Genomic DNA, 72089 nt, shown 5'->3' on the forward strand with positions numbered 1-72089 from the left:
TTGTGCAGAAGCTGCCAGCTGCTTGTTTGTGGGGCCTAGTCATGAGCGACTGATTGCAGAATCTCCGGTGTCCCTGAAGCTAGTGTTGGCTCACTGTGAGTGGAATCAGGGTCCAGAAGGCTCTGGGTCTATTGCCTGCTCAATGGTGGGTGAAGCCAGGTCATGAGGGTAGTGACAGACTATTGGCAGGCAGAGCTGGTCCTGGGGTCTGATTGTGGGACCCAGGTTCTTCAGAGCTGGTGTCAGATTGCTAGTGGTGAGGGATCCAGTTTGCGACACAGTTGGGTATGAGGTCCAAGGTGTTCTACGCTTGTGTTGGACTGCTAGTAGACAGAGCCATGATCCAGCTGGTCCAAGGGCAGGATCTGGCCCACTGTGGGCAGATGGGTCTGTAGGTTGCGGGATTGTGACTTTCTTATGTCCGGTGTCTGCCCCCTGGAAGGTGAGACTGGCACAGAGGCTAGCACATGCTTCCTAGAGGGCACGGCCAGTGCCTGCTCACTGGCAGATAGAGCTGGGTCTTGGTCCTTTAGTAGAGAGGACTGTGTATAGGGGCAGCTATGGGCCCAGTATGTCTTTAGGTATAATGTCTGCTGATGGGTAGTGCTGTGTCTCCACCCAGTTAGTTGACTATTTTGTTTTTATACTGATCTACGTTGTTGTAGTTGAGTCACTAAGCCTTGTCTGACTCTTTGCCACCTTATGAATTGTAACACTCCAAGTGCTATAAACATGAATTTTCCCCAGTTCATGTCCATTGAATCAGTGATACTATCCAACCATCTCTTCCTCTGCCACCCTCTTTTTTTCGTTCAATCTTTCCCAGCATTAGAGTCTTTTCCAGTGAGTTGGCTGTTTGCATGAGGTAGCCAAAGTATTGGAGCTTCAGCATCAGTCCTTGCAATGAATATTCAGTGTTGATTTCCTTTAAGATTGACTGGTTTTATCTTCTTGCTGTCCAAGGGACTCTCAAGAGTCTTCTCCATTACCACAATTCAAAAGCATCAATTCTTCATTGCTCAGCTTTCTTTTTGGCCCAACTCTCAGAACTGTACATGATTACTTGAAAAATCATAGCTTTGACTATACTGACCTTTGTCGGCAAAGTAATGTCCCTGCTTTTTAATACACTCTCTAGGTTTGTCATAGCTTTTCTTCCAAGGAGCAAGCGTCTTTTAATTTCATTGCTGTAGTCACCATCTATAGTAATTTTTGGAGCCCAAGAAAATAAAATCTGTCACTGCTTCCACATTTTCCCCTTCTATTTGCTATGAAGTGAAGGGACAAGATGCTGTGATCTTGTGAAAAGTGAAAATGTTAGTTGCTCAGTCGTGTCTGACTCTTTGTGATTCTATGGCTGTAACCTGCCAGGCTCCTCTGTCCATGGAATTCTCCAGGCAAGAATATTAGAGTGGGTAGCCATTCTCTTCTCCAGGGGATTTTGCTGACCCAGGGATCAAACTCGGGTCGCCAACATTGCAGGCAGAGTCTGTACCATCTGAGCCACCAGGGAAGCCCATGATCATGATCTTAGTTTTGTTTTCATTTTGTTTTTTTTTTAAAACCTTGAGTTTTAACCCAGCATTTTTTTTTACCTTTTACAAACAGAGGATTTTAAGATTTACTTGTAAAGAAAAATTAAGTGGTTCTTTAGTTAGCTATTATCCAAAGTATTTGTTAAGTTAAATACAAGTTAGAAAACATTTTGTAAAATGATGTATTTTGATAGCACTTAGTATATCAGAATATTGAAGTCACACTTAGAGTGCGGAGGAATACTGCTTTCTTCATCTACAGGAAGAGTTATTCAACATGATACTGTGTGTGCTAGATGCTCATACCCAGAAAATACTGCAGAAGATATATTTATGCTATTATACTGAAATACAGGTTTGAGTGACACAAGACATTTTCGAAGTAATGACTTCAATAGAATTTTGGTAAACAGTTTTTTGTGTCAAGTTAAAAGGATTAGCATTTTGAGAATGGTTTGAAATAGATTTTTCCCATTGTTTTTTTGTGCCTTTAACTTTGTGGTTTGGTTTACATATGGTAAGACTGCTGCTCTCACATTGAACTGAAATTAACTATAAACACCAGGAGGTAGGGCATGGCATTGTATTACTTTCAAAAGAGGGGTATAACGGTGCTGTTTACATTCCCTTAGTTCCCCAGTGCACTCAATTAATCATTTTAGATATTCCACTTGGAGCCTAACTAATTCCTTATGATTTTGACAGTTTGAAACACATTTAATAAAATGCACATCATCCAGGATATGTGTTAATAATTATGTTTTATATTTAGGGAGAAATAAACAAGATACTGGAGGTTAATTTACTGATGAGGGGAGGAAATTTCACTTAAAGAATCCTAAATAGGAGGTCATGTTACCTCAAGGCAAGAATTCAGTTAAAATGGCAGTGCCCTCATATTCTTTGTAAAGCAAAACAATACTGTTGTGTTTGTTTTTTTTTTAAGACTCACCTTCAGTGGTTGTTTTCAGGAATTTCTATAGTTAGAGCTCAAAGAATAACTAAATCACAGTGGCAAAAAGGCGAGAAACAGAAGCAATAACAAACAAAACACAAGCCATCATGAATGACAGAATAAAAAGTCAAGGCTAAGATGAACAAAGATTTCAGATATTTAAATTATTAAACATCATGTTCAAATATGTTTAAGGCAATAAGTAGAAATTAAAACTGAGCAAAAAGCAAGAGTTTAAGAATTGGCAGGCATATATGAACACAATGTAAATGCATATAAACACCCTAAAAATTAAACAGAGCAATTTTATATAAATAGTATTAACTATTTATTAAAAAAAAATAGTATTAACAGTGAACTATGAGAAGGTGGAGGGAATTTGTATTCTGAAAAGTTGAGAGAAATAAATGATCAAAAAATAACAAATAAAGGGACTAAAACTATGAAAACATTTTGTAAAGACATAGAGAGCAGAGAGAATATGTAATATACATCCAGTTCGGGTTTCTGATGGAAAAGAGAAAGAAAATGAAAGAGAATATTCAAGAAAATAGATGAAAAATTTTCATAAATGATTCAGTACAATATGCCACTGATTCCAGTATGCTGCTGGATCCCTTCAAAAATATAAAGAGAGATACACACCTAGATATAACAAAATAAAATATAGAATACCTAAGACAAAAATAAAATTCTAAAAGCAGCCAGGAAAAAAAAAAAAAAGGTGATTAACTTTAGTGGAATTGATTTTAAAGTGACTATTGAATTTTCCAGTGGAAATAATGGATGCCAGAATACAATGGAGTAATATCTTAAACACACTAAGAGAAAAAAAAAAAAAAATGTCAACATCACATGCTACATGATGTTAAAATACCTTTCAAAAGTTAGAACCAAATAATATTTTAAAGCAAACATTTTAAAACTAGTGTTTACTGAGAAAATAAAAATTTAAAGGACATACATAAAGATAAGGGCAATTATCCTACACAAAATCTGAAATTCATTAAAGTATACTTTGTGACAAAAGTTATAGATGTGAGGATTAATATAGCTCTTATTTTTTAAAATAATGTTATCATTCTGTATAACTGAAACAATGAAAGATAAAAATTAATGAATGGAGGAGATCATGAATTTTTAAATTTTTGTTGAGCTTCAAGTGCCTTTGAGAGATTGTTCCAAAATGCCAAGTACAGAGTTATATCTGTGGATCGAAACCTCATGAGAGATCCCTGGGATGGAGATAAACTATGTGATTAATATGCTTATAAGTGGTCATTGAGAATAATGGGCATGGATGAGATCACCCAATGAGATGATGAAAAGGATATAGACTAGGACTTGGCATTGAGGAACGCTAACATGTAATAAAGAATCTTGCTTGTAAATTTGACCATTTGAATTTGGTTTTTAAAGTGATTTTTACTTCTTAGAGATTTAGGTCATATTAATGTATTTCTCTATCCAAATGTTAATCTCAATTTCTTCTCTTCAATATAATATTGAGCCAAACAATGCTCTAGAGTCCATAAAGCACCTAAAATTAGATGCAAGTATAAACTATTACATTATTGAACATCATTAGTTAATTCAGTGAGTCTTAATTGTATTAATAAAACACATTGAAGAACTGATCCATGATTAATTTATCACTTCTCCAAGGAATGTTGCCAAGCCCACATTACATGATCCTATCAAATTAGCACCCCTGTAATTTCTGAATTCCAACCCCAGGGAGGAAACAGTAGTTCTTCAGCACTGAGAAAACATTATGTAACCTTGACCACCCAAGTTCAGAGTGTGTCAGCTACTAGACGATCTAACTGAAAAAAATACACTGGACATCAAATTTGTAAACCATATAGATATAAATTTTATTTTTTTCTTGATGAGAAATGGAATATTCTTGCCATTGATTTCAAACCCAAGATCTTTAGTGTCACTTCTCAAATGTATCCTATTTGTTTCCTACTTAGCTCCCTCATTTAATTATACTTGCCTTTCATTATGGGCTTCCGAGGTGGCACAAATGGTACAGAACCTGCCTGCCAATGCAGGAGACATAAGCAGAAGTGGGTTTGATCCCTGGGCCAGGAAGACCTCCTGGAGGAGGACACAGCCACCCACTCCAGTATTCTTGCCTGGAGAATCCCATGGACACAGAGGAGTCTGGTGGGCTACAGTCCATAGGGTTACAAAGAGTTGGACACAAATGAAATGATTTACCATGAAGGCACCTTTCATTACTTTCTGTGCAAAAGTTCCCTTCTAGACCAGCTAACATGAAAGCTTTCCTCTTGATACATTTTGAATAATTTTTCCTAAGTCTTGTAAGTCTTTGCTCTAGACTTGAATCAGCTCCACCACTCCACCAGCCATCTTCTCCTTCAAATTTTAAAATATCTATTTAAACTCCTTAGTTGGTGCACTAATTTTATTACTGAACTTTAGTCATCTCAGTGACTAAAGGTAGTCATCTCAATGAGCTCAATGTCTCTTTCAGAACTGAAGTAAATGATTTCTTCCATAGGCACTTGACACATTTTCTGTCCTATCTTTTAACATCTATTTGACCTATATTGCCCCCTTCTGTATAAATTTTAGTTACTCTTAATATTTTTCATAAGACCTAATAAAATGCCATTCACAAACCAGGAAACAGCAAAATATTCATTATTATCTTATCTGGTTGATCATTGAATAGTAGCTTGTTTTTCTATCTAATCTATTCACTTTGAGAAATAGCTGATTTCTTAAATTTTGATAGCACTTTGTGTATACTTCTTTTAGCTGTCCAGTGGGGAAAGGATCATGGTGGAGACTTCTGACAAAACGTGGTCCACTGGAAAACGGAAAGGGAAACCACTTCAGCATTCTTCCCTTGAGAACCCCATGAACAGTATGAAAAAGCAAAAAGATAGGACACTGAAAGATGTCAGTAGGTGCTCTATATGCTACTGAGATCAGAGGAGATAGAATGAAGAGAATAAATGAAGAGATGGACCCAAAGAAAAACAACACCCACTTGTGGATGTGATTGGTGATAGAAGTAAAGTCTGATGCTGTAAAGAGCAATATTGCATAGGAAACTGGAATATTACATCCATGAATCAAGGCAATTGGAACTGGTCAGACAGGTGATGGCAAGAGTGAACATCGACATTTTAGGAATCAGTGAAATAAAATGGACAGAAATGGGTGAATTTAACTCAGATGACCATTATATCTAATACTGTGGGAAAGAATCCCTTAAAAGAAATGCAGTAGCCCTCATAGTAAACAAAAGAGTCCAAAATGCAGTACTTGGATGCAATCTCAAAAACGACAGAATGATCTCTGAACATTTCCAAGGCAAGGATACAATATCACAGTAATCCAAGTCTATGCCCCGACCAGTAATGCAGAAGAAACTGAAGTTGAAAGATTCTATGAAGACCTACAAGACCTTCAAGAACTAACACTCAAAAAGGATGTCCTTTTCAGTATAGGATACTGGAATGCAAAAGTAGGAAATGAAGACACACCTGGAGTAACAGGAAAATGTGGCCTTGGAGTACAGAATGAAGCAGGGCAAAAGCTAAAAGAGTTTTGCCAAGAGAACGCACTGGTCATAACAAACATGCTCTTCCAACAACACAAGAGAAGACTCTACACATGGACATCACCAGATAGTCAATACTGAAATCAGATTGATTATATTATTTGCAGCTAAAGACGGACAAGCTATATACAGTCAGCAAAAACAAAACCAAGAGCTGACTGTGGGTCAGATCATGAACTCCTTATTGCCAAATTTACACTTAAATTGAAGAAAGTAGGGAAAACCACTAGACCATTCAGGTAAGACCTAAATAAAAACCTTTACGATTATACAGAGGAAGTGAGAAATAGATTCAAGGAATTTGATCTGATAGACCGAGTACCTGAAGAACTATGGACAGAGCTTCGTGACATTGTACAGAAGGAAGGGATCAAGACCATACCCAAGAAAAAGAAATGCAAAAAGGCAAAATGGTTATCTGAGGAGGCCTTACAAATAACTGTGAAAAGAAGAGAAGACAAAAGCAAAGGAGAAAAGGAAAGATATACCCATTTGAATGCAGAATTCCAAAGAATAGCAAGAAGAGATAAGAAAGCCTTCCTCAGTAATCAGTGCAAAGAAACAGAAGAAAACAAAAGAATGGGAAAGACTACAGATCTCTTCAAGAGAATTAGAGATCCCAAGGGAACGATTTATGCAAAGATGGACACAATAAAGGACAGCAATGGTATGGACCTAACAGAAACAGAGGATATTAAGAAGAGGTGGCAAGTATACACAGAAGAACTATACAAAAAAGATCTTCATGACCCAGATGACCACAATGATGCGATCACTCGCCTAGAGCCAGACATCCTGGAATGTAAAGTCAAATGAGCCTTAGAAAGAATCACAATGAACAAAGCGAGTGGAGGTAATGGAATTTCAGTTGAGCTATTTCAAATCTTAAAAGATGATGCTGTAAGTGCTGCACTCAATATCCAGCAAATTTGGAAAACTCAGCAGTGGCCACAGGACTGAAAAAGGTCAGTTTTCATTCCAATCCCAAAGAAAGGCAATGTCAAAGAATGCTCAAACTACTGCACAATTGCACTCATCTCACACGCTAATAAAATGATGCTTAAAATTCCACAAGCCAGGCTTCAACAGTACATGAACAATGAACTTCTAGATGTTCAAGCTGGATTTAGAAAAGACAGAAGAACCAGAGATCAAATTGCCAACATCCGCTGGATCAGCAGAAAAGCAAGAGAGTCCCAGTAAAACATTTACTTCTTCTTTATTGACTACACCAAAGGTTTGACTGTATGGATCACAACAAGCTGTGGAAAATTCTGAAAGAGATGGGAATACCAGACCACCTGCCTGCCTCCTGAGAAATCTGTACGCAGGTCAGGAAGCAACATTTAGAACTGGAGATAGAACAACAGACTGGTTCCAAATAGGGAAAGAAGTATGTCAAGGCAGTATATTATCACCCTGCTTATGTAACTTATATGCAGAGTACCTCATGAGAAATTTGGACTGATGAAGTACAAGCTGGAATCAACATTTCCGGAAGAAATATCAATAACTTCAGATATGCAGATGACACCACCCTTATGGCAAAAAGCAAAGAACTAAAGAGCCTCTTGATGAAAGTGAAAGAGTAGAGTGGAAACATTGGCTTAAAGCTCAACATTCAGAAAAGTAAGATCATGGCATCTGGACCCATCACTTCATGGCAAATAGATGGGGAAACAGTGGAAACAGTGACAAAGTTTATTTTGGCAGGCTACAAAATTACTGGAGATGGTGAGTACAGCCATAAAATTAAAAGACATTTGCTCCTTGGAAGAAAAGTTATGACCAACCTAGGCAGCATATTAAATAGCAGAGACATTACTTTGTCAACAATATCTGTCTATTCAAAACTATGGTTTTTCCATTATTCATGTATGGATGTGAGAGTTGAACTATAAGAAAGCTCAGGGCCAAAGAATTGATGGTTTTGAAATGTGGTGTTGGAGAAGACTCTTGAGAATCCCTTGAACAGCAAGAAGATTAAACCAGTCCATCCTAAAGAAAATCAGTCCTGAATATTCATTGGAACGATTGATGCTGAAGCTGAAACTCCAATGCTTTGGCCACCTGATGTGAAAAACTGACTCTTTGGAAAAGACCCTGATGCTGGGAACGATTGAAGGGGGGACGGGAAGGGGGATGACAGAGGAAGACATGGTTGGATGGCATCATGGCCCAATGGATATGAGTTTGAGTAAACTCCTGGAGTTGGTGATGGACAGGGAGGCCTGGCGTGCAGCACTCCATGGGGTCACAAAGTGTTGGACTGAGTGACCAACTGAACTGAACTGAACTTCCCCACACACACAAATTTTTTCTCTGTGTTTAATAGTTAATTTCTGAACTCCAACCCACCTCTTCACATAATCTTTTCTTTGCCTTCTGAAACAGATCAATTTTTTTCTTATTCTGTGCCCTTCTGTACTTTGTACTTTTCAGTTATGGTACTTGTCACATTCTAATTTTGATATACTAATGCAGATGGTGATTGCAGCCATGAAATTAAAAGACACTTACTCCTTGGAAGGAAAGTTATGACCAACCTAGATAGCATATTCAAAAGCAGAGACATTCCTTTTCCAACAAAGGTCCGTCTAGTCAAGGCTATGGTTTTTCCAGTGGTCATGTATGGATGTGAAAGTTGGACTGTGAAGAAAGCTGAGTGCTGAAGAATTGATGCTTTTGAACTATGGTGTTGGAGAAGACTCTTGAGAGTCCCTTGGACTGCAAGGAGATCCAACCAGTCCATCCTAAAGGAGATCAGTCCTGGGTGTTCTTTGGAAGGACTGATGCTAAAGCTGAAACTCCAATACTCTGGCCACCTTATGCGAAGAGTTGATTCATTGGAAAAGACTCTGATGCTGGGAGGGATTGTGGGCAGGAGGAGAAGGAGACGACGGAGGATGAGATGTCTGGATGGCATCACTGACTCGATGGACATGAGTCTGAGTGAACTCCGGGAGTTGGTGATGGACAGGGAGGCCTGGCATGCTGCAATTCATGGGGTCGCAAAGAGTTGGACATGACTGAGTTGCTGAACTGAACTGAATGTTAATTATGGGATTATTTCTTTAGTGTATATCTCATCCACATCATAATAAGCTTTCTGAAGCAGGCACCATATATATTTTTGGTCTAACATTGTATTCCTATTACTGTCTCACAATGCAGCATACAGTAGATAGTTAGTTTGTGCTGTGCTATCAGCACAATCAGATTCCAGCTGAGCCACCAGAGAAGCCTCTCATTTGGTTGGTCTTCATTTATTTCCAAACAATAAAGTCCTGACTAATCTCTGCCTACTATCTAGATTTTTTCGATTGGTCTTACTCTATAACTAGAGTTCTGTTCCAAAACTCAAAACTTGTATTGCTACTGATCTGCATATTTTTCAATGGGTCCTCATTGCCTTGGGAGCTGAACTAAAGTGACTCTGCTGATCACACAAGTCTGCAATCTCAAATCTTACCATTTACCCAAATAAAACATCTTGCTGATTTCATAATATACTGAATGCTTTCATTTCTCCAATTGTTTGAACAATCTGGTTTCATTTTCTTTAATGAGTTTATCTGCTTTATCCACCTGTTTAACTTTTTTCTTTTCCTTTGAGACTGGGTTTAGCTTTTTCCTTAAATAATTTATTTTACCAAGATTTGACTTTTTCTCATTTATTCTCCAATAATATGCTGAGGTTATTTCTACCTCACACTATTAAGATCAAACTTTTTTTTTTTTTTTAACAGATTTTTCTTCATTTATTTATGATGAAATATAACATAGAGACAGAAGAGGATACAAAGGTATATTTGTAACAACAACAAAATATCATTGAGAAGAGCCATGTTTTAGGAGGGCTTCCCAGGTGGTGCAGTGGTAAAGAATCTGCCTGCAATGCAGGAGACCTGGGTTCGATCCCTGGATTGGGAAGATCCCCTGGAGGAGGTCAGGGCAACCCAATCCAGTATTCTTGTCTGGAAAATCCCCACGGACAGAGGAGCCTGGTGAGCTACAGTCCATGGGGTCACAAAGAGTCGAACATGACTGAGCTACTAAGCACAGCACAGCACATGTTTTAGGAATTAGGGCTGTGCTTTAGAGATACCTGCCTCTGTCCTGCCCCCCTCCAAATTTACATAGTCCTCCCTGCCTTCTGTGAGCATCATGTTCTGGCTTTTCTTTATAGTTGTCTCACCTAACGATATATTGAGGTATGGTTTGCTTTTTCCCAGTTTTGAACTTAATATAAGTGGAACTGTGCTGTAATGTCCTGTTTTTTTTTTTTTTTTTTACTTTACAATATTTTATTGGTTTTGCCATACATCAACATGCATCAGCCACGGATGTACACGTGTTCCCTATGCTGAACCCCCCTCTCACTTCCCTCCCCATACCATCCCTCTGGATGGTATATATTAATATACCTATTTAATATATTATTTTATCTATATCCTGTTAAACTGTGAATCTCAAGTATAAAGTTTGTTTTAATCAATTTTCTAACCATAGAAATTAGACCAATTCCTAGAGCATAGTAGGCTCTCAACAAATACTATTAGCTATTTTATTTCTTGTCTTGTTACTCATATAGATTATTTACTAACTTGTTATTAAATAATATATAATTATATCTTAATAATATTATTATTAAGTAATTACTGTTTATACCCAGTGAATCTAAAGTATTCATATTACTTTTCAGTATAAAAATACTTGGCAGTTTTTTATTTTCATTAATAATTATATACCTCTTATCCTGATAGGTAGCATCAAAAAGACCTAATAGAAATAATGCAGTAAATATGTTCTATAGGGTTTGTTGAATTTTGGGCTTATTTCAAGTGCTTCCTCCTGTTCACTCAGGACCATCCTTTCCCAGACTCTAAACCACCGAGAATAATAGCTTAAGCCCATATCATTTTGCTGCCTGGGGTGGACTAGATGTTTGCATTGTAGAAGTAGGCCTTCTTATTTTTCTATCTCTATAAAATTATACCAATCTACCACATGATCTCATTTTATGATTTCTCCCACCACTTAGAAATTGAATGAGGCACCTACCATAGGGTGTGAGATCTGGCTTCCTGACTAACTAAAGAAAGGTTAGCACCTGAATATTAGAAGTGAATAGGAAATTTTCCCACATAGGGAAACACTGACCATTGAAAAAGAAGTCTAGACAGATTTTGGCAGATGGATTTGCCCTTTTCCCTATCTCCAATTGCTTATGTCGCGCTGGGGAGATAAGTCCTATATTGCAGAATGGATGTACCTGCTGAATAGCTAGCTGCATCTTTTCACATTTATTGGTGAATTTGATAAAGTATCACCATCATTGCTCCCCATCCTTTCCTATTTTACCTTCCATTTCCTTCATTCTTGTTACCCTTTGATTGTTCTTCCTAAATCAAAAACTAGCAATAATCTTTGCCTCAGGTTTTGTTTTCAGGAGATCAAGGTCTAAAATAGGATGGATATAAATGTTAGCCTACAAGAAGAGCTTTTAATTTAAATGAGTGAAAAATATTGTGTAACCAATAGTAACAGAAATCTTGTCTTTGTCAACATGAAGCTTTTATCCTCTTTATATTTTTACATATAAAGTCAAAACCCCAAGAATTTTTGCATATACTTGTTATTCAGGTATATATAACCTGTGTGTACTTGTATGTACAGGTTATGTGTTAAGATAGTGAAGAATCTCAGTAGTTATCTGCTAAGAAAAGTAAAGCTAGCAATGTATTTACATAAGAAATCAATTTTAGAGGGGTCTTTTATTCCAGATATATTTGGAATGGGTTCAAAGGATGGAAAACCTAGTGATCCCTGATCCTGTGAGCCATGCTGGCATCACAGACAGGGTCTCAGAACGTGAGCTACCTGCACATCTCACTTCCTGCTTGCCGTGTTCTGTGTTAGTCCTTGAAAACCTCTGACTTAAAGGCTTTGAGGAAAAGCATGCACAAAAGGTATAATCAAGTACAGAAAAGCAGACATTTGCTGCAATTGATGCCTGACAAAGCCGTAAACCGTTCATGAACACTGGAGACATATGCTTGCCACAGTAGGAGTAAATAGGCCTGCTAGCGCAGAGCCCATGAAGCCAGGGATCCTGTGGAGTCTTTTGTAAGCTCTATATAGAAAGGGAGGTGTTTGTTGTGTCCAAATGTGTACACTGGTTGCTTTTATTTTTTTTTAAATATAAAACCCATCATCTCTACAAGAGTGGCTGTTTATCAATATTGGCACTCTGGAGGCACCTTAATCTACTTGAAAATAACATTGAATTTGATGTCAAGAAATGCTTCAAACGGAGAAGGCAATGGCACCCCACTCCAGTACTGTTGCCTGGAAAATCCCATGGATGGAGGAGCCTGGTTGAGTTAGCAGCAGTAGCAGTAGCAGTGCTTCAAAAGAGTATTTCTGTACACAGAGAAAGGTTGCAGTTCAGCAATACTAACTTCACAGGACAGGAAGAAAGATTTTCACTGAAAGTGTCAGCATAGGGCTGTGTGTGGCTGGCTGAGCTCTCCCTGTTATCAGTGTGAGTATATCAGGACGAGCAAAGAAACAAAAGTTCATTGCTAGATGGTAATACAAACTTAAAATGAGCAATAAACTTGTAACTTCTAAACACATCAATCCATAGGATTCTCATCAATTTTTCAAAATAGAAAAATATTCTAAGAAAAGTGACCCTTTTATACAAAATTAAGAATGGATATTCTACTGCACTATTTAAATATATACTAGTATGCTTTTATGGAGAAGGCAGTGGCACCCCACTCCAGTACTCTTGCCTGGAAAATCCCATGCACGGAGGAACCTGGTAGGCTGCAGTCCATGGGGTCCCTAAGAGTCGGACACGACTGAGCGACTCCACTTTCACTTTTCACTTTCATGCATTGGAGAAGGAAATGGCAACCCACTCCAGTGTTCTTGCCTGGAGAATCCCAGGGACAGAGAAGCCTGATGGGCTGCCGTCTATGGGGTTGCACAGAGTCAGATACGACTGAAGCAATTTAGCAGCAGCAGCAGCAGTATGCTTTTAAAACATTTTAAATAGCAATGGAAATTAAAAAAAATTAATTATGTATTTTTTAAACTCCTGGTATCATTTGAAATCTGAAGCCCTATAGGTAGGTGAGAGAAAGTGAGCAGCTGCAAAAAAAAAGGTATTAAAATGACTACTCTGGTGGCTCAGATAGTAAAGCATCTGCCTGCAATGTGGGAGACCCAGGTTTGATCCCTAAATTGGGAAGATCCCTGAAGAGGGAAACGGCAACCCACTCCACTACTCTTGGCTGGAAAAATCCCATGGATGGAGCAACCTGGTAGGCTACAGTTCATGGGGTCACAAAGAGTCGGACACAACTGACCGACTTCACATACATACATACTGAATATCTATATACCCATTTTCAAAAGACTGTTTGCTTAGTTTATCCTAGGACACAGAATATTGATGCAAAGCTCATGGTTACTTCTCAAACACAGGTGTTCACAGTGAAATGGGAAATTTGAAAAATATGTTCCTCTAAGTCAAAAAACATAATGTAGGTACTCTCATCTGAACAACAAAAACATACAAACCAAAAAAAACTCAAAAAATTAAAAGTCTAGGCTTAAAAAAAAGAAAGAAAAAAAGAAATCACCTGTACAGTTTCATGAAAGTAGTATGAGCCTTGAATTTTTGAAGAATGAAATGAAGCGTATTTGATAAAACATACTATCTAAACTTGAGGCTTCCCTTGTAACTCAGTTGGTAAAGAATCCACCTGCAATGCAGGAGACCTGGGTTCAATTCCTGGGTCAGGAAGATTTTCCTGGAGAAGGAAATGACAACCCATTCCAGTATTCTAGCCTAGAAAATCCCATGAACAGAGGAGCCTGGCATGGGGTTTCAAGAGTTGGACATAACTTAGCAACTAAGCCACCACCACTATCTAAATTTATTAACTTCCAGATGTTCTTCAAGTTTTGCTTTATATTAAATATTTTAAAATAAATAACAGCTATAAGATCCATCATAATTATACTCCAAATTATGTTCCCACATTCATCCCTCTCATTTATGTACCAAATTATTTGGTCAAGTCACTTATCTCCAGATCATACAACATTTTATTTATCTTTGCCATTCTTTATACTTAGTTCACATGATAGTTCCTTTCCTGTTCCTCTTCCCTCATCTGTTCTGTCTCCTTTTTCATCCCAAAACTCCTACTCATTTTTAAAGATGATACTTTCTGTATAACTTCCTGAGATCATCACATGTCCCTTCCTTCTGCTATGCGGAGATAATTTTTCCTGCAAATATATCCCATTTAAATTTTAATTGCACCTTTATTGCCCTTATCATCCTGTATTGTTGTTATTTGCTGCTACCTTATGTTTCCTGAGCTCTTTGTAGAGGAAAAAACAAATCTTGATAATTTATGTATATTCTGCTCCTCCTTATAAGATAGCACATGGTTCAGTTCAGTTTAGTTCAGTCACTCAGTCGTGTCCGACCCTTTGTGACCCCATGAATCACAGCGCTCCAGGCCTCCCTGTCCATCACCATCTCCCGGAGTTCACTCAAACTCACGTCCATCGAGTCAGTGATGCCATCCAGCCATCTCATCCTATGTCGTCCCCTTCTCCTCCTGCCCCCAATGCTTCCCAGCATCAGAGTCTTTTCCAATGAGTCAACTCTTCTCATGAGTTACAGTGCAATAAATATTGTTGGATTGATGAAAATTAATTTTTATTGCATGTCACTTTAATGTATAGTTTCTAGTAGTCAGTTAGCTCTTGTTTCAAAATAGTTTCTTGTAAATGATTTTGTCTGTGTATGTCTGAGAAGACTTAGTTTTCACAATAATGATGGCTTAATTGAACATACAATTCTAGGGTTATAATTTTCCTCCAAAATTTTGGATATAACAATATCTTTTTCTGATAACCAGACAAAATTATAGGGAAACATTTATCTTGCTGCTTTTAGCCAATATCCTTTCTTTTTCAAATTGTTGTCACTTTTTGGCCCGAATGCTTTGTTCTTGTCATTCACTTGGCCACATTTTGCTCTGATGTGCCTCTCTGTCCATTGATTCATTGATCATTTCTGTGATTTTCTCATTAAATCATTCTAGTCATGTTCTACAACCGTTTTTGTTGTTGTTTAGTCACTCAGTCATGTCAGACTCTGCGACCCCATGGACCACAGTATGCCAGGCTTCCCTGTCCTTCACTCTCTCCCAGAGTTTGCTCAAACTCATGTCCATTGAGTTGGTGATGCAGTCCAACCATCTCATCCTCTATTGCTCATTTCTCCTCCTGTCCTCGATCTTTCCTAGTATCAGAGTCTTTTCCAATGAATCAGGTCTTCTCATCATAGTCTTCTTTAAACAAATTACCAAGTTTTATTTCTACTTGTTAAAAATGTAATAAAGTCCCTGTAGAAGTAATATGATTTTTGAGGGCTCAGGACTACATGTAACTTCACTTTCTAAATAACAAAATTTAATGTTAAGCATATAATTGCCCCTCAGACAAAATTCTCCAATCGATTGAACAATAGTCTGCAAGTCACTCAACTTTGCTATTACCATTTTCATTAAAATAGATTTAGTACTGGATGCAAAAATTTTCTAATTTTTCACACCATGCATTCCTTTAATAAATCACACTGGGTTATTCTGAATAATTGTGTATCATTGAATTTAGGCAGAAATACACTGGGTCACCAACAAACTTTTTTTTTTAATTGAATGAGGTATTGATCAAAATCCTTGTCTGATTTCTCAGTTTGGAAAGATTTAATTTATTAGTGTTCTGCTAGCCTGAGAGAGTACTTTTCCCCATGCTCATTACCTACCTCCTGGCATCCTGAACAGGTAAAACAAATTTTGCAGTGGGAAAAAGGCTTTTATAATGGTAATATGAAAAACAGGACTAAGCATATTTTAATTTCAAATGTACTAATTAACTGTATGATAAGGAAATTAATCTCATTTTTCTTATTGTAAAATAAAACCCTTCTTCATAGGATTGTTGTTAGAATTTAATGTGAATATATAAGTAAAAAATTTGACATGGTGGTCAACCCTAAACATGACTTTATCTAGAAGAAAGTAAAATTTTTATAATTATTTTCTGTATAAGCCACTCTTAATTGGATAATTAGATAAGAGTATTTAATGAAAAATTGCTTTTTTAAAAAATGGTGTATTTTAGAGAACATTCTTACTGAAGTATTGCATTGTTTTACAATATGTTGTGTTGGCTTCTGCTGTACAACAAAGTAAGCCAACTGTATGTACACATAATTTCCCTCCCTCTTGGACTCCCTCTTACCCCACCCCCACCTTCCCATTTTACCCATTGATGTCATCACAGAGCACCGAGCTGAGCTCCCTGTGCTATACAGCAGCTTCCCACTAGCTATCAATTTTACATAGTGTAGAAGATATATGTCAATCCTAGTTTCCCAATTCATCCCACCCTCCTCTTCTCCCCCTGTGTCCACAAGTCCATTCTTTACATCTTCATCACTACTTCTGCCCTGCAAATAGGTTCATTAGTACATTTTCTAGAGATTTCAGAGAAAACAAGTAATTTTATCTCCACTCGTTGAGCCTTTTAGGGCAGACTTAAGATGTATTACTGAACTAAGATGTATTATTAGAACCATAGTTTTTTCAGGAGAGCTCAGAAAAGAATGCTGAATAACTGTAAACTTGGTGAAATCTAATTGTATTTCTGTTTTGCTAAATAAACTATTTGCCTCCCCCTTCCTTTGCCATCCTCCTCCATACTTAGGGGTGTTGCCAGTGATTTGACAATTTGTTCGTAATAGGGAGAATAATGTATAATCAAAACTTGATTTCATGCCTGATTTGATTACAGGGTACTGATTAAACCAATGCTAGCAAATTCTATTTAATTCAGTGATTAGGAGGGGGGTAATTTCCCACACATCTTTGAGAGACCAATCACTGCAGGTAAAACTCCCTATCCTTTATGTTGGGGAGGACTGAATCAGGCTTTAAATAATGTATTCAGTCTTTCAAATGTAAATTTATTAACAGGCTTTTAGGTTTTCCTGAGAAACTGGGATTTTAGGTCCCTCAGTAAATGAAAGCAAAGCTATCTCCTTGTCTCTTGGGTTTAATGACATTTATTACTTCAGAGCTTTGACAAGTCCCATTATTACATTTCACTTTTTTGAAAAGTGGCTGTATGCTAAGCCTAGTACCTGACATAGCATTAGATATCTTGCCCAGTAGGTTTACAAGTTAATTCATTAAACCAAATCATTTCCATTAGAACACTGGCCTCATGTGTTACTACTAGCACTAAAATAAATCATTTTATCCTGTCCATTATGGTAAGTGTTCCATCTGATACATTTATTAAGTTAAAGTGTTCTCTCAAATTCTCATGTTCACCATTCTTGTCACCACTCACTATGCTGATGGCTCTCTCAGGAAGCATTACCTATAAAGATAAATTCCAACTTTGTTTCTTGGTATTGATGTTCCTCCACAGTTTTGTCACAGCTTCCTTTTCCAACTTCTTCCCCTACTATTCCATACCTAAATCTTCCTCAGAAAGCAGACTGCCCTATTTATGTATGAGCTCTGCTAGGAACACCTCAGCTGCCCGATACTTCTTCCTTTATAGAGAAGGCTTCATCTCTTCTTAGGTAAACCCTATGCTTTCTCTGTGGTCAGATCCAACCCCCACACCTTTCATGAAGATTTACCCTTCTACTTCTCATCTGTACCTCTCCTTTGCAAAGAACATTTAAATGTTTCAGAGGAAAATAGCATTGTAATAGATCTCCCAGGATGCTGGAAGAATAGGCTATACTTAGATTAAAAATTGAAACCATGAAATATGGGTAAATGTGTTTGGATAGCTTGTTGTTCACTGGCTCAGTTGTGTCTGACTCTTTTCTACTGAGTCAGCTCTTTGCATCAGGTGGCCAAAATATTGGAGCTTCAGCTTTAGCATCAGTCCTTCCAATGAATATTCAGGTTTGATTTCTGTTAGGATTGACTGGTTTGATCTCCTTGGTGTCCAGAGAACTCTCAAGGGTTTCCTTCAAAACCACAGTTCAAAAGCATCAATTTGCACTCAGCCTTCTTCATGGTCCAACTCTCACATCCATACATGACTACTTCAAAAACCATAGTTTTGACTATATGGACCTTTGTTGGCAAAGTATAGTGATATAAAATCAATGATTCACTACTTAAATGATTTTCATGCATATCAATATAATTCTAATAATACTTATTAATATATTTGCAATATTCTTAGAACCAAGGATTTCAAAACTCAGTCCTGGATTTTAGATGCTAACAATACTAAGAAAAAGAGATATGGCATTATATAGCTATAAAATAATGTGCACTCCTCAGCTCACTTAGCTCACACACAATTGTGACGAATTCTTATTGTGTGAATTTTACTAGGCTACAGTCCCTAGTTATTCAGTCAAATACTAATCCAGGTGTTGCTCTGAAGGTATTTCCATAGATGTGATTATAATCAGTTGACTTTAAGTAAAAGAGATTATTGCAGATAATCTAATGTGCCTAATTTAATCACTTGAAATGCCTTAAATCAGAGCTGAGGTCTCCCTGATGAAGACATTCTCCTGTAGAAAGTAGATTCAGTCATGGCTAGCAATGTTCCAGACTGCCTTTCCTGACAGTCTGCCTCAGATTTTGGACTTGCCCAGCCAAGCTCTAATATCCTGCAAGGTGGTGTCCTACAATTGATCTCTTAGTTTATATCTCCTGCTGGTCTGTTTCTATGGCTGAATCTTGACTCAACTGTGCACACTCAGAGTGTGTGTGTGTGTTTGTGTGTTTGCATTTGTGTATAAATATGTAATATGTAGGTTTATATGTACAACACTCATATCTATTAGAATAGGTTGACACTTTTTTACGCTTAGAGCAAAAGGGTGGTCAGCAATTAGCCAAGTGAAGAAAGTGGGTGCTGGACAGAGTGTTACCAACATAGGAACCAGTCTTACAAAAGCCTGGAGATCAGAATGAGCAGGGTACTAACTTGGAACATATAATGAATATGGAGCCAAGAGTGCAAATTGAAGATGGGCAAGAGACTAAACTGGTATTATCCAGGTCCCATGGAATTTATCCTTGCAGAAAAATTTGTAATTTGATCTATACCTTCTAGTTTATGTGACCTTGGGCAAGTCCCTTTAGCTTCATAGAATCAGAACCCCCTATCAATTTTGCTTTGAATAATAACTTTCCTAACACTACTTTTGGGCCTCCCTGATGACTCAGTGGTAAAGAAGGAGATGTGCCAAAGCAGGAGATGTGAGTGTGATCCCTGGATCAGGAATATCCCCTGGAGAAGGAAATTCAATGGACAGAGGAGCCTGGAGGGCTCCAGTCCATGGGATTGCAAAAGAGTTGTACACAACTTAGCAACTAAACAACAACACTATTTTTAAAAAATACATAAAGAAGTGATTTGTTGTCTAAAGTTAAACATATAGTAGGTACAGCCAGGAGAGTTGTTTGGTAAAAGAGTATCCAGGGCTCTCTAGAAAAAGAGAGCAGCACCTGAGACTTATTATTTAGGAACACAAAAGGTGACTTAAACCCATGCTCACCACCATATGCTGGCATCTGAGAATGCTGCAAAGGCAACAGCCAAGATGGAAAAGTACACTTTTCAAGTTCCTGAAACCGTCAGTCCAAGGGGGCACTGGTGGCCTAATAGTCCCTCGAGTTCTGAGTTTCCTTTATGTAATTCTAGGCAGAAGAATTGTGTTTCCTCTTGATAAAGAGGGATAGTTTATGACCACAGGAATATTTCCTTAGCATTTTTAATTTAAATGTAATTACATATACCATTGTTTTCAAGTATATAATATAATGATTCAATATTTGTATATATTGGAAATGATTATCACCAATACGCCTAGTTAAAATCCATCAGTATACAAGTTTTCTTTCATTGATGTGAGCTATTCCATGAGGAGCTTTCAAATATACAGTACAGTAATATTATTAACTAGGGTCACCATACTCTATATTTCAACCCTGTGACTTACTTATTTTATTTTTTATTTTATTTTTTTTAATTTAAATTTATTTATTTTAATTGGAGGCTAATTACTTTACAATATTGTATTGGTTTTGCCATAGATCAACATGAGTCTGCCACGGGTGTACACGTGCTCCCCATCCTGAACCCCCCTCCCCACTCCCTCCCCGTACCATCCCTCTGGGTCATCCCAGTGCACCAGCCCCAAGCGTCCTATATCCTGCATCAAACCTGGACTGGCGATTCGTTTCTTATGTGATATTATACATGTTTTAATGCCATTCTCTCAAATCATCCCCCCACCTCCCTCTCCCACAGAGTCCAAAAGACAGTTCTATACATCTGTGTCCCTTTTGCTGTCTTGCCGACAGGGTAATCATTACCATCTTTCTAAATTCCATAAATATGCATTAGTATACTGTATTGGTGTTTTTCTTTCTGGCTTACTTCACTCTGTATAATAGGCTCCAGTTTCATCCACCTCATTAGAACTGATTCAAATATATTCTTTTTAATGGCTGAGTAATACTCCATTGTGTATATGTACCACTGCTTTCTTATCCATTCATCTGCTGATGGACATCTAGGTTGCTTCCATGTCCTGGCTATTATAAACAGTGCTGTGATGAGCATTGGGGTACACGTATCTCATTCAATTCTGGTTTCCTTGGTGTGTATGCCTAGCAGTGGGATTGCTGGGTCATAAGGCAGTTCTATTTCCAGTTTTTTAAGGAATCTCCACACTGTTCTCTGTAGTGGCTGTACTATTTGCATTCCCACCAACAGTGTAAGAGGGTTCCCTTTCTCCACACCCTCTCCAGCATTTATTGCTTGTAAACTTTTGGATTGCAGCCATTCTGACTGGCGTGAAATGGTACCTTACTGTGGACTGACTTATTTTATAACTAGAAGCTTGTATATTTTGAGCCATTTCACACATTTTGCCCAACTGACCAATCTGTTCTTTGTATATATGAGCTTGTTTTCTTTTTACCTCCAGATGCCACTTGTAAGCGAGATCACATGGTACCTGTCTTTGTCTGTCTGACTTATTTCACATGGCATAATATCATCAAGGTCCATCCATCTTGTTGCAAATTGCAAGATTTCCTTCTTTTTATGGGTAATAGTCCATTGTGTATATAGCAGTTTTCTATATCTATTATTCTGTTGATGAACACTAGGAACATTTTCATATCTCTACTATGATAAATAAAGCTGTGCTGAACATGGTGATACAGGTATCTTTTAGAGTTTGTATTTTCATTTTCTTAAGATAAATACACAAAACTGGAATTGCTGGATAATACAATAGTTCAATTTTTTTTTTTCTTTTTAGGAAACTGCACACAGTTTTCCATAGTGGCTACCCAAATTTAGACTTCCACCAACAGTTCACAAGAGTTCCCTATTCTTGGCATCCTCACCACACTTGTTATTTGTTATGTTTTTGATAATGGCTATTCTAACAGGCTTGAAGTGATATCTCATTGTGGTTTTGATTTGCATTTCCCTTACCATTAGTGATGTTGAGTATATAACTCTCAGCCGACTACATGCCTTCTTTGGAAAAGCATGTGTTCAGGTTCTTGTCCATTTTCTGTTTTGTTTTTATTTTATTTTTTGTTGAAGTATAGTTGATTTACAATGTGCTAATTACTGCTGTTCAGCAAATCAATTCAACCGTATATTGTTGTTTTTATTCAGCCACAAAGTCATCTCTCTTTGTAACCTCATGGACTACCCCATGTCAGGTCCCTCTGTTCTCCACTATCTCCCTGAGTTTGCTCAAATTCATATCCATTGAATCGGTAATGCCATGTAACCATCTCATTGTCTGCCATCCCCTCCTTTTGCCTTCAATCTTTCCCAGCATCAGTGTCTTTTCCATTGAGTCGGCTCTTTGCATCAGGTGGTCAGACTACTGGAGCTTCAGCTTCGGCATCAGTCCTTCCAATGAATAAATCAGGTTTGATTTCCTTTAGGATTGACTGGTTTGATCTTCTTGCAGTGCAAGGAACTTTCAAGAGTCTTCTCCAGCATCACAGATTAAAAGCATCAGTTCTTCCATTCTCAGCCTTCTTTGTGGTCCAAGTCTCACATCCGTGCATGAGTACTGGAAAAAACATAGCTTTGATTATCTGTACCTTTGCTGGCAAAGTGATGTCTCTGCTCTTTAATATGCTATCTAGGTTTGCCATAGCTTTCCTTCCGAGGAGCAAGTGTCTTTTAATTTCATGGCTGCAATGACTGTCCATAGTGATTTTGTAAACATTGTTTTCCATTACAGTTTATCATAGGATGTTGAACATAGTTCTCTGTGCCATACAGTAGGACCTTGCTGCTTATCAACTCCATATATAAAAGCCTACATCTGCTAACCCCAATCTCCAACTCCATCCGTCCCCTAATTCACTCTCCCTTGACAACCACCAGCCTCTTTTCTATCCCTGTGATTCTGTTTTGGTTTCATAGATATGTTCCTTTGTGTCACGTTTTAGTTTCCATATGTATGTGGCATCATGTGGTATATTTGCTCAAACTACCGCACAATTGCACTCATCTCACACGCTAGTAAAGTAATGCTTAAAATTCTCCAAGCCAGGTTTCAGCAATACGTGAACCGTGAATTTCCAGATGTTCAAGCTGGTTTTAGAAAAGGCAGAGGAACCAGAGATCAAATTGCCAACATCCACTGGATCATGGAAAAAGCAAGAGAGTTCCAGAAAAACATCTATTTCTGCTTTATTGACTATGCCAAAGCCTTTTACTGTGTGGATCACAATAAACTGTGGGAAATTCTGAAATAGATGGGAATACCAGACCACCTGACCTGCCTCTTGAGACACCTATATGCAGGTGAGGAAGCAACAGTTAGAACTGGACATGGAACAACAAACAGGTTCCAAATAGGAAACGGAGTACATCAAGGCTGTATATAGTTAGCCTGCTTATTTAACTTATATGCAGAGTACATCATGAGAAACGCTGGACTGGAAGAAGCACAAGCTAGGATCAAGATTGCCAGGAGAAATATCAATAACCTCAGATATGCAGATGACACCACCCTTATGGCAGAAAGTGAAGAGGAACAAAAGCTTCTTGATGAAAGTAAAAGTGGAGAGTGAAAAAGTTGGCTTAAAGCTCAACATTCAGAAAACAAAGATCACGGCATCTGGTCCCATCACTTCATGGCAAATAGATGGGGAAACAGTGGAAACAATGTCAGACATTATATTTTGGGACTCCAAAATCACTGCAGATGGTAATTTCAGCCATGAAATTAAAAGATGCTTACTCCTTGGGAGGAAAGTTATGACCAACCTAGATAGCATATTCAAAAGCAGAGACATTACTTTGCCAACAAAGATCTGTCTAGTCAAGGCTATGGTTTTTCCTCTGGTCACATATGTATGTGAGAGTTGGACTGTGAAGAAGGCTGAGGGCCGAAGAATTGATGCTTTTGAACTGTGGTTTTGGAGAAGACTCTTGAGAGTCCCTTGGACTGCAAGGAGATCCAACCAGTCCATTCTAAAGGAGATCAGCCCTGGGATTTCTTTGGAAGGAATGATGCTAAAGCTGAAACTCCAGTACTTTGGCCACCTCATGCGAAGAGTTGACTCATTGGAAAAGACTCTGATGCTGGGAGGGATTGGGGGAAGGAGAAGAAGTGGACAACAGAGGATGAGATGGCCGGATGGAAACACTGATTCGATGGACGTGAGTCTGAGTGAACTCTGGGAGTTGGTGATGGACAGGGAGGCCTGGTGTGCTGTGATTCATGGGGTTGCAAAGAGTTGGACATGACTGAGCAACTGAAATGAACTGAACTGAACTTGGTATAATCTTAGTATAATTAATATAATCTCTAGTTGCATCTGTATTGCTGCAAATCCCATTATTTTGTTCTTTTTGTGGCTGAATAATATTCTATTTTATATTTGAATGACAGATGTCTGTTTTAAATTTTATTTTATTTTTAATTGTAGGATAATTGCATCAGAATATTGTGATGGTTTCCACTATACATCAACATGAATCAGTCATAGTTACACATAGGCCCCCACAAACACCCTTTCACCTCCCTCCCCATTCCCCTCCTCTATGTTGTCACAGAGCACCAGCTTTGGGTTCCCTGGATCATAGAGCAAATTCCCACCAGCTATCCACTTTACATATGTTAATGCACGTTTCAGTATTACTCTCTCTAGTCATCCCACCCCTTCCCTCCTAAACCCATGACCGTAAATCTGTTTTTTATATCTGTTTATCCTTTGCTGCCCTGCAAATAGGATCATCAGTAATATCTTTATGGATTCCATATATATACATTAATATATGATATTTGTCTTTCTTTTTGTGACCTACTCCATTGTGTATAATAGGCTCTAGGTTCATCTACCTCAGTAGAACTGATTCAAATACATTCCTTTTTATAGCTGAGTAGTATTCCATTGTGTATAGTATCACAAATTCTTCTGTCAGTGGACATCTAGGTTGCTTCCATGTTCTAGCAATTGTAAATAGTGCTGCAGTCAACACTGGGGGAACATGTGTCTTTTTCACTTATGGTTTCCTAAGGGTTTATGCCCAATAGTAGGATTGGTGGGTATGGCATCTTCTTTATCCATTCATCTGTTGATGAACTTTAAGTTGTTTCCATGTCTTGGTTATATGAATAGTGCTGCTATGAAGACAGGGGTGCATGCATCTCTTTGAATTATAGTATTGTTCAGATATGTACTCAGGACTGGAATTGCTGGATCATATTGTAACTCAATTTCTAGTTTTTTTCAGGAACCTCCAAACTGTTTTCCACAGTGGCTGTACCAACTTACATTCCCATTGACCATATAGGAGGGTTCCTTTTTTCCCACATCTTGTTCTGCATTTCTTACGTGTAGACTGTTTAATGGTGGCTATTCTGACCAGTGTGAGGTGGTACCTTATTGTCATTTTGATCTTCATTTCTCTAATAATTAGCTCTGTTGAGCATCTTTTCATGTGCCTCTAGGCTATCTGTATGTCTTCTTTGAAGTAATGTTTATTTAGTCTCCTGCCCATTGTTGGATAGGGTTGTTTGGTTTTTATTGTTGTTGTTGAGTTGTGTGAACTGTTTGTATATTTTGGAAATTAAGTCCTGTTAGTTGCATTATTTGTAAATATGTTTTCCCATTCTGTAGGTTGGTGTTTGCATTTTGCTTATGGTTTCCTTTGCTGTGCAAAATTTTGTAAGTTTATTTAGGTCCTCTTTTTGTTTATTTTTATTTCTATTGCCTTAGGAGACTGACGCAAGAAGACACTGATACGATTTATGTCAGAGAATGTTTTGCCTATGATTCCTTCTAGGAGTCTTACGGTGTCATGTCTTATGAGTTTATTTTTATGTATGGTGAGAGGGTATATTCTAGCTTCATTGATTTACATGTGACTGTCCTACTTTCCTGTCTTCCCCAATGGCTTAGCTGTGAAGAATCCACCTGCAATGAAGGAGATGCAAGAGATCCAGGTTTGATCCCTGGGTTGGGAAGATCCTCTGTAGGAGTGCATGGCAACCCACTCCAGTATTCTTGCCTGGAGAATCCCATGGGCAGGGGAGCTGGGTAGGCTATAGTCCATAGGGTCATACAGAATCAGACATTACCTAAGTGACTTAGCATGCATGCACATTCAATTTTCCAAGACCACTTGCTGAAAAGATTATCTTTTTCTCATTGTATATTTTTGTCTCCTTTGTTGAAGGTTGACTCTAGGTATTAAGGTTTATTTCTGGGCTCTCTATTCTATTCCATTGATCTGGATGCCTTCTTTTTGCTATTGTTGTTTGTGTGTATGTGTGTTGATACCACACTGTTTGTATTTTTGTCTGAAGTCTTTGTATTTTTGTATTATTGTCTGAAGTCTGGGAGGGTTATGCTTCCTGCTTTGTTCTTTTTCTTCAGGATTGCTTTGGTAATTCTGGGACTTTAATGTTTCCATATGATATTTAGGATTATTTGTTCTAGTTCTGTGAAAAATGTTATGGGTAATTTGTTAGGGGTCTCATTAAATCTGTAGATTGCTTTGGATAGTATGGCCATTTTAACAATATTGATTCTTCCAATCCAAGAGCAGGGGATATCTTTCCATTTCCTTGAGCCATTTCGATTTCCTTTATTCACATTCTATAGTTCTCAGTCTATAAGTCTTTATGTCCATGATCAGGATTATTCCAAAGTATTTTATTTTGGAGGGTGTGATTTTAAAAGGTATTTTTTTTTTAACATTCCTTTTCTGATACTTAATTTTTAGTGTAAAGAAATGCAATGATTTCTGAATGTTAATCTTATATCCTGCTGCCTTTCTGAATTCATTTATCAGTTCTAGTAGTTTCTATATGGAATCTTTAGAGTTTTCTCTGTATGATATTATATCATCTGCATATAGTGATAGTTTTACCTCTTCCCTCCCAGTTTGGATTAATTTGTTTTCATTGTCTAATTGCTGTGTCTAGAACTTCCAATAGTATATTGGATAGAGAGGTGAGAGTGTCTTGTCTTGTTCCACCCTTGCCTTGTTCCAGATTTTAGCAGGAAGGCTTTTTGACTGTCTTTAAATGGATTTTTTTTGATTTTGTTTTTATTGAGTTCTATAATTTTCTTAACTATTTTGGATATTAACCTTTTTAAGATATAATTTGTGAATATTTTTCTCCCATTCAGTAGGTTGCCTTTTCATTTTATTGATAATTTCTTGCATTGTGCAGAGGGTGACATTTTTAAGAGCAATGTTAAGAACAATTAATAGTTACACTGGAACAGGAGTAAACCATGACTAGTAAAGACAGAATGGATAAATCTGATTATCCTATATTAAAAAGACAAAACACTCATGAGATCAAGAAAAGAGTTTAATTCTACTAAGATGAAAGCAAATATCTAAGTGTGTATTTGCCTATGAACATGTATACATATATGTCCATTTTTAGCCAGTCTCTCAAAAGGTTCATGACCCTAAAAGATTAATAATTACTGAATTTTCTTCTCTTGTCCATTGCAAATGCTTTTTATCATATTATCTATGTTAGACACAATTTCTATCATGGTCCTCATTTTTTTATGTTCTCATTATATGCTCTAAAGATTTAATGTGCCTCTTTGTTCTCTAATCCTAAAATAGTCATTCATTCCCTGCCAAACATTTAATCAGTGTGTGTGCTCAGTCACAAAGTCATATCTGACTTTTTGTGACCCCATAGACTCTATGTAGCCCGCCAGGCTCCTCTGTTCTTGGAATTTTCCAGGCAGGAGTATTGGAATGGGTTGCCATTTCCTCCTCCAGAGAATCTTCCAACCCAGGGATTGAATTCATATCCCCTGCATTGGCATGTGGATTCTTACCACTGAATCACCTGGGAAGCCATTTAATTAGCACTTACATTGAAACACGTTTTTCTATATGCTGGGATATGAAGATGAATAAGATTTAATTGAGTTACTGAAGAAATCCCTGGCCAGTGAGAATGTAAACAAAGAAACAAAAAAAGTTGTATTTCTCATAATCCTCTGATATTCCACAGACTTTTAATCAAATTAATAAAATTGCTGGAAATAGAACATGTTCTCAGTTTGGATTCTCTGAATGAACAGTACAATTGATCACATGGTCTTAAGCTTCCTAACCTCAATAGTGACTTTCTTTTTGATCTTTGTAAGTGTACTACTCAGTTTCTGCTTTCTGTGTCCTGGTTTGAACTGACTGACATTGTCCATAGGGAAGGATTTCCACATTGAGTTATGACATTTATACACAAGTCTCTTTTGCTATTGGTCTGCTGTCAGTGTATCTGAAGGACTTCCCTGTAGCTCAAAGGGTAAAGAATCTGTCTGCAATGTGGGAGACCAGGGTTTGATCCCTGGGTCGGGAAGATCCTCTGGAGAAGGGAATGGCAAGCCACTCCAGTATTCTTGCCTGGAGAATGCCATGGACAGAGGAGTCTCTAGGGCTACAGTCTGTGGGGTTGCAAAGAGTTGGACATGACTGAGAGATTAAAACACACACAGGGTATTTAGTAGACTGGGATAGGGGAGGTTGTATTCTTTTGTCTCTGGATTTTCTTAGAGAAAATCTTCAGGGAAACCACAACCTTCCATCTACTCATTTCCAGAATTGAGAAACATTTCTCTCTGCTCACTTCAGTTTCCCAATTTAACCACTGATGAAATTGTAGGAATTGTTTATCCAAAATGACTTTTCAGCAGGTTTTAATCTCTTAAATTCACCCCAAATTTCAGCAATATTGTCAACAAATATCTGGACTATAATTTGCAAATAAGTTTTTCTGATCTAAAATCAGATCCTAGACTTTTGCCCTTGATTTGTGCTTGTTCATTTGAATCACACAATAATCCTGTGGTTTAAGGAAGAAATGTAGTTCTACTAAATAAAGACACAGGGTTCTACTTTATAAACTTGCCCATGTTTTACATATTATGCCTAGTTGTTATATCAAAGTGTCTTCATTTTAAGCCAGTAATCTACCAATTTTGGACTGCCTGGTGATTCTGCATTGTTCATAATACAGCAACTTTACCATTACTGTAGTATATCTGAATAGTGGAAAAGTGTATCTTTGGCTTGTCTTTTCAGGTTTTTAAATAATTATAAAAATGAGGTCCTTGAAACAGAGGATAAATCAACCTTTTGATGACTGTATCATGGAATTTGAAAAATACATGTAACCTGAAAGTATCAAATTTCACAAAGCAGCAACTATCAACAGCATGGGATTGTTCTATGATTTATACTGCCAAGCCTAAGGCAGCATTCCTAATGATTTTTAAGGGAATTGAAGTAAAACACAATGAAAAAGATAACGTGAAGTGTACATACTATTTCCCATGAAGACAATCTGGGCTTAGAAATATTTTGATGAACTTCAAACAATTCAATTTTATATCTATCATGTATGAAAATCAATTAATATTTTAGAATTATTATTTTAAAATTCCTTAAGGAAATGAAGGGTGCAAATCAATTTTGTGATTATCAGCTACATCATTGTAAACTTTGGATATATGCATTGTTGACATAATGTAATCCATTGTACATGAAAATTATAGCTAGTCAAAACAATAAGGCTTCTTTTAGGCAACAGTGCTTTAAACATTTTAAATAAGTTGCTTCTGCTAGCTAACATAGGTTACTGTAATTAATTAGACTAGTGCAGTTCATCCAAGGTATCATAATTTTTTATAATGTCATTCCTGAGAGATTAAGAATTGCACACATTTTTGATAGGCTCCTGTATAAAGGAAAATGTATTACATTTTCATAGAAAAGTGTTTTAGAAAATTTATTGCTTAATAAAATATCTATTCCTTTGCTGTTTTGATCTTTTCTTCTAATACAGTAAAGTATTTTTTCAGCAAGAACACAATAGAAATCTCTTGAAAGAAATCTTCAACAGGAATCTGAGCTTTCTTCTGAAGACTAGGGTTTATAGAGGGAAAATACGTGCTTGAAAAGCAAACAAAAACCACAACAAAATCTCTTTAAACCAAAGACAAAATAAAAAATATATAATATATGTCTTTCATTTTCTAAAATCCTTAAGATGATTATTTAGTGCTATTCCATAATTTATAAACTATCCTTCATTTATGAAAATAAAACATTCTTACATTGTTTTGCATATTAGTCTTTATCTTTCTTACTGGCTCCTCTTTAATTTTTTAATTTTTTAATTTTTTTTCTTACTACAGAAGACTATATCTTGCAAAGAGAAAGGCCTCACCATCACTTCATTAAATTTTGTTGTCTGACACTTAACAGGGCCATTTTACAACTTAGAATATTGACTTCTATCTCCTATTTCAAACACACTTTTAAATTACATGATTCCTAATAAGTCTTTAGAGGATGACATCAGACTCATCTGTCTATGATATTTTTTCTCTCTCAGTTCCCCTACTTATTGGGACAGGATTAAACTAACCATTAGTATAATGTCTCACACTTAGATGGTGCTTAGAAAATGTGGAAAGAATTGGATTTCATTTTTTTTTCTACTAGTTATAATGAGAATACATTTTTCATGCTCTTTTATCTCTATTCAGAGCCTGATGTTTGACTTTTTCCAATCTTTTTCTCGGGGTCCTGCTTTTACATTCATTCAGTTCAGTTTAGTCACTCATTCGTGTCCAACTTAATGCAACCCCGTGGACCACAGCATGCCAGGCCTCCCTGTCCATCATCAACTCTCAGAGTTTCCCAAACTCATGTCCACTGAGTCGGTGATGCCATCCAACCATCTCATCCTCTGTCATCCCCTTCTCCTCCTGCCTTCAATCTTTCCCAGCATCGGGGTCTTTTCAAATGAGTGAGCTCTTTGCATCAGGTGGCCAAATTTTCGGAGCTTCAGCTTCAACATCAGTCCTTCCAATGAACACCCAGGACTGATCTTCAGAATGAACTGGTTGGATCTCCTTGCAGTCCAAGGGACTCTCAAGAGTCTTCTCCAACACCACAGTTCAAAAGCATCAATTCTTCAGTGCTCAGCCTTCTTTATAGTCCAACTCTCACATCCATATGTGACTACTGGAAAAACCATAGCCTTGACTAGATGGACCTTTGTTGGTAAAGTAATGTCTCTGCTTTTTAATATCCTGTCTAGGTTGGTCATAACTTTCCTTCCAAGGAGTAAGTGTCTTTTAATTTCATGGTTGCAATCACAATCTGCACTGATTTTGGAGCCGCAAAAACTAGTCGGCCACTGTTTCCACTGTTTCCCCATCTATTTGCCATGAAGCGATGGGACCAGATGCCGTGATCTTAGTTTTCTGAATGTTGAGCTTTAAGCCAACTTTTCACTCTCCTCTTTCCCTTTAATCAAGAGGCTCTTTAGTTCCTCACTTTCTGCCAAAAAGGGTGGTGTCATCTGCATATCTGAGGTTATTGATATTTCTCCTGGCAATCTTGATTCCAACTTGTGTTTCCTCTAGTCCAGCATTCCTCATGATGTACTCTGCATATAAGTTAAATAATCAGGGTGACAATACACAGCCTTGACATACTCCCTTTCCTATTTGGAACCAGTCTGTTGTTTCATGTCCAGTTCTAACTGTTGCTTCCTGACCTTCATACAGGTTGCTCAAGAGGTAGGTCAGGTGGTATTCCCATCTCTTTCAGAATTTTCCACAGTTTATTGTGAGCCACACTGTCAAGGCTTTGGTATAGTCAATAAAGCAGAAATAAATGTTTTTCTGGAACTCTGTTGCTTTTTCAATGATCCAATGATCTCTGGTTCTTCTGCCTTTTCTAAAACCAGCTTGAACATCAGGAAGTTCACAGTTCACCTATTGTTGAAGCCTGGCTTGGAGAATTTTAAGCAGTAGTTCACTAGTGCGTGAGATGAGTGCAACTGTGCAATAGTTTGAGCATTCTTTGGCATTGCCTTTCTTTGGGGTTGGAATGAAAACTGACCTTTTCCAGTCCTGTGGCCACTGCTGAGTTTTCTAAATTTGCTGGCATATTGAATGTGGCACTTTTACAGCGTCATCTTTTAGGATTTGAAATAGCTCAACTGGAATTCCATCACCTCCACTAGCTTTGTTCGTAGTGATGCTTCCTAAGACCCACTTGACTTCACATTCCAGAATTATTCCAAATGACTACCAATAAAAAATTTTATAACTTTCAAAATTGTTTTATTGAAAAACTTTTCCACTGGTTACTTAATTAGCCCTGTTGGTTTCCCACGTAGAGGAATATGGACATGAGTTTGAGTAAGCTCTGGGAGTTGATGATGGACAGGGAAGCTAGGCGAGCTGCAGTCCATGGGGCTGCACAGCGTTGAACACAACTGAGTGACTGAAATGAACTGAACTGATCCTGCTGGAGAACAGTTTCTCCTTCTGACTAATCCTGTTATCTTAAAATGTATATTATGGTAGTGAGTCTGGTAAGATCTTTCTGTTGTTAGTTTTAATCCCATTATCTTAAGATATGTTATGGGAGTGGATCTAATAATTGATAAGAATAGTGAGTAGGGACACTCTCCATCCCCCTTTTGATGTCTATGTCAGAAGCTTTCTCTGTCCTTTTTTCACATTATTAAAACTCTGCTACACAAAAGCTCTTGGGTGACTAAATCTGGCCTCTGGTCCCAAAGCTAAATCTTCTTTGGAGATCATGAATCTGACAGTGTTCACTGTAAGTTATCAATGTGTGTGTTAGTCACTTAGTCGTGTCCTACTCTATGTGATCCTATGGACTGTAGCCCACTAGGCTCCTCTGTACATGGAATTCTCCTGGCAAAAATACTGGAGTGGGTTACCATTCCCTTCCCTAGGGGATCTTCCCAACCCAGGGATTGAACCCAGGTCTCCTGCATTGAAGGCCAACTCTTTACAATCTGAACCACCAGGGAAACCCAGTTTTATCATATATGGGTGTTAATACTCATCAGCTAATAGATATTTAATACTACTTTTTATCTGGAAAAAAATTTAAACTCGTGTGTTTTAAACAAAATTTTATATTCATTCAGCATTCCTCTATTTTTAAGTGTGTAGAAAACTATTTTATAATGGACTGTAAATAAATTCTAACAGCTGCATTAGTGCTTTTATCTTTTTCCCTATGACATGGATCTTAAAGTAGACTGAATAGGTTGGCTTTCATTATGACTCTTTAAGTGAAAGATTCTTTAAGTGAAATAGGCTAAGCAGGACGACCAGAGATGCCCCAAAACATGAGGCTGTTGTGAAAGGTGCATATGAAATTCATACTTTGATTCACCAAAATTTTCTGGTTTTGGTTTAAAACTTTCCATGATCTTGAGAAAGAAAAATGGAACTGGAGGAATCAACCTACCTGACTTCAGGCTCTACTATAAAGGCACAGTTATCAAGACAGTATGGTACTGGCACAAAGACAGAAATATAGATCAATGGAACAAAATAGAAAGCCCAGAGATAAATCCACGCACATATGGACACCTTATCTTTGACAAAGGAGGCAAGAATATACAATGGATTAAAGACAATCTCTTTAAGAAGTGGTGCTGGGAAATCTGGTCAACCACTTGTAAAAGAATGAAACTAGAACACTTTCTAACACCATATACAAAAATAAACTCAAAATGGATTAAAGATCTCAACGTAAGACCAGAAACTATAAAACTCCTAGAGGAGAACATAGGCAAAACACTCTCTGACATACATCACAGCAGGATCCTCTATGACCCACCTCCCAGAATATTGGAAATAAAAGCAAAAATAAACAAATGGGACCTAATTAAACTTAAAAGCTTCTGCACATCAAAGGAAACTATTAGCAAGGTGAAAAGACAGCCTTCAGAATGGGAGAAAATAATAGCAAATGAAGCAACCGACAAACAACTAATCTCAAAAATATACAAGCAACTCCTACAGCTCAACTCCAGAAAAATAAATGACCCAATCAAAAAATGGGCCAAAGATCTAAATAGACATTTTTCCAAAGAAGACATACAGATGGCTAACAAACACATGAAAAGATGCTCAACATCACTCATTATCAGAGAAATGCAAATCAAAACCACTATGAGGTACCATTTCACACCAGTCAGAATGGCTGCGAACCAAAAGTCTACAAATAATAAATGCTGGAGAGGGTGTGGAGAAAAGGGAACCCTCTTACACTGTTGGTGGGAATGCAAACTAGTACAGCCACTATGGAGAACAGTGTGGAGATTCCTTAAAAAACTGGAAATAGAACTGCCTTATGATCCAGCAACCCCACTGCTGGGCATACACACTGAGGAAACCAGAAGGGAAAGAGACAAGTGTACCCCAATGTTCATCGCAGCACTGTTTATAATAGCCAGGACATGGAAGCAACCTAGATGTCCATCAGCAGATGAATGGATAAGAAAGCAGTGGTACATATACACAATGGAGTATTACTCAGCCATTAAAAAGAATACATTTGAATCAGTTCTAATGAGGTGGATGAAACTGGAGCCTATTATACAGAGTGAAGTAAGCCAGAAGGAAAAACATAAATACAGTATACTAACGCATATATATGGAATTTAGAAAGATGGTAACGATAACCCTGTATACGAGACAGCAAAAGAGACACTGATGTATAGAACAGGCTTATGGACTCTGTGGGAGAGGGAGAGGGTGGGAAGATTTGGGAGAATGGCATTGAAACATGTGAAATGTCATGTATGAAACGAGATGCCAGTCCAGGTTCAATGCACGATGCTGGATGCTTTGGGCTGGTGCACTGGGACGACCCAGAGGGATGGTATGGGGAGGGAGGAGGGAGGAGGGTTCAGGATGGGGAACACATGAGAAATAAAGGAATAAAAAATGAAAAAAAAAAGTAAAAAGTATTAAGATATACAAAACATGGAAAATGATGAAATCCCCTAAAAGATGATGCACTGTCTTTAAAAAATATATTATCCTGCAGTTTTCCTATCATAGTGCCCAAAGTACTGCTTTCATTTTCAAGAAGGAATAAAATAAGACTTGAAGGGACTATCTTTATGGTTTGCTTCAAGATTTCATACAAGTTGAGAATTTAGAATTTTTCATTTTCCATTCATAGTGGCAAATAAAAGGAAATTGATAGAGGAAGATGTTTCCAAGTTATTAGATGAATCAGAGGATAAATGGAAAGAGGCAGGTAGCAGCACTCTTAGACTCTGTTAATGATGGAAAAATTGGTCAGGTTATGAGCTTTCAGAGGAATATATTGTAGATGAATCTTCTCAAAACTCAATAATCGATAAATGACCTACATATTCTTAAGGACACAAAAGAAATGTGGTATCTTCATCTAGTTAGTCATTTGACAGGAAAAATGTCACTATGCAATGTTTTGTGACAAGAACTTGGACCATCTTGTTTTGCCAAAATGATGTATGATGATACTCTTTAATATTTTTTATTGTTTGTGTGTCAATGTTTGAGTTGAGGTTTACTATGTTAAAATTCTTGTGAACACTTCAAATAAAGTTTTTTTTTCTTATTAAAAAAAAATATGGAAATGTTTCTTCAACAATAAAGCCAAGAACAAGCTGACCAAACTCAAAAATAACTTGGAAGATAGCAAGAAGGAAAAAAGCTAAATCATCATTTGATCAAGAGAAAAATAACCCTGTAGATAGGGATCTAATAAATCTTCATGTAAATGGTTTTAAGTGAAAATTTAAATTGAGATTAATTGAAAAGTTGTTTTGGAGCTTTTTAGGCGTAAAACAAAGCTCTATTTAGGCATTAAAATATCATCCAAATAAGACCTATACAGAAATCACTCAAAAATCAATTAAAATACAGCAAAATGTGAAGGAAGTGATATGTTGCACTTTTTCCTAGAAAAACTCAGGTTGGAATATGGTAGACATTAAAATACTGAGATCACATTTTATCAGCAATACCAGATACCTAAAAAATAGTTTCAAACAGTTAATGTACATGGTAATATTGGTAAATTGTTTCATTATACATAAATAATTGTACCTAAGATACGTGTCAAATATTTAAAAACAGTATATCTCTATTTTTGTACACAAGAAAGCTAACAATAATATTGCCCAGTGATGCTGTCCCATACTACTACAATTTTTTTGTTTTCCTGGACAGTGTGTATAAATTATATTATCAGTAGTGTAAAAATAGCTGACTTTTCTTCCAAGAACATAATCAATCTAATTATCTTCTATAATATATCCATAATAACCTGTGTAGGAATTAAAATAGCGATTTACCCTTTGCATATTAAGATATAGAAATGTAATGACCAACTGTCAGATCAATCAGCACAGATTTAAGTATTCAATATTGAAATTCCAAACAGTCCTGGTTAAACTCTCAAATTCATACTTCAAAAGACTATTTAAAATAACACAATCAGCATAATATGGGGCAACATTATAACCAGATTTATCAATCAGTTAAATTTAAAACATAAACTGATCATAGGTGCTTATAGGCAAACATTAAAAATATAAACTGAGTTCCCTTCTTACCAGAGAATACCCTTGTTTGCTCATCTAGGTGCTATCTCTCTACCTCAGTGTTTTTTTTTTTTTTTTTTTCTTCTCCCCTTTGCCTTGATTATTTTTTCAGTGAATGTTACAGAGCACATTGCAGGATCAAATAACTTTCCATCACAAGGATCACCATTTCCTACTGTTACTACCATAAATTGTGTTAGCATTTGGCTTTTCTAGATTCAGCAACTTTGGTTTGTCCTTTGTTTTTAGCTCCTCCTTTTTCTCTCCTCCTCTGTGCCTTGCCTTTTTGCTCTTACCTGATTTTCTTCAAACTCATCTGAACTTTATTGCTTGCTCTCTGTTTCCAATGCTACTTCCTACCTATCTACATTTCCTTTGCCCACATCTCTTTTTGTTTCACAAACTTTGTTGTGGGCTCAAGCATTCTTTCAGATGCTGCTCTTCTCCTCAGCTAGCCGGAAATACCCTTCAGGAAAATACCATCATAGAATTTTGAAAAGAAATACTATCCATTGCCACCAGGAGGGCAACTCTTGCCAAGAATCAAAACAAATCCTCTACAGTGTTTTCAGTTTCTTCAGTGTAATGCAACTCCCAATAGGATAAGTGCTGCATATCAAACATGGCAGCTCCAAGGAATAGCAGATATTGAGTTCAGTGTATTAGAAGCATGGCAATTACACTTTTATAGTTTTCTCTTTAGTCTGTTCTCTTCAGTTTTCTCTGACATTCCCTTTGATGACAATGTTTAGGAAAGCATTAACAGCAGATCATATACCCTATTTTGTCTGTGGGAAGAAGTGAGAATGGAGAAGACACTAATGAGCAGAAAGGAAATGCTGACATAGTTAACCTCTGGACAGGGCTGGTAGTCTTTTCAGAAGTAGAGGTGTGATTGTTGTGCTGTGCTCACTTGTGTCCAACTTTTTGCAACCCCATGGATTGTAGCCTGCCATGCTCCTCTGTCCGTGGAATTTACTGGGGCAGGTTGCCATTTCCTACTCTAGAGGATTTTCTCAACCCAGGTCCTGAACCCACCTCTCTTGCATCTCTGCATTGGCAAGTGGATTCTTTATGACTGGACCACCTGGGAAGCCTCAGAGGTGTGATTAGTGTACACTGAAAGCTTCACATCTCAAGAACACCTTCCTGGCAGCATGGTAGACTTGTAGATAAGTTTAAGAGTAAGCATATTTTAGAATCCCTATTAGGGATATTCAATAGAGAGGACCAAGAATTAATAAAAACAGGGTATGGAGAAAGGGGAAGCAGATGAAGTAATGAAAGGGATAAAAAAAAAAAAAAACTGGAATAGTTGGTCATTTTTAAGACTGATCTATTTCCTGATTATTAACACACTCTCCTAAGACTCAGGGAGTGATAACTCTGTTTGTATGATTGTAAATAAGATTCATTTTTGAGTCTCATAGAAAAAGGATAAGAAGACATACAGATGGCTAACAAACACATGAAAAGATGCTCAACATCACACATTATCAGAGAAATGCAAATCAAAACCACTATGAGGTACCATTTCACACCAGTCAGAATGGCTGCGATCCAAAAGTCTACAAATAATAAATGCTGGAGAGGGTGTGGAGAAAAGGGAACCCTCTTACACTGTTGGTGGGAATGCAAACTAGTACAGCCACTATGGAGAACAGTGTGGAGATTCCTTAAAAAACTGGAAATAGAACTGCCTTATGATCCAGCAATCCCACTGCTGGGCATACACACTGAGGAAACCAGAAGGGAAAGAGACAAGTGTACCCCAATGTTCATCGCAGCACTGTTTATAATAGCCAAGACATGGAAGCAACCTAGATGTCCATCAGCAGATGAATGGATAAGAAAGCAGTGGTACATATACACAATGGAGTATTACTCAGCCATTAAAAAGAATACATTTGAATCAGTTCTAATGAGGTGGATGAAACTGGAGCCTATTATACAGAGTGAAGTAAGCCAGAAGGAAAAACATAAATACAGTATACTAACGCATATATATGGAATTTAGAAAGATGGTAACAATAACCCGGTGTACGAGACAGCAAAAGAGACACTGATGTATAGAACAGTCTTATGGACTCTGTGGGAGAGGGAGAGGGTGGGAAGATTTGGGAGAATGGCAATGAAACATGTAAAATATCATGTAGGAAACGAGTTGCTATTTCCAGGTTCGATGCACGATGCTGGATGCTTTGGGCTGGTGCACTGGGACGACCCAGAGGGATGGTATGGGGAGGGAGGAGGGAGGAGGGTTCGGGATGGGGAACACATGTATACCTGTGGCGGATTCATTTTGATATTTGGCAAAACTAATACAATTATGTAAAGTTTAAAAATAAAATAAAATTAGAAAAGAAAAAAAAAAAAAAGGATAGGTGAATATAATAGGTCAAGGCTTGAAAAATGCTTATATATTGTTGTAACGGAAAGAAGAAATGAGGAACAGGCCTTAGCTCTGGTTCATCAGTTTACTAGTGCATGAGCTTAGAATATACAGTTAGCTCCAGACCTCTCAAGTCTTCAAATATAAAAGTCTTCCATGATTTTAAATTCTAAATTTATAGAAGAAACTCATTGAGATTATTTAATAGTAATGATAATTCATATTTATTAACATATTTTTTTGCCAGGCACTAGAAGCAGAAGATATCAAGAAGAGGTGGCAAGAATACACAGAAGAACTGTACAAAAGAGATCTTCATGACCCAGATAATCAGGATGGTGTGATCACTGACCTAGAGCCAGACATCCTGGAATGTGAAGTCAAGTGGGCCTTAGAAAGCATCACTACAAACAAAGCTAGTGGAGGCGATGGAATTCCAGTTGAGCTATTTCAAATCCTGAAAGATGACGCTGTGAAAGTGCTGCTCTCAATATGCCAGCAAATTTGGAAAACTCAGCAGTGGCCACAGGACTGGAAAAGGTCAGTTTTCATTCCAATCCCAAAGAAAGGCAATGCCAAAGAATGCTCAAACTACCACACAATTGCACTCATCTCACATGCTAGTAAAGTAATGCTCAAAATTCTCCAAGCCAGGCTTCAGCAATACCTGAACCGTGAACTTCCAGATGTTCAAGCTGGTTTTAGAAAAGGCAGAGTAACCAGAGATCAAATTGCCAACATCCGCTGGATCATCGAAAAAGCAAGAGTGTTCCAGAAAAACATCTATTTCTGCTTTATTGACTATGCCAAAGACTTTGACTGTGTGAATCACAATAAACTGTGGGAAATTCTGAAAGAGGTGGGACTACCAGACAACCTGATCTGCCTCTTGAGAAATCTGTATGCAGGTCAGGAAGCAACAGTTAGAACTGGACATGGAAAAACAGACTAGTTCCAAATAGGAAAAGGAGTACATCAAGGCTGTATATTCTCACCCTGCTTATTTAACTTCTATGCAGAGTACATCATGAGAAACACTGGACTGGAAGAAGCACAAGCTGGAATCAAGATTGCCAGGAGAAATATCAATAACCTCAGATATGCAGATGACACCACCCTCATGGCAGAAAGTGAAGAGGAACTAAAGAGCTTCCTGATAAAAGTGAAAGAGGAGAGTGAAAAAGTTGGCTTAAAGCTCAACATTCAGAAAACGAAGATCATGGCATCTGGTCCCACCACTTCATGGCAAATAGATGGGGAAACAGTGGAAACAGTGTCAGACTTTATTTTTTCGGGCTCCAAAATCACTGCAGATGGTGACTGCAGCCATGAAATTATTACTCCTTGGAAGGAAAGTTATGTCCAACCTAGATAGCATACTCAAAAGCAGAGACATTACTTTGCCAACAAAGGTTCATCTAGTCAAGGCTATGGTTTTTCCAGTGGTCATGTATGGATGTGAGAGTTGGACTGTGAAGAAGGCTGAGCACCAAAGAATTGATACTTTTGAACTGTATTGTTGGAGAAGACTCTTGAGAGTCCCTTGGACTGCAAGGCAATCCAACCAGTCTATTTTGAAGGAGATCAGCCCTGGGATTTATTTGGAAGGAATGATGTAAAGCTGAAACTCCAGTACCTTGGCCACCTCATGGGAAGAGTTAACTCACTGGAAAAGACTCTGGTGGTGGGAGGGATTGGGGGCAGGAGGAGAAGGGGACGACAGAGGATGAGATGGCTGGATGGCATCACTGACTCGATGGACGTGAGTTTGAGTGAACTGTGGGGGTTGGTGATGGACAGGGAGGCCTGGCGTGCTGTGATTCATGGGGTCGCAAAGAGTCGGACACGACTGAGTGTCTTAACTGAATTGATGCTGACATATGAATATACTATCTCACTTAATCTTCACAACAACCTAACAGTGTTATGGATACAATAAATTATTTTCACTTTATACACAAATAGATGAATCAAATAACTTGACCAATATCATATATCTTTCAAGGGATGGTGCTGATATTTAAAATTTGTCTTAGTCCAAAGCCCAGAATATTAACCATTTATATACTCCGCTTGTTTTCCTCCTCAAAATTTTCTTCAAAAAGCAATACTCTTGCCAATCTAATTACCCATCATATTGTATGCATGCAATCTAGATGGTTTTAACTACATTTTGGAGATTTGGTTTTCATAAAAACTATCTCTGAAGGAAACATATTTGTATTATTTATATATTATATGATGGAATTATGTTTCCAAGGATGTGAGGATACTTAGAAGTGACTGCTGCTTTCCATATAGTTAGACCTTGAGTGGGAAAGGAAGAAAAGCTAAGATTGATAGAGAGAAAAGAGATCTTAATGGTATTGTATGTGTACCTACATCAAGCTGTATCTGAGGACAAGTCTTCTGCTAGTAATCTCTATTGCATAATCCAGGTCATTTGGGTGTCCTACAACTCACAGCAGAAACGGTCATGGCTGACATTTTCCCTCAGTTATAAGCAGTAGATGTATAATAGTTTCAAACTGGAAACAACACAAGTTCTCATAAATAGAAAAGTGGATAAATAAATTATAGTTTATCCATATGATGAAACTGACATATACAATAACACCAAATATTTTGTTACATGGAAGAAGCCAAACATAAAAGATAAAATGCTGTAAGAATTCTTGTACATAAAAAAATGAAAGTGGTGGCTCCCTAAATTGGGAGGGGAATCAATTTGAAAAGAACACAAAGAAATGTTTTGGACTAATGGAAATATTTATATATTGTTTTGGATGGTAGTTTTATGAGAATATTCAATTCTCAAAACTCATCAAATTACTTAAGATTTATGAATTTTATTGATTATTAGTAATACTTTAATTTCAAAAGATTATATTCTCCTGTTTATATCAGTAAAATCCAAATTTGCTATCCAACATAGTGGCTATTAGCTACATTTGCTATATAATTTGAGATTAACAATTCATTTTGTTAGTTTCACTAGCCATATCTCAAGTGCTCAATAATTACCTACAGCTAGTGGCTACAGTATTGGCCAGTGAAGATATAAAACATCCTAATCATTGAGGAATGTTCTACTGGCCAGTGTTAATCTTGTAGAATGCCATGACCATTACCTGCTGATGAGTTGACTCCACTGAATCAGTTAATTCCACTGAATCTTCTGACTACTGTGTTATTTCTTTCCTTTTTTTTTTTTAATTGACAAAGTTTCCCATTATATTTATGTTTATTTTCCTTCATTTTATTCTTAGCTTAATTCAATTTGATTTACTGTCTTCAGAAAATATAATCACAAGGGATAGTAGTGGACAATTAATCATAAAATCCTGCCAGCCTTTGTTAAACTTATTCTACTGGCAAAGTTAGCATCACTTAATACTAACTGCTTACTTTATTAGTAATTTGTAATTGACATGACCTGCATTTTTTTCTCTCTTTCCTTTTTTTAAAATTTTTTTAAATTTTATTTTATTTTTAAACTTTACAATATTAGTTTTGCCAAATATTGAAATGAATCTGCCACATGTATACCTGTGTTCCCCATCCTGAACCCTCCTCCCTCCTCCCTCCCCTACCCTCCCTCTGGGTCGTCCCAGTGCACCAGCCCCAAGCATCCAGTATCGTGCATCAAACCTGGACTGGCGACTCGTTTCATACATGATATTATACATGTTTCAGTGCCATTCTCCCAAATCTCCCCACCCTCTCCCTCTCCCACAGAGTCCATAAGACTGATCTATACATCAGTGTCTCTTTTGCTGTCTCGTACACAGGGTTATTGTTACCATCTTTCTAAATTCCATATATATGCATTAGTATACTGTATTGGTGTTTTTCTTTCTGGCTTACTTCATTCTGTATAATAGGTTCCAGTTTCATCCATCTCATTAGAACTGATTCAAATGTATTCTTTTTAATGGCTGAGTAATACTCCATTGTGTATATGTACCACAGCTTTCTTATCCATTCATCTGCTGATGGACATCTAGGTTGCTTCCATGTCCTGGCTATTATACTGACTTATCCTTATCTTATATTTTAGACTTTATTCCAGACTTTATTCATCAACACTATTACTCAAAATAATTTTTCTAAATATAAAACACAATTTTAAATGGAAACATTACCCAGAATAATAACTAAAATAGATCCTCCAGAATTGCTCTGTATACAGTGGTGAGGTACCCAAGAGATCATAGCCTACATTCCCACCTCAAACCGTGGCCTTGACTTTAAGTCAGGATAACTCTTCTACTCTCAGTCTCAACAAGCACAGGCTCATAGTGATTGCTTACTCTCTTAACCAAATTACTGCTTGAGTTTTAGTTAAAATCTTTAGCTGGACATTTTTTCTTACCTTTATTAACCAGTGTTGTCTGAAACAGGCCATTTCCTAAAACAACTTTATAATTTCTTTTGCTAAATGGATCCCCATATGGCTTCCCTATTTTTCTCTCTCCTTAATAACTTATTCCTATCTATCAGTAATAATCTTATGTACCCTCTTCTTTGATGTCTTCCTTGAGTACTCTGATCAACCTTATACTTTTTAGTCTCTCAACAATAACAGAACTAGTTTGGGGACCATACATAATTATCAAATCATATCATGTCTTGATATGCAATTAAATGTTATTGTGGAATTATCAAAAGAACAATGTATCCAAATGAACAACTACCTGAATGATAACGCATACCAAAAATGTTAGCTGTCATCATTATGATGCACATATCCTGTTTTGAAACCTAGACAATAAGGCCCTTATTAATAGAAAAATATATCCAATAATTTTGGTGTACACTGGCAGTGCCTGACAGTGTTTTATATGCATATTATTATCTATACAGCACATACTGATTAAAGGTGATACTATTTTGCATATGTCAGTAATTGGTAAACTTCAAAGATTTTAATTATAGCATATGTAAATGATTTAAATGCATTTATAAACAATAGAGTATAATCCACTGCTAGATGAAAGAGGAATGTAAAGAAAATCAGCACTGAATTTAACATCAATGCCTGTTGTTTATTTCATGTTTAACTCCCATGTAAACAATATTTAAAAGAAAACATAAGATTCATTGTCAAATTCTTCCTGGAAACCAAGAGCTAGAACACAATGACACAAGTTGCATCTCATCCTACAAAGCCAACTGCTCCAAGCAGCCTTCTCTCTACTCTTGGGCAGATGGTACTCATTATGATTACTCTCAGATGACAGAGTGGTTTGCAGCAGGCTTGTATTTACAGTTATGACTCACATAAGGAAGTTTACTAAGGTTCTAAAGCTAATTAGCTCTGTCCAAATCTCAATATTTTTTGTCCTTCTAGCCCACAAACCTGGAGAAGGGAAAGGCTACCCACTCCAGTATCTTGGCCAGGGGAATTCCATGGACTGTATAGTCCATGGGATTGCAAAGAGTTGGACACAACTATTTTGGCAATAATGAAGAGAGGACAGCCTAGGAAAAAGAGGAAAACTGAGATTATAGATAAGGCTCTCAGACTGTGCTATTTTTTTAGTATCAAGTTAAAAAAAATAATCTTAAAAGTATTGCTGTGGTTACAAAAACTTATGGGGCATAAGACAAAGATACAGGGTGACCTGAATATTTTTATTTAAGAAATAAAGATGTAAAATATTGGTTTCAAACCTATGTTTGCTGTCTTATTCTGACACAGCCACAGTTGAGAGGAGGTTTGAGGTGATGCATGTCCCTTGATGACTCCTTAAGCATGGAAAGATGGAGTTCAGTTAGAGAACATTTAACTGATGGTGTATCTGACTGAGAAATCCTTTTATTTTTTTCACTTAATAAAATGAACATGAATGTATCAAGATATATTGTTATTGTAAAATCCTGAGAGTGTGAGGACAGGGGAAATAAGTGAAGACTGACTTAAGTTTTACAAATGGGAGCAGCATTCCTGAGCATAGTTAAGCTAGTAAGCCAATCACCATCTATCTCCATACAGAGCAAAATTCAATCAAAAGCAAAAGTATATTAAAAAGTAAGTTGCTACATGTCATTGATTTTTAATAGTTGCCTATAAATAAAATTTCCATAATCAAGATGCAGTAGACATACCCTCTGGCAGCCTCACAAAAAGAAAAGTTTCAAACAAACTATTTATATTAATAAAAGTATATAACTTGGCACAATACTCCTGTCTCTTCGTGACTTTACCATACTGTGTTACTAAACTTCATTGCTAATCTTCTAAAACGTGTCTTTATACTTAATTTTAGTGCTTTGGTTGTCACTCACTAGTTAGGAGGGAAAAAAAAATTAAAACAAATTAATGAACATATTCTGTTTTGAAGTGGTTTTATATTAGCAAACACCCTCTTCCAACGACATAAGAGAACACTCTACACATGGACATCACCAAATGGTCAATACCAAAATCAGATTAATTATATTCTTTGCAGCCAAAGATGGAGAATCTCTATACAGTCAGCAAAACCAAGACCGGGAACAGATTGTGTTCAGATCATGAACTTCTTATTACCAAATTCAGACTTAAGTTTAAAAAAAGTAGGGAAAACCACTAGACCATTCAGGTATGACATAAGTCAAATCCCTTACAATTATACAGTGGAAGTGAGAAAGAGATTTAAGGGATTAGATCTGATAGAGTGCCTGAAGAACTATGGACCGAGGTTCCTGACATTGTACAGGAGGTGGGGATCAAGACCATACCCAAGAAAAAGAAATGCAAAAAGGCAAGATGGTCATCTGAGGAGACCTTACAAAAAGAAGAGAAGTGAAAGGCAAAGGAGAAAAGGAAAGATACACCCATTTGAATGCAGAGTTCCAAAGAATAGCAAGGAGAGATAAGAAAGCCTTCCTCAGTGATCAATGCAAAGAAATGGAGGAAAACAACAGAATGGGAAAGACTAGAGATCTCTTCAAGAAAATTAGAGATACCAAGGGAATGTTTCATGCAAAGATGGGTTCAATAAAGGACAGAAATGGTATGGACCTAACAGAAGCAGAAGATATTAAGAAGAGGTGGCAAGAATACACAGAACAACTATACAAACAAGATCTTCATGACGGAGATAATCACAATGGTGTGATCACTCACCTAGAGCCAGACATCCTGGAATGCAAAGTCAAGTGGGCCTTAGGAAGCATCACTACAAACAAAGCTAGTGGAGGTGATGGAATTCCAGTTGAGCTATTTTCAAATCCTAATGCTGTGAAACTGCTACACTCAATATGTCAGCAAATTTGGAAAACTCAGCAGTGGCCACAGGACTGGAAAAGGTCAGTTTTCATTCCAATCCCGAAGAAAGGCAATGCCAAGGAATGCTCAAACTACCTCACAGTTGCACTCATCTGACATGCTAGTAAAGTGATGCTCAAAACTCTGCAAGCCAGGCTTCAACAATATGTGAGCTGTGAACTTCGAGATGTTCAAGCTGATTTTAGGAAAGGCAGAGGAACCAGAGATCAAATTGCCACCAGCTGTTGGATCATTAAGAAAGCAAGAGACTTCCAGAAGAACATCTATTTCTGCTTTATTGACTATGCCAAAGCCTTTGACTATGTGGATCACAACAAAATGTGGAAAATTCTGAAAAAGGTGGGAATACCAGACCACCTGACCTGCCTCCTGGGAAATCTGTATGCAGGTCAAGAAGCAACAGTTAAAACTGGACATGGAACAACAGACTGTTTCCAAATAGGGAAAGGAGTACGTCAAGGTTATATATTATCACCCTGCTTATTTAACTTATATGCAGATTACATCATGAAAAGTGCTAGACTGGATGAGGCAGAAGCTGGAATCAAGATTGCCGGGAGAAGTGTGAATAACCTCAGATATACAGATGACACTACACTTATGGCAGAAGGCAAAGAAGAAGTAAAGAGCCTCTTGATGAAAGTGAAAGAGGGGAGGGAAAATGTTGGCTTAAAACTCAACATTCAGAAAACTAAGATCACAGCATCTGGTCCCATCACTTGATGGGCAACGGATTGGGAAATGGTGGAAACAGTGATTGACTTTATTTTGAGGGGTTCCCAAATCACTGCAGATGGTGACTGTAGCCATGAAATTAGAAGACACTTGCTCCTTGGAAGAAGAGTCATGACCAACCTAGATAACATATTAAAAAGCAGGGGCATTACTTTGCTAACAAATGTCCATCTAGTCAAAGCTATGATTTTTCCATTATTCATGTATGGATGTGAGAGTTGGACTATAAAGAAAGCTGAGCACTGAAGAAGTGATGCTTTTGAACGTGGTGTTGGAGAAGACTCTGGAGAGTCCCTTGGCCAGCAAGGCCATCCAACCAGTCCATCCTAAAGAAAATCAGTCCTGAATATTCATTGGAGGGACTGAGGCTGAAGCTGAAACTTAATCCTTTGGCCACCTGATGCCAAGAACTGACCTAATGCTGGAAAAGACCCTGATGCTGGGAAAGATTGAAAGCAGGAAGATAAAGGGACAACAGAGGAAGAGATGTTTGGATGGCATCACCGACTCAATGGACATGAGTTTGAGTAAACTCCGGGGGTTGGTGATGGACAGGGAAGCCTGGTGTGCTCAGTCCATTGGCTCACAAAGAGTTGGACATTACCGAGTGACTGAATTGAAGTGAAAGTGTTCTTTATTATATCCAGCCAGTAATACCCTCCTTTATTTTCCTCTCCTGTTATATTTTGATATCACTGATTAACATACTGTTTATGGATACATGGGTAATTCTTGGTACTGTGGCCTGATACTTGTGGCCCTTGGATACTATTCTCTTTCTTAATTTTGATGTGTATATTTTTCCATTAAGAAAATAAGAATGTGAAAATGCAAAAACAGGTATTTTTCCAATCACTTGTTCACTGCTGCTCACTCTCTTATTTAATACCAAGAATGCAGGTGACAGCTTCCACTAGTCAAGCGAAATTTTAAAATCAAAGCAACTTTCTTTACAGAAAGAAAATGACAGTAAACAGAAGAAAGTATTATGCATTTTATCCTAATGTTCATCAATATGTTAACTCTAAAGGAGTTATAATATACAGAACTGAATATACAGTTGCAATATACAGAACTGAAAATCTTTCCTGCAGAACAAAAATTTATCTCCTCAATATAAAATAATTCTTAGTAATATTCTTAAGACTCTTACCTACCAGTCTTTTAGCTTAGTCTATAGATCCTTTGGTATTGCTGTAGCATTTCTAAGTTGTAAGGATAGGGGAAATGTTTAGGAATTTAAGAAGCTACAAAAGAAGCACAAGCATTCCAATGAAGTTATAAGTTTGGGGAAAAAAATTAAAAATATAGTTTTGGTCAAGAGAATGCCATATTTGGAGCTTTGATAAAATTAAGCAGATTAAGCTCTAGTAAGCAACAGAAAGTGTTGTCTACAAAATTATTTCTAAAACTTAAAACAGTGAATTAAATGAAAGCATGAACCAAAAAGCTCTAACATAAATAATAGATAAAATCTTGACTTCTGAAATAGTTATCAAAAAAGTAATGCATAAGATGTAACCTAAATTCAAAACCAAGAAGTTCCTGAAGTGATATTCTATTTAACTTGGAATATTGTCATGCACCACTAATTTTTATATTAATCTTCCTCAAACAGGGAATTGGTATTGTTTTAAACTTAAAGACACCATATATTAACATTTGGTTTCAGCAGTTCAGTATTAATTTGGCCTCAGAATCTGAAGTGTAATATTTTTAATCTTGTTCTATAATTTTAAATGCTACGTGCAATAGTGAGAAAGACTTTATAATTATAGATTAACCAATTGCATCAAATTATAATTATATAGTTTAATCCACTTCCAAAATATGCACAATTTCATAGTAGGTGCTTACAAGCAAAGACAATGCCTTCTGCTTTGTAAAATGTTAACTTCTGTACATTTTTACACACAAATAAATGAAATAGGAAATTAACTATTGAATTGCAGGATTGCTAATTTCATAAATTCAGTTCAGTTCAGTCGTTCAGTCATGTGCAACACTTTGCAACCGCATGGACTACAGCATGCAAGGCCTCCCTGTCCATCAACAACTCCCGGAGTTTACTCAAGCTTATGTCCATTGACTCAATGATGAGATCCAACCATTTCATCCTCTGTTGTCCACTTCTCCTCCCGCCTTCAATCTTTCCCAGCATCAGGCTCTTTTCAAATGAGTCAACTCTTCACATCAGGTGGCCAAAGGATTAAGTTTCACCTTCAGCATCAGTCCTTCCAATGAATATTCAGGACTGATTTCCTTTAGGATGGACTGGTTGGATCTCCTTGCAGTCCAAGGGACTCTCAAGAGTCTTCTCCAACACCACAGTTCAAAAGCAACAATTCTTCGGCACTCAGCTTTCTTTGTAGTCCAACTCTCACATCCATACCTGACTACTGGAAAAACCATAGTTTTGACTGGATGGACCTTCGTTGGCAAAGTAATGTCTCTGCTTTTTAATATGCTGTCTAGGTTAGTCATAAAACTTCTTCCAAGGAGCAAGCATCTTTTAATTTCATGGTTGCAATCACCATCTGCAGTGATTTTGGAGCCCCCAAAAAGAAAGTCTGTCACTGTTTCCCCATCTATTTGCCGTGAAGTGATGGGACCCAATGCCATGATATTAGTTTTCTGAATGTTGAGTTTTAAGCCAACTTTTTCACTTTCCAATTTCATAAGTTAACTTGATGTAAAAATCACACTATATAATTACATGAGATTTGTTGATAAATCACAAGGTTTGTGGTTAAATATTTTGATATTTAACAAACATTTATAGGTCATAATTATTTAATTAAATAATCTATTTAAATATGACATTTAAAATGATTTCTTGAAGTAGTTATTAAAACTTTTCTTTTCCTAGAAAGTAAATCTTAGACTAGTGGTTTCCTAAGATTTCTTCCTTATTGGAAACAGTTGAGTCTATGACTCTACATGCCAGTTGGTTCTCAAACTAGAGGAAACATAGGTCAATTTTATGCATATGAAATCTTCAAGGTAGCCAGGTGGAGAAGTTTGGGTCCATCAGTGGTTCTGTCAGAGCCACGTATTTCAGTCTCATTCTGATTTTAGTTTGAAAAATTTCTAAAACACTAGATTGCTTTTAGTGTAATTATGTCATATTTAATTCAGTTTAGAAAATGAGGGGGGAAAAAAAAGCCATGTGCTTCTGAGAAGATAAATTATATAGTTTAGAGAGCATAAACTGTGTATCTTCCAGGAAAATAGAGGAGTATTCCACTAGAGGGTAAAACTATACAATTCCCAATTTAAGAAGTACCCCCCCCCCCAAAAAAAAAGGCAAATGACCATTTCTCTGAGCATACTTTATGTTCTATATTTACTCCTAGGTATAAGGATGGGGTGGAGAAGGCAATGGCAACCCACTCCAGTACTCTTGCCTGGAAAATCCCATGGATGGAGGGGCCTGGTGGGCTGTAGTCCATGGGGTCGCTAAGAGTCAGATACAACTGAGCGTCTTCACTTTCACTTTTCACTTTCATGCATTGGAGAAGGAAATGGCAACCCACTCCGGTGTTCTTGCCTGGAGAATCCCAGGGACGGGGGAGCCTGGTGGGCTGGCGTCTATGGGGTTGCACAGAGTCAGACACGACTGAAGTGACTTAGCAGGAGCATGCTTTGAAAACTGTTTTACCTCTTGCCATACACTGATTTTTTTTCCCTATGGCTTTATTTTCTCATTATTGAAATGGTACCTAACACATAGATAGATTAGATTAAACAGTTCAGTTAATTTATAGTAAGTAAATTATTATATATGCCTTGTGCATAGTCATTTTTCAATAAATGTCAATGAGATATTATTGTTATAGCCACACAATATGTGATGTATAGTTTTAAAAATGTTATATATTATTGTACATTAGAACTTTTATTCTGTACTCTTTATTAAACTAAAGATTATATAAAATTAAAACATATATTCTTAAAGCCCTCAATTTTCATAGCATTATTATAATAAGTTTGGAAATGTTTTAATTATTTTAATTCACCTTTAAAAGCTCATCTGAGGTTATCAATATCTGTAGTTAGAAGAATCAGATACTATCTGCAAGAAAGGAGTAGGGTTACTTTGAAAACTAAACAGAAGGTTAAAGAAATTAAGATAAGATGACCTACTGATAAACAAGTGTTATGTAAACATGTTTTAAAAGACAAATAATTGCCACATATATATAAAGTAACAAGCTGCTTATTAAAATGAGTATGGCTTTAGTTTTAGAAGAAAGTGTATTCTGAGTTGAGAACCACCACAGTAGATTCTTTTATATACAATAAGAAAATGGTGCACGTTTTCTTGCCAACTTACTGCATTAACATTTTTATTTCAGCATAAATTTTAGTTTAAATATGATATTTTAAGTGAAGTGAAGTCCCTCAGTCGTGTCCAACTTTTTGCGATCCCACGGATGGTAGCCTACCAGGCTCCACGATCCATGGGATTTTCCAGGCAAGAATACTGGAGTGGGCTGCCATTTCCTTTTCCAGGGGATCTTCCCAACCCAGGGATCAAACCCGCTTCTCCTGCATTGCAGACAGATGCTTTACTGTCTGAGCCATGATATTTTAAACAAATACTCAAAAATGTGACTATTTTTATATTTTAAAGTATTCCTTTGGTTACTACAGGCTTTAGCATCTAACTTGCTCCTGATACAAGGATCCCTGAAAATTCTTAAAAATTTTAAACCACACCCACAGGAAAAGTTCTAAACTCCTAGAAGATATTTTCTTAACCTTAGCACTAATGGCATTTGGGGCTGAATAATCCATCTTGGTGCATTGTGGGATGTTTACCTATAGCCATGATCTCTAATCATTAGATATATATCACCCTTTATCTATGTTTTAAATGCATTTATTTTTAATTGAAGGATAATTACTTTATAGTATTGCTTTGGTTTCTACCAAACAACAACATGAATCAGCCATAGGTTTACCAATGTCACCTCCCACCTGAACATCCCTTCCACCTCCCTCCGCATCCCAACCCTCTAGGTTGTTACCAAGCCCAGGTTTGAGTTCCCTGAGTCAGACAGCAAATTCCCATTGGCTATCTATTTTACATATGGTAATGTATGTTTTCATGTTACTGTCTCCATACCTCCCACCCTCTCCTGCCCCACCCAGCATGTCCACAAATCTGTTCTCAATGTTTGTGCCTCCATTGCTGATCTGCAAATAGGTTCATCAATATCATCTTTTTAGATTCCATATATATGTGTTAGTATATGATAATTGTTTTCCTCTTTCTGACGTATTTCATTCTGTATAATAAGCTCTAGATTCATCTACCTCGTTAGGACTGACTCAAATGTGTTCCCTTTTATGGCTGACTAATACTCCATTGTATATATATACCACAAATTCTTTATCCATTCATCCGTTGATGGACATCTAGGTTGCTTCCAAGTTCTAGCTATTGTAAATGGAGCTGCAGTGAACATTGGGTTACATGTGTCTTTTTCAGTTTTGGTTTCCTATATGCCTGGTAGTGGAATTTCTGGGTCATATGGTGATTTTATTGCTAGTTTTTAAAGGAATCTCCATACTATTCTCCATAGTGGCTGTGTCAATTTGCATTCCCACCAATAGTATAGCATCCTTTAGTTTTGATGATGAAAATATATTCAGACATTATCAAGTGTCTCTGGTTGAGAATCACTGCTCTAGCATCACCCTTGTCCTTTATGGGGCCTGAGTAGAAAATCCTTATTGACTTTGGTGGATTAAACACCTATGCTTTCCTCCAGTCCCTCATAAAGCCTCATTAAATTGACATAAAAGGTATAATAAGTGACCAAAAAAAAAAAAAAAAAAGGACAAATATGAAGCGTTGAAAACCTTGTTATGAAGGCTGAGGTTAGAATAAACTCCAGAAAAATGGAGTTTATTCTGAAGAGTTTGAGCCCTGGAAACTCTAGACTAAAAAACATCGTGAAGAACTGAGGGCAGGAGTCCAAGATTCATCAGAGGAGGGAGATAAAATGCAGAACTGATTACTTGACTGTACCTAGTCACCCAGTACACAAAATCCTGAGAATGTCAGCATATATTGATTTAGATCCCATAGGAAACAGATTGGAGAATTAGTCTCTGGGGAAAATAAACCTAAAAGAAATAATGCAGAAATACAAAAGAGCATCCATTAGTTAAATTGACCAGTTGATGAGATTAACTTTACACAAAGGCACCTTATTGCTAAATATGAATTGAAAGCCAAAGAGTATCATTCATCTAACAAAAACTCTAAATATAAGAGAAAAGAAGAAAAGAAAAAATGCAAAGAACACATTAATTTTTTAAAAAGCTAATATTTCATGGGAAATGGAAATTATTAAAGTAAGCCCATAAAAATAGACATACAGATAATACAAAGCATCTGTTAAAAAATAGGAACATAATACGATAATCAAATGAATATGAAAAAATAAAGCTGAAGAACAGCACTAAAAATAATAAAAATATAAATAGAGGGAAATTGGAAAGGAATTAGAGAATGAGAAGATCAGTTAGGAAGTCCAGAATCCAAAGAATAGCCTCAAAAAGAAAGAACATGTGAAACAGTTCAAATATAAACTAACAAAAATTAATTCAAGGAAATATCTCTGAATTATGGGAATTATCCTAAGTGTTATGGGCTGAATTATGTCCCCTCAAAGATGTGCTGAAGTCCTAACCCCCTGTACCTCAGAATGTAATTTTATTTTAAGACAGAGATTCTCAAGGAGTGATTAATTTAAAATGAGGTCCTTAGCATGGCCCCTAATCCAGTCTGACTGGTTTCCTTATAAGAGGAATACCAGAAGACACTTAGGGACATACTTGATCAGAGGAAAGACCATGTAAGAATACAGCTAAAAGGCAGTCATCTGTGAGTCAAAGAGAGAGACCTAGAAAGGAATTAAACTTTTTGGCACCTTGATCTTGAACTTCTAGCCTCCAGAACCATAAGAAAATATATTTCTGTTGTTTTAGCCAAAGTCTGTGGTATCTTGTTAGAACCACTCTAACAAACTAATATACCAAGAGATGAAGAAAAATGCTTATTGAGATACATCGTAGTGATGTTTCAAAACACAAAATTTGATAAAGAATAAGAAAAGTTTCCAGAGAAACAAGTCTCTCAAAAGAGAAGCATCTGAACTGTGTTATACTTCATAAAAGCAATGCTGGAAACCAGAGGGAGCTGTCATACCTTGAAAATTCCAAGAGGAATTAATTTCCAAACTAGAATTTTTTATCCAGCCATCCTAGCAATCAAGAATGGAAGAAAATACTAGTAATGCAAGGTCTAAAAGTATTTACCTCTTATCCATTTCTTCTCAAGAGCACATTGATAGATACATCCCACCAAAGTAGAAGAGGTAATCGAGTAAGAAGGCATGGAACTGGCAACACCAGAGATTTAAGCCAGGCAGGAAGTGAAGGGAATCCTGGAGGTGAAAATGAAGTGCTTATTATAGTGAGGACAGAGTTTCCAAAAGAAGAGTTAGACTAAAATGAAAATGAAACTTTTAGAAAAAACAAACAGACAAACATATTTGAATATGAGAGTGAATTCATGATAAAAATACAGAAAGCTAAAGGAATGAAAATGTAAGTGATCTTAACTTATGCAAAAATAAGTATAAAGGATCTTTAATATTTATACACTAAAAGGTTCAATTGTGAACAATAATTGCAGAGATAATTATGTATACTTTGGATAATAACTTTATGTACTCGCTGGCTGTATTGGGAGGGCAGTGAAAAGACAAATACATATGAAGTGAAGTACTGGGCTGATATAGAAGCTATATTTTAATCTCCTTTATAAGGAAGGTAAATGAAAGACAATATCCAGAATTAAAAATCCAAACTCACAGAACATTGTGTAAACGTATTTAGAACTAAGGAAGTGATTACTAGGAGAAATATTCAAAATAGCTGCCTCCATAAAGCAAGAATCAGAAATGAAGAGGACTAAGGCAGGCACTGGCTTTTGTTGCTCTTATAAACCCATGAAACTTCCTGAATTTTAAAACTTTGTGCATTGGATAACTTGACCAAAAACATTTTTTGAAGACACAGGTGACCCTGAGTCAAGCCAAGTATACTGATAATCCTGATTTGAGACAAACAAATTCAGACTATCTCTAAGCATTTCTGCTTCTGCCAGGACAAGCCCCAGGAAGACTCTGGCCCAGTCCTTCTTCACGTAGACTTCACCAGCAGAATCACTGTTTGGTTTTCAATAATCTTTTTCCCTGTATTCCCTTCTAATATCCTTGGATCCTTTTTCAGGTAAAATGATTCTTACGAATTCTTCTTACAATTGGAAATTGGCCCAGATTCTTTGTGTCTTGTTTCCAGATAGGAACCCAGAAATTCACTGAATAGAAATTCATATATTAAAACTGGTGTCTTTGAATTAAAACAGGGAACATATCTCTTTATCATTCTTCTGAATAAGACTCTTAAAATGGCCCTCTGTGTGTGCTTAGTTTCTTAGTCATTTCTGACTCTTTGAGACCCCATGACCTGTAGCCTGCCAGGCTTCTCTGTTCATGGAATTCTCTAGGCAAGAATAGTAGAGTGGGTTGCCATGCTCTCCTCTAGGGGATCTTCCCAACCCAGGGATCAAACCCAGGTCTCCCACATTGAACATGGATTCTTTACCATCTGAGATACCAGGAAAGTGAAAGAATACTGGAGTGGGTAGCCTATCCCTTCTCCAGGGGAACTTACTAACCCAGGAATCAAACTGGGGTCTCCTGCATTGCAGGAGGATTCTTTACCAGCTGAGTTACTAATAGCAAATGAACAGTCTGAGGAACTAGGTCTTTGTCTTATTGCTACTTGTCTGCACTCTTGTTACATAAACCACTCTCAGAGTGGTTTACTGTTGGCACTGGGAATAAAGGCTTGCTCTTGAACTCTATTGCTAGTTGTAGTTCCCTCCCTGACATTCTTCCCTCCTTCTTTTATTCTTTTCTTCCTTTCATCCAATTATTCATGATTCATGCAACACACAATGGCAATTTATCTGTTGTCAGGCCTCACTAATGATGTTTTTCTTTAAAGAGGATTTGCAAAATCTCTGCCTCTTAAGCCCTGCCTTCACATCAAGTTGCTATCTCTTTACTGATATTGCTGCCTGGACTGAGTACTGCCTCCTCCTCTCATCATTATTTAGAACTTTTCTCCAGAAACCACTGATTAAAGTCATGCTGAATTTAGGAAGCATCACTACGAACAAAGCTAGTGGAGGTAATGGAATTCCAGTTGAGCTATTTCAAATCCTGAAAGATGATGCTATGAAACTGCCACACTCAATATGTCATCAAATTTGGAAAACTCAGCAGTGGCTACAGGACTGGAAAAGGTCAGTTTTCATTCCAATCCCAAAGAAAGGCAATGCCAAAGAACTCTCAAACTACCACACAGTTGCACTCATCTCACACACTAGTAAACTAATGCTCAAAATTCTCCAAGCCAAGCAATATGTGAACCGTGAACTTCCAGATGTTCAAGCTGGTTTTAGAAAAGACAGAGGAACCAGAGATCAAATTGTCAACATCTGCTGGATCATGGAAAAAGCAAGAGACTTCCAGAAGAACATCTATGTCTGCTTTATTGACTATGCCAAAATCTTTGACTATGTGGATCACAATAAACTGTGGAAAATTCTGAAAGAGATGGGAATATCAGAACACCTGACCTGCCTCTTGACAAATCTGTACACAGGTCAGGAAGCAACAGATAGAACTGGACATGGAACAACTGACTGGTTCCAAATAGGAAAAGGAATATGTCAAGGCTGTATACTGTCATCCTGCTTTTTAAACTTATACGCATCTTGGGGCTGGTGCACTGGGACAACCCAGAGGGATGGTATGGAGAGGGAAGAGGGAGGAGGGTTCAGGATGGGGAACACATGTATACCTGTGGCGGATTCATTTTGATATATGGCAAAACTAATACAATATTGTAAAGTTAAAAAAATTTTTTAAAAGACCAATATGGGTGATAAAATATCACGTGTATCACAGTCCTGTTCTTGTAAGAATATGGGTGTATGATCATAGAAGTCTGGAAATAAATGTACTGGGTGACCTCAAAAAAAAAAAAAAAAACTTGTATGCAGAGTACATCCTGAGAAACGCTGGAGATGACACCACCCTTATGGCAGAAAGTGAAGAAGAACTAAAGAACCTCTTGATGAAAATGAAAGAGGAGAGTGAAAAAGTTGGCTTAAAGCTCAACATTCAGAAAACTAAGATCATGGCATCTGGTCCCATCACTTCATGGCAAATAGATGGAGAAAGACGGGAAACAATGGAAACATTTTCTGGCTGACTTTATTTTTGGGGGCTCCAAAATCACTGCAGATGGTGACTGCAGCCATGAAATTAAAAGACACTTACTCCTTGGCAGGAAAGTTATGACCAACCTAGATAGCATATTCAGAGAAGGCAATGTACAGAAGAGCCTGGTAGGCTGCAGTCCATGGGGTTGCTACGAGTCGGACACAACTGAGTGACTTCACTTTCACTTTTCACTTTCACACATTGGAGAAGGAAATGGCAACCAACCCCAGTGTTCTTTCCTGGAGAATCCCAGGGAGTGGGGAGCCTGGTTGGCTGGCGTCTATGGGGTTGCACAGAGTTGGACACAACTGAAACAACTTAGCAGCAGCAGCAGACAGTGTATTAAAAAGCAGAGGGAGAGGGTGGGATTATTTGGGAGAATGGCATTGAAACATGTATAATGTCATATATGAAACAAATCGCCAGTCCAGGTTTGATGCATGATACTGGATGCTTGGGGCTGGTGCACTGAGAAGACCCAGAGGGATGGTATGGGGAGGGAGGAGGGAGGGGGGTTCAGGATGGGGAACACGTGTATACCTGTGGTGGATTCATGTTGATGTATGGCAAAACCAATACAATACTGTAAAGTAATTAGCCTCCAATTAAAGTAAATAAATTTATATTAAAAAAAAAAAAGCAGAGACATTACTGTGCCAAAAAACATCCATCTAGTGAAGGCTATGGTTTTTCCAGTAGTCATGTATGGATGTGAGAGTTGGACCATAAAGAAATCTGAGCACTGAAGAATTGATTCTTTTGAACTGTGGTGTTGGAGAAGACTCTTGAGAGTCCCTTGAACTTCAAGGAGATCCAACCAGTCCATCCTAAAGGAGATCAGTCCTGGCTGTTCATTGGAAGGACTGATGTTGAAGCTGAAACTCCAATAGTTTGGCCACCTGATGTGAAAAGCTGACTCATTTGAAAAGACCCTGATGCTGGGAAAGATTGAGGGCAGGAGGAGAAGGGGACAACAGAGGATGAGATGGTTGGATGGCATCACTGACTCAATAACATGGGTTTGGGTAGACTCTGGCAGCTGGTGATGGACAGGGAGGCCTGGCTTGCTGCGGTTCTTGGTGTCGCAAAGAGTCCGACATGACTGAGCAACTGAACTGACTCAATTTAGGATAACCTCCTCAAAGTGAGTGTCATATAAACATGCCTGTCTGAAGACAGAAAAGTTTCACAAATTTGTCTTGAAGTTTATTCCAGCTTCAAAATTCTTTGTTTTTAAATGTTATTGGTCTTCTCAGATGCAGCTTACTCTAAAAGCATACTATGCTAAAAAGTAACACAGAAGCAAAGAAATGTCTAAAGCCTCAGAAAATAACAATCGACAGGATAAATATTTTAGGAATATATTTTCAACTGCTATTCTTTGGTCACTACTAAGTAACTAACATCTGGGGGTAGACAGGAAACTTTTTGGCAATTGAGCTCTTGAATAAAGAAAGCTGATGGATTTCTCTGTGGGGAAATAAGAGACACATCCTTGCTCCTTTTTAGATCTTGTAAGTACATTAATGAATCTTGTTCTCTGGTTTTTATGAATTTAAAACTCTCATTGGCTTGCATGCCCTTTAGTGTTCCTAGACTGTGGTTGGAACCTTGCCTGAGAAAAGACACAAAATAGTAAGCCATGTTGTAGGTCTCTAGGGCTAAGAGGCCCTGGACTGTACACAGATCCTGTACACAGATTCCACTGTGACAAACACTTGTCATTACAGGATCACTTCTTTCTTTTTGTCCCTCAAACATATTTTTATAAATTATAAATATATGTAAATTATGCTATATGTGCTATTTTTCAGTATTTTTCAACCTTTACTGGAACATTTCTACTAAAGGACAAATGCTTGCTTTCTAGAGAAGTCATTTCTAAAAGGGCAAAAAGAACAAAGACATTTTGACTTGTGAAAGACAGAGGTTTCCCCCCAAGTGCTATTAGAGGTTGTAAAAGCTAAAACTCAATTTCACTACTTTTCTGATGGCCATATAGTCAAGTTCTGGCCAGTGAAACAGCTCTGCTGCTTCTAAATCTCCATCTACGCCTGAACTTTCTGCATTATGCATGGAATTACAACAACAATACTGAAGATGGTAGAATAGGAAGAAAGGGGGCTTGTTCCTTGATGGCATCCTTGAGCAAGTAGAGATAGCCTAATTTTTTCTGGAAACTTGTCTTTTTCATAAATGCTGTAGACTGAACTTTTGTATCCCCCCACAACCCCTTGCAAATTCATCTGTTGAAACCTAATTCCCAATGTGATGGTATTTGGACCTGGAGACTTTTGGGAGGTGACTAGGTCAGAATGACAGTGCCCTCATGAATAGTGCCCTTATAAAAATGAAGATTCCATAGAGTTCCTCATGCCATGTCATAAGAGGACATAATGTAAAGATGGCTATGAACCAGGAAGCAGGTCCTTACCAGACACAAAATCTACCAGCGTCTAGATCTCGGACTTCCCACCCTCCTGAATTCTGAGAAATAAGTTCCAGTTTATAAGCCACATTGTCTATGGTATTCTGGTACAGTATCCTGAAGGGACTAAAGAAATAGCTGCAGAAGATTGTCCATACACATACAAACATGACCTGTAAATAGAAATTGGTGGAAAATCATGGTTTACAAAGGCATGCCCTTCATTCAAGTTCTGCAGTCTGAAAGCACATGGCACATTTTTAGAAAAATGATGTAATCTTCACAGATCTGTAACATGAGTTTACCAAACTGTACAGTGTACCCTTGAGTATTGAGTATATATCTGAAGGGAAATTATTGCATACTGGACAACAGGCTTGTCTTGCTCTCCTATTGAGTCTGTTTTCTAACACAATATGCAAAATTAACATTTCAGAATAATTTTAGGAAGATGGAATATTTTTATAGAAATATTTCAGAAAGATCAAAGCTGTGTATGTGTATTCCCAAAGTTAGCACAAAAATGAAATCCTATGAAATACATTAGTGTATATACCTGGAGTATAACTCACAAATATCTGTTTCTTTGTAGAAATTTAGGTTATAGAGTCTGCTCATCACATAGTTCATTCTACTGCTAACCAGGCAGCAGAGATTCCCTAAGTTATTTAAGCAGATGTCAGTTGGAGAGGATAACACTGAACAGGGTTTGCCTGCTCTGCCTGTATTATTTCCTGCTGGGGATCACCTCTCATTAGTAGTTGCTTAAAGAGCAGAGGTTTAGAATAAAATAAATTGATAAGCAGGGGGGAAATGAAGCACTGGGTAGAAAAATCTTAACTGCTAATACAACTCAAGCAGATTTTTTTCCTTTTAAGAATGTCATTGTATATATGAAATACTAAGCGACTACTTCTGAGTGTACACAGGCACACATGCACACAGACATACAGAGATAGCAAGTGAAATAAGAATGACTAAGGAGAGGATTCTGTTTTTCTGGCCTTTTGTAAGTCAAGCCAGGAACATGGGAATTAATATTGACACAGAGTACAAGCACTTGTACTATTGTGGGCTGAAGTTCCAATGGGCACTAATGAGCTTGCCTTCTAGCATTTCCTCATTAGACTGCAGTTCTTTTCTTCCATTGTCTGAACACTTCCATTACAAACTCCAGGTTCAATCAATATTAAAATATTCAGAAATAACTATTTCAGAAAAAGTCAGCAAACTGCATCATCTTTAGTGTTTTCAATAATACATTGCAACGTGACCTTCCTTCACAAATAATTCATTTACTCACTAAAATGCCACATTCTGAAACTAGCCAGGTAATCTTAAGAAATCTGCCACAAAGACATTGCAAACAAGAGGAAGCTTCCCCCAAAACTGTCCTAGTTACTGTCCATGAGATATAACTTCTGAGCCAATGCAAAAGGAAGCTTGAGTTAAATAACACTTTCTCATCCAGCCTCGAAAACAGTAAGTCATGACAATTTCAGTTATGGGTAGTGAAAACAACACACGTAGAGCACCAACAGAACTGAACACACCATAGAATTGAAAACAGGTTTGCACATATGTTGTACCCTATGACATATTATTATTCTAATAATTGTTTTGCCAGATAGCTACAAAATAGGTTCCTCATGGTGTTTTATTACTTTTCAAGCTAAAATAAATAATGATTTGTGATAATTAGTCAGATTTAAAGCTGCAGGAGATAACAAGAGATTTCACTGTACTAGGAAATGGAACCCCTTTCTCATTGCCCAGGCAGTTCTTTTTAAACCTCTTCAGCAGTGTCAGTGTAAGTCACCATGAAAGGTATCTAAACATCAATTAATCTGCAGAACTTTTTTTACACGCCAATTACTAATATTCAAAGTTTCAAGTCATCTTAACTAAATTATGATCTGTTTAAAATTTCCCCAAGGATTTTTAGACTTGTCAAAGGAGAGGAGTTTGTACCATTTAGACAGGTTTAAATCTTAAGAACAATTTTACAGATTAAAAATTAAAAGGTAGTTTTTAAGCATACCAGGATTAACTGAAGCCTAGATCCACTTTGGTGGGTGTGAGGGTGTTAAAGAGTAATTTACCAGGTGGAGAAAATGCAAAGCCAAGAAGACAAGCAGGTGAATGATTGGCCAAAGGGAATCCTTCAGATTTACTTTTAAGATTGGATTTCCAACCTCTGACCTCAGCCATTCCAGAAGAGAACTTGAATATTTACACCATTTTTTTTTCTACTTTATCTTTTTGCTTCTTGTGTAGGAAAAAAATAGAGACAGGAAAATAATAATCTTAATCCAAAATACAACAGAATCAACCTACTTTATCTTATAAAAATGTTCTCATTTTCATTGTTCTGTTCCCAGAAAAACAATCCTTATTGACTGTCTCTTTATTCTTTGCTTGAATTAAAATAATCTATATCTCCTGGGAGGACTACAGATTAATCAAAACCAAAAGGGAACACATTGAATTATGGGGTTGATATTCTAAGCTTCTCTGTCTAGTGACCTAATAGTGAAGAAATGATTACTTATCCTTTCAACAAATACTTTGAGTGTCTACTATGTATCATGCATTATTTCTAGACCTTTTAGATTGCAACTGTAAACAAAATTCCTATTCCTTGTGCAAATTATATTTTAAAACCACAGTATCGTCATAAATAGCATTCACTGTGTTCTTGTGATACTAGGATCTTCTCTGTGAAACACAAAGGAAAAAATTAGTAACTGATTTTCACCATCAAGTCTTAAGTAAAAATTCATTTATCAGAGCTTTTCACTTTATTATTTTTAAAATTTAAGTATGTATTTATTTCATATTTGTAAATTAAACATACACCTTAAGTCAATACATTCAGAGAAAACTATGTAAAAACATTTATATTCAACATTTGATGATCTCAATAGTAGCATCAATAGCTTCAAATCCTTGAGAATGACAAAATAATGTAAATGAATAAGTAGCAACCCTTAGAGATGGTACTTTCTCATTAACCTGAGAAATTTCTTTTCAAAAAAAAAAAAAAAAGATTGAGAATAAAGTTTCCTTAATGTCTTCTAGATTTTATGCAGGCAAACACACACACACACACACACACACACCTGTATATATACTGTTATATTCTAACAATGACTATAAAAATGGTCATTTGACATTTATAGTTCAAATGCAGTACTTTGAAATACAAATTCATATTTCTTATTACTAGAATACAAGTTACCATAGCAGAAGCATATGTGGGTAGAAACTTTTAAAATCTGCTAGCTGGGAACTATAATAGAAAGATACAGATAATCCCCTAGAGTGATCTTAATACCTGTTACATCTGAAAGAATATTTGTTAAAGTAGTGTGTTTAGGGAGCCTAAGTTAATAATATTCTGGATCAAGAATATTGGAAGTGCAATGGACTAAATGCAAACCTTGAGGGTCAAGAACTCATGTTTCTATTTGCTTGTCTATCCCAGGGCAGACTGTGGAAAGAACCAACTGGAAATAAAATCCATAAACTTCTTGAAAAAAAAAAAAAAAAAAAGCTGTGCCAATGAAATTTTTAATTTTGGCACCGTGAGAATTTATTAACAAAATATTCACACCTAAGTGGAGACAACTAAAAACCTTAACAACAGAAAACTAATGAAATTATTAGATCTGCATCCTTTATTTTGTTTGTTTTCTATGGTAATGATTGGCTTCAAGCCAGTTTTTCCTTCTATCACTCTTAAAATAACCTCGTAATCACTTACACATTAAAGGAAATTTCTGAATTAGCTTCTTTGAAGCCAAAACCCCAGAAACAATAGGGGCTGAGGATGGAGCTGTCTGAAACCCAGTCTGTGATACAGATCCTGTAATGTAAATGTAATGTAATGTGAAAGTGTTATTCACTCAGTCATGTCTGACTCTTTGCAACCATGCCTGTAGCCTGCCAGGCTCCTCAGTCCATGAGACTCTCCAGACCAGGCAAGAATACTGGAGTGGGTAGCCATTCCCTTCTCCAGAAGATCTTCCTGACCCAGGGATGGAACGCTGGTCTCCTGCATTGCAGGCAGTTTCTTAACCGTCTGAGCTATCAGGGAAGCTTGATACAGATCCTAGCTTGGCTTCATGTCTGCTGTATTCAGTTCATACCAAAACAGATGGGAAAATAAAGTAAGCCTTAGGAAGCATCACTATGAACAAAGCTAGTGGAAGTGAAGGAATTCCAGTTGAGCTATTTCAAATCTTAAAAGATGATGCTCTTAAAGTGTTGCATTCAATATGCTAGCAAATGTGGAAAACTCTGCAGTGGCCACAAAACTAGAAAAGGTCAGTTTTCATTCAAATCCTAAAGAAGGGCAATGCCAAATAATGTTCAAACTACCACACAGTTTTACTCATTTTACAGGCTAGCAAAGTAATGCTCAAAATCCTCCAAGCTAGGCTTCAACAGTACGTGAACCAAGAACTTGAACACATGTATACCTGTGGCAGATTCATTTTGATATATGGCAAAACCAATACAATATTGTAAAGTTAAAAATAAAATAAAAAAGTAGCTTTATATATATATATATATATATATATATATATATATATATAAAGAAAAAGAAAACATAGATAAAACCAGAGATTAAATTGCCAACATCCACTGGGATCATGGAAAAAGCAAGAGAATTCCAGAAAAACATCTGCTTCATTGACTACACTAAGGCCTTTGACTGTGTGTATCACAGCAAACTGGAACATTCTTAAAGAGATGGGAATACCAGACCACCTTACCTGCCTCCTGAGAAACCTGTGTTCAAGTAAAGAAGCACCAGTTAGAATTGGACATGGAACAATGGACTGGATAAAAATTGGGAAAAGAGTATGACAAAGCTGTATATTGTCACCCTGCTTATTTAACTTATATGCAGAGTACATCATGAAAAATGCCCTGCTGGATGAAGCACAAACTGGAAACAAGATTTCTGGGAGAAATATCAATAACTGCAGATATGCAGATGACACCACTCTAATGGCAGAAAGTGAAGAGGAAGTAAAAAGCCTCTTGATGTAAGTGAAAAAGGAATGAAAATGCTGGCTTAAAACTCAACATTCAAAAACTGAAGATCATGGCATCCAGTCCCATCACTTCATTGCAAATAGATGGGGAAACAATGAAGACAGTGACAGACATTTGCTTGGGCTCCAAAATCACCGCAGATGGGGACTTCAGCTATGAAATTAAATGATGCTTGTTCTTCAGAAGAAAAGCTATGACACACCTACACAGCATTAGCAGAGACATTACTTTGTTGACAAAGTCCAAATGATCAAAGCTATGGTTTTCCCGGTAGTCATGTATGAATGTGAGAGTTGAAACATAAAGAAGGCTAAGTGCCAAAGAATTGATGCTTTTGAGTTCTGGTGTTGGAGAAAGCTCTTGAGAGTCCCTTGGACTGCAAGGAGATCAAACCAGTCAGTCCTAAAGGAAATCAATACTGAATATTCATTAGGACTGATGCTGAAGCTGAAGCTGCAATACTTTGGCCACCTGATGCAAAGAGCTGACTCACTAGAAAAGACCTTGATGCTGGGAAAGATTGAAGGCAGGAGGAGAGGGAATGACAGAGAATAAGATGGTTGGATGACATCACCAACTCAATGGATATGAACTTGAGCAAGCTCCAGGAGATGGTGAAGGACAGGGAAGCCTAGCATGCTGCAGTCCATGTGGTGGCAAAGAGCAGGGTATGACTAAGTGATTGAACAACAACAATATCACATTAACAGAAAGTATGTTAACATATTTACCAAAGCCCCAAGTCAAAGCATGTTTACTTGATTTGTTTAATAAAATAGGTAGGTGTCTAGACTTTAAATGAAGATTGCATTTAGATTATAACCTTTTCTTTAATGGATTCAAAATCTATTAGTTTGATGCAAACATAATTGTGTTTTTTACACTGTTGAACTTTGCTGTTTATAATGGAATACATTCTTAATAAATGTGATTATATTATACATAATTTTCATGTGTATTTCTCACTTTTTTCCCTAGTGATTTATATCTAGATTTTTAAAAATTTTTATTTTGGGCTATGGACATGATCTTAGGGAAAAAGAAAACCCGAGCAATTTTATCTGAGTTCAAAATGGCTCATAAAACAATGGATGCAACTCACACCATCAGCAAAGCATTTGGCCCAGTAACTGCTAATGAATGTACTAACAGTAGTGATTCAAGAGTTTTATAAAGGGGATGAGAGCCTTAAAGATGAGGACCCTAGTGGCTGGCCATTGGAAGTTTACAATGACCTATTGAGAGCCATCATTTAGCTGATCATCTTACAATTATACAAGAAATTGCCCTAGAAATCAGTGTCAACCATTCTATACTGATTCAGCTTTTGATACAATTAGGAAGGTGAGAAAGCTTGGCAAGTGTGTGCTTCATAAGCTGACAGCAAATCAAAATAATCGCCACTTTGAAGTGTATTCTTGTCTTATCCTATGCAATAACAAGGAAACATTTCTCAATCGGATTGTGACTTGCAAGGCAAAGTGGATTTTCTACAATAACCAGCAACAGCTAGCTTAGTGATTGGACTGAGAAAAAGCTCCAAAGCACTTTCCAAAGCCAATGCACCAGAAAAAAGGTTGTGGTCACTGTTTTGTGTCTGATCCACTACAGCTTTTGAATCTTGGTGAAACCATTGCATCTGAAAAGTATGCTCAGCAAATCAATGAAGTGCACTGCAAACTGCAAGGCCTGCAGCCAGCACTGGTCAACAGTAAGGGCCCAGTTCTTCTCCACAACAATGCCCAACCACAGATTGCATGACCAATGCTTCAGAAGTTGAATGAATTGGCCTACAAAGTTTTGCCTCATCTGCTGTATTCACCTGGCCTCTTGCCAACTTAGTACCCCTTCTTCGAGCATCTTGACAACTTTTTTCAGGGGAAATGCTTCCACAGCCAACAGGATGTAGAAAATGCTTTCCAAGAGTTCAATGAATCTGAAGCCCAGATTTTTATGCTACAGGAATAAACCAAGTTATTTCTCATTAGCAAAAATGTGTTGATTGTAATGGTTCTTATTTTGAGCTTAGTTATAACAATTTAAAATTCAGAGTTTGAAACAGGAATTATTTTTGCACCAACATGATAGTATGAGAGAGAAACAGATAAACATCATATTAAAAAATACTATAATATGGGAACCTAATTCTAGTCATGCTGGGCTTCCCCAGTGGCTCAATGAGTAAAGAATCCACCTACAATGCAGGAGACATGGAAGATATGGATTTGATCCCTGGGTCTGGAATATCCCCTGGAGGAGAAAGTTGCAACCCAGTCCAGTACAGTATTCTTGCCTGAAAAATTCCAGGGGCAGAGGAGCCTGGAAGGCTACAGTCCAAGAGTTCACAAAGAGTCACACACAACTGAGCAACTAAGCACAATTTAAGGCACTCTACCTAGGTAGTTCTTACAGAATTGGAGTAAAATAAAAAAGATTATTGCATGAATAATGTTCTACATTGATGAGGAAGAAATGGGCATCCCTGACAATGAACATAAAATGTACGAAAGCAAAGAAACAGCAGAATTCTTTTTTTTTTTTTTTTCCAGAAAAATGTGAGTAGTTGCATATAATTTAACCAGAAGTTATGAATTGGAGAATTATTGGAAAACCATTCTAGGTCCATACTATAGAACCTTTGTATCCAGAACAGAAACCCAAACCCTTCTACAGGTGATCATGCACTTATTATAGATCTTAAGCAGGGATAATCTTCCCTGGTGACTCAGTCGGTAAAGAGTCTACCCACAATTTGGGAGACCCAGGTTCAATCCCTGGGTCAGGAAGATCCCCTGGAGAAGGAAATGGCAACCCACTGCAGTATTCTTGCCTGGGGAATTCCACGGACAGAGGAGACTAGTGGGCTATAATCCATGCAGTCAAAAAGAGCCAGACATGACTGAGTGACTAACACACAATCCTGGTTTACTTTTTAAAAAGTAACACAGATAAGTAGGGAAATGGAAAAATAACACAATGTTTAACCCATGGATTCAAAATTAGGTTTTGCCACTTGGTCATTGAGCTTCAGATCTCAGTTTTACCTTCTGGGGAAAAAAAAATTACTTTTTTAAAAGTAATGTCCTTGCTTTTTAATATGCTTTCTAGGTTGGTCATAACTTTTCTTCCAAGGAGCAAGTGTTTTTAATTTCATGGCTGCAGTCACCATCTTCAGTGATTTTGGAGCCCAAAGAAATAAAGTCAGCCATTGTTTCCATTGTTTCCCCATCTATTTGCCATGAAGTGATGGGACCAGATGCTATGATTATAGTTTTCTGCATGTTGAGTTTTAAGCAAACTTTTTCCCTCTCCTCTTTCACTTTCATCAAGAGGCTCTTTAGTTCTTTTTCACTTATGGCAGAAGCCATAAGTAATCAGTGTGAGAATTAAATGAGGTATTTATATAAAGTATCTGAAAGATGATTATATAGGGTAGAAGAGGAAAGATATATAAGACAAAACTATTGCCAACAAAGGTCCGTCTAGTCAAGGTTATGGTTTTTCCAGTAGTCATGTATGGATGTCAGAATTGGAGCATAAAGAAAGCTGAGTGCCGAACAATTGATACTTTTGAACTGTGGTGTTGGAGAAGACTCTTGAGAGTCCTTTGGACTGCAAGGAGATCCAACCAGTCCATCCTAAAGGAGATCAGTCTTGGGTGTTCATTGGAAGGACTGATGTTGAAGCTGAAACTCCAATACTTTGGCTACCTGATGCGAAGAGCTGATTCACTGCAAAAGACCCTGATGCTGGGATTGAGGGCAGGAGGAGAAGGGAATGACAGAGGATGAGATGGTTGGATGGCATCACTGACTCAATGGACATGAGTTTGAGTAGGCTCCAGGGGTTGGTAATGGACATGGAGGCCTAGTGTGCTGCACATCAGGGTATCACAAAGAGTTGGACATGACTGAGCAACTGAACTGAGACTAAGATTAAGATAGTTATGAATATTAGTTGGTTATAGGTGGTAGTTGAAATTGTAGAAATATAAAGGAAGCAAAAAAGATGTGATGGGAAGAGAACAGAGTTTGGAAAACTGCTGAGCCCCTAAATAGAAAGAATTGTCAGTATAAGAGGACTACAAGAGAGAAATAGGGATGGTGTATGGTCTGCAAAGAGGAAGACTTCAAAAATATATATTAATAGCCTGACGGCCAATGAAAAATACTTCCTTCCAGACCTCAGCTTAACAAATTCTGGGAAATGTTTCATACCACCTTTTCTAATTGGATGACTACAAAGATAGGGACACTTTTTGATTATGTGTAAGTAATGAATTAGTTATTCCTCTGATGATCTCTTTTTCAACTAAGGGTAGCCATTTTCAGGCATAGTCCTATTGCTCACTGTTGTTCAGTTGCTGAGTTGTGTCTGACTCTGTGACACCATGGACTGCAGCATGCCAAGCTTCCCTGTCCTTCACCCTCTCCCAGAGTTTTCTCAAACTCATGTCCTTTGTGTCAGTGATGCCATTCAACCACCTCATCCTGTGTCGCCCTCTTCTCCTCTAGCCCTCCATCTTTCCCAGCATCAAGGTCTTTTCCAATGATTTGGTTCTTAGCACCAGTAGCAAAAGTACTTGTAGCTTCAGCTTGAGCATCAGTCCTTCTAGTGACTATTCAGGATTGATTTCCTATAGGATTGACGGGCTTGATCTCCTTTCTGTCCCAGGGACTCTGAAGAATTTTCTCCAGCACCACAATTCAAAAGCATCAATTCTTCAGCACTCAACTCACACATACTACTGGAAAAGCCATAGCTTGACTATACAGATCTTTGTTGGCAAAGTGATGCTCTGCTTTTTAGTACACTGTCTAGATTTATCTTAGCTTCCTTCCAAGGAGAAACTGTCCTTTAATTTTTTGGCTTCATATTCCTATAGAAGGCTGCATATTCTATTGGTTGTATTTACTGAACACTTAGAAACTCCTTTGGCTTCCTAAGAATGAAAGTTTCCATTTTTGTGGAGGCAAACTAATTTCTGGCTTCTATAAAAGACACACCACAGTTCTAAGTGCACACGAGATGTGTGGCAATGAAAATGGTGTTAGTTATTCACATTTTTTCCACATGGGGCATACAACAGCTGGGATACATAGGTTGAATTGCCTCCCACATGGCCTGTCAGATAGCTTGTTGGACTTACTGTTCCCAACTCTGTTTGGATGAATGAGTTCAATTCTTGACTTTGGAAGGACTATGTCTTAGTTCATTCATGCTGCTATAATGAAATGCCACAGACTGGGTAGCTTATAAATAACAGAAATTTATTTCTCATAGTTTTGGAGTCTAGAAATCTGAGATCAGGTGCCAGTGGGGTCAAGTGAGGGCCCTCTTCAAAGTTGTAGACTTCTTATTGTATCCCCGCATGGCAGAAGGGACCAGGGAGCTCTGTACGGTCTCTTTCCTAAGAGCATTAAGCCTCCATTCCACTCACTAGGGTTGTCCCCTCATGACCTAGTAACACCCTACACCTAATTCCATGACATTGGGCAATAAGATTTCATTACATGAGTTTCATGGGGAATAAACATTCAGATGATAGCAGATTGACTGGTTCTATTTCTGCACCACTAATGAGTGTTGTATCAAGGATTCAGTTTTGATGACAGCATATTAGGTTCTTGTGGACTGTTTTATGTCTTTGCAAATTCCTATGTTGAAGCTCCAAGTTCCAACACAGTGGTAATTAGAGTGAGATGACGTACCTCACAATGGGATTAGTGGCCTTTTTAAGAGCTACCAGAGTATTCTCTGTCTCTCTTCTCTCTGCCATGTGAAAACACAGTAAGAAAATAGTCATATGAAGCTTAGAAGAGACCTCTCATCAGAAACCAACCATGATGGGAAATAATATTTGTAGGGGAAATAATGAATCCAAACCTTAAGGTTCTATTTAAGGATGTCTTTCTTTTATAACGTCTCCATATGGAAAAAGCACTTAAGATACTTACACTGCCAAGAGGTCACTGGGTTGTCTGGCTCCAATGGTAAAAATTGTGCCACACTTTGTGGAATGCTTGCCCTGCAGCCAGAGTGTTTGAGTTCTTCTCAAAAGATACTGTAGGCATCTTAGTTCACATAAAGAACCAAGGAGAATGCCCAAGTGGGGCAAAAATTGTCTCCAATATCTAAGAATTAAACAAAGACATGGGCTTCCTTTTTGGCCAAGGGGAACTGAAAAGACAATAGCCTTTCTTTGACTGATGCAGAGATTGAGTGTTGTGAATCTGCTCATAAAGCCCCAAGAACCTTTACTTGGTGAGCAGGTCCATGAATTTTATTCTGGGTATTTCTGTTTTTAAATTACTCAAATTAAGTACTCAGTATTAAAATAACAGAATATTCCCAATAAAACGCATAGTCATAAATATTGAGAATTAGTTATAAAAATAGCATAATGTAGTTCCAGAAAAGGTAACTATATTTACTTCTGGTTTAAAATGTGTAATATAAAGGCAATATACTATTTCATAAAGGGGTATTCTTCTAATTAAATAAGTTAGCCCATTTTCAACCTACGTCTCTCTGGATTCCCGGCTCAGAATCTTGCTTATGGGAAACAGCCTCACTGTTCAAAAACAAACAAACAAACAAAAAAAAAGTGGGGGGGGTGTGTGGATAAGGTGGGATTGGAGGAAGAAAATGGGAAAGATCAAATAAAAGGGGAACTTCAAATAGCAGTTGAGGAAAAAGGGGTGGAAAACATAAAGACCCAAACAAGAGATAAGAAAGAAAACAGAAGAGGGAACTTAAGCAAAGAAGAAGCCAAGTGTCATATGCCTGCAAAGAAATGCATCTTCTAAAATCCTTAGTGGTGAAAAGAAATGTGTTAGGTAAAACATCTAAAGGAGCAAATGGAAAGAAATACTTTAAGGGGGAAGAAGGTAATAGGCTCATTAAAAATAGAAGTTATAATGAGGTGGATGAAATTGGAGCCTATTATACAGAGTGAAGTAAGCCAGAAAGAAAAACATCAATACAGTATACTAACGCATATATATGGAATTTAGAAAGATGGTAACAATTACCCTGTATCAGTTTAGTTCAATCGCTCAGTCGTGTCCGACTCTTTGCGACCCCATGAATCGCAGCACACCAGGCCTCCCTGTCCATCACCAACTCCCGGAGTTCACTGACTCACGTCCTTCGAGTCAGTGATGCCATCCAGCCATCTCATCCTCTGTCGTTCCCTTCTCCTCCTGCCCCCAATCCCTCCCAACATCAGAGTCTTTTCCAATGAGTCAACTCTTCGCATGAGGTGGCCAAAGTACTGGAGTTTCAGCTTTAGCATCATTCCTTCCAAAGAAATCCCAGGGCTGATCTCCTTCAGAATGGACTGGTTGGATCTCCTTGCAGTCCAAGGGACTCTCAAGAGTCTTCTCCAACACCACAGTTCAAAGGCATCAATTCTTCGGCGCTCAGCCTTCTTCACAGTCCAACTCTCACATCCATACATGACCACAGGAAAAACCATAGCATTGACTAGATGAACCTTTGTTGGCAAAGTAATGTCTCTGCTTTTGAATATACTATCTAGGTTGGTCATAACTTTGCTTCCAAGGAGTAAGCGTCTTTTAATTTCATGGCTGCAGTCACTATCTGCAGTGATTTTGGAGCCCCCAAAAATAAAGTC

The sequence above is a fragment of the Bos indicus x Bos taurus genome, chromosome 6 (assembly GCF_003369695.1).
Source record: "Bos indicus x Bos taurus breed Angus x Brahman F1 hybrid chromosome 6, Bos_hybrid_MaternalHap_v2.0, whole genome shotgun sequence".
NCBI classification, from domain to species: Eukaryota; Metazoa; Chordata; class Mammalia; order Artiodactyla; family Bovidae; genus Bos; species Bos indicus x Bos taurus.